Raw genomic sequence first — 67,319 nt, 5'->3', positions numbered from 1 at the left:
GTCTCGCTCTTCTCCCTCTCTTTCTCCTTTCTATCTATGGAATGTTGATGTTTTTGTGCTGAGTTGAGCTTTTGCAACTCCCCCTGTTTCTCCACAATTTTCCACTGAAAAGGCAGCTATTCTTTGGAACAATAGAGTTGGTTCAGACGTCTTCTCGTGCCCATGCTGTTTGTTTAGCCACTGAAGAATGAATTTTGCACTTCGTGCCTTCCCTGGAGAGAACAGCTTGCTGCTTATCTTGTTTTATAGACACAGGTGGAAATGGTCACTCTAATGCATGCAACAATGTTTTGAGTGAAGCTCAATTTGATACAGCTGGAAATCATATGAATTGTGCTTTTTTTTGTCACACATACTGTACTTTGTGACACAATGATACTTAATTTCATCACATTTCTACAGAATATGCTTCAGCGTTTACAGTAAAGGTAGGGAACATGGATTACGTGGTTTTCCTAAATATATCGAATGAGTGTCATTGACAGTAACATAAGACACATAACAAAACAACACAATGTAGCCTACCTGTAGACTCCTTTATCAGACCGACGACAAACTGGTTCACAGTTATCCTTTGAGCAAATACAATCAAATTACTAAAAAGTCAAAGTGGCGCGCACAAACTTCATGTTTATTTTTACGTAACAACAGATTCCAACCCACTCAATTACAGTGTTGGAGACACAACCGGTTTTATTACTGTAATAACTCACTGTCACTAAGTGACATAACAAATGACAAGTCGGTCTCCAGGCCTTGCCCAGCTGGTCTCAGAGTTGTTTGCAGATTGAAAAGAGGAAGCAGTAAAGCGTGTTTTGTGCTTGTTGACATTTACAGTAACTAGATACAGCAGTAGGATCACCTACAAATCAGAGGACATGGTTTTGTCAATGATTGAAATATGAAGGCTTCAGAAGCATCCATGGTAAAAGTCTACAGTACTCTCAGACATGCTAAGCAACACCAAGTCCAACCGAGCCATCTGAGTCAGCCCACTCCCATCCACAGCAAGGGACAAGGTGAGCAGTTAACCTCTTCCTGGAATGTCCACGAACATATCGTACAAAGGATGGAGCAGAATCTGCTTGTTGACACAACACCCTGTAGCACTACGTACTGACCGTGTGGACCAACTAAACCACATAAAAAATAATTTCCTTTCAGCAGATATCATCATGCAACCCATTTTGTCCACTCCGTGGTGTGGATAAACATGAACTCTGCTCTCTTTCCCCTTCCATTGCCACTGACTTAGAGCAGCATGGCTAATTCTACAGAGGGAATACATTGACTCATAAATGCATGTTCCTTCTGTCTCTTTGGCAGCATCATTTGCAAGTTCAGAGATCAGAGCGAGCAAAACAGAGCTATCTCTGTCTCTGTTTCAAAGTTTCTGTCTCTCTCTCTCTCTCTTTTTATCTCTCTTTTGGTCTCTCTGTCTCACTCTCTCTCTCGCTCTCTCTTTCAGTCTCTCTGTCTCACTCTCTCTTGCTCTGGGCAATATTCCACCTTGTTTGATTTCGATAAGTAAATAGATAGTATATGCAGGCACTCTAAGATAAAAGAGCATTTGCCATGTTTGCTGTCTCTTCCCAAAATGTTCCAACCGACACTGCTATATTTAGTGGCTGGACAGAGTGCCTGCTTCCTGGCATCTCAGGAGAGGCTGGGCCTGCAGACGGCGTGGTGCGAAAGGAGAGCCTGACAGATTCACGTACGTGCCCTATGTTTAGGAGGACAGACTCCCATGGCTGCCCAGTTTCCAAGAGAAGGGTGTGGTTCTAAAAACCCCTGTCAGTAAATCATGTCATGCACGTCACTGTCACTGCCAAAAGACTGTGGAACACTTTTATGACAATTGTGAATATAAGGAAATGATATGGATATATTGTAAAGCGATGCTTTGTGAAAAGCTGAATTGTTACACATTGAGGCGTCTGTTGGGGCTTTCTTGTGTTGCATTCCTTTGATCTTTTATCAAAAGTTCTTCACCTGGTTGTCAAGCAGTACATTGTAAACGTTGTCAAAATATAATTTACAGAATTTAGGAATCACAGAATTACCATGGGGAAGTTTTCAAATGTACGAACCAAACAATAAGTAATTAAATAAATGTGGTGAACTATCTCTAAGCCCCACATGATTTTACCAGGCGTAGAACAGAGTGGATCATGAGTACAGGCACCCCTGAGCTGAATCATGGGGATGGTGGGTCAGCAGGGCTGGTGGAGGGGAGTCTATGCACACTCACTGACTCACTCACTCATGTGAGAGACCTACTGCACTTAAGACAAGAGACATGGGAAATATGCAAGGCATGCATGTATATACACACACGTTCCTCTCTTATTCCTGGTCTTTCTTTTCCTTTCTTTCTCCCTGGTTCTCTCTCACACACAGCACACACACAGCACACACACATGCACACACATCGACTCCTTGCATGTGCTCTGCTCGTGAGCAGTTCAGTGAGAACATTCCAGATGGAGGAAAAACACTCCCTCCTGTGTGTTGTAGAAAAAAACATTTGTGGAGAATTTCCCTTTTGTTTTGATTACACTTAGAACATGGGATGTAACACGTCAAGTCTGCTGTACTGCATGTTCTGAGATTGTACTGTATGTTCTGAGATTGAAACACTGTGTATTATACATGGTGATTTCGAGCCTTGTGGTGCTTGTGGAAAACAAGAAAAACCTTATAGTGTCAGAATTTACTCGCGCAAAGCAAGCGGTGGAGTGTACTCAATGACAGTTCTACAGAAGCCAAATGTCTGTGAAAGAAATCCTGGTGGTTGGCACACTGTACACCTGAGGACTAAACCGAGTTGTTAACATCTAACAAGAAACCTTGGAAATTTCCATTGGGCCTGCATAGAGCTGACCAGGCCCATGTGTGACTCCCATTATCACCTTATCATCAGCCTAATCTGGTGGGGTCCCGTTGAGCAGCCAGGATTCTTCCGCCACCCGGTCGCCTCTCTCTCTCCCTCCCTCTCAGCAGATGGGGTTGGGTGGGGATTATATCCTCTGCGTAAATGAGATTACAGAAGTTTCCATGCAAGACCCAACCGAATAATCTCAAAACAAAACCATCATTCAGAAAAAAAATCCTTCAAACAAATCCCCCAAAACAACAGGCTTAGATTGCAGATGAGGGGTAGATGCAGAAAGAGGATTGGACAGGGGAAGGAGGGCCATGAAGTGGTTACCTACGCACAAATTAATCTTGGTTTATGAATGAATGAGTGGACAGAGGATGGATGCATGAAGGATGGATGGATTCAAGAGATGAGCGGGTCTCAGGCTGAGTGTATGTGTGAGTAACACATAACAAGACCCAGTGTTCAAGACCTGGGGACAAGCTGTACCACAATGCCGCCTGCTCAGAAGCCTGCCCGGCAACGACAGCTGGAGAACAAAGACACAGATAGCCTTTTATCTCTTAACAACCTGAAACGCTAAATAATATCCTGGCATGGAATAAACAGCCTAGGGCCTCAATGTGTTCAATGTTGTGTCTAAACGTCAAGGACAAACTGCCTCAGTTTGATTTGATGAAAGGAGCATGAAGGAGTGTGTTGTTTCGACTGTTCTTCTTCCACCCCAGACACATGAAAAGTCAGCCGTGCAGTCCAGAGCACAAAACCACAGCCCAGCGTGAACGGCGGCCTGGACTTTACTTCCTGTAGATACCCTATTATCTTGGCTCGGACTCATGGGAGTATGGCTAATAATAGATGCCTCCCAACAGTGAGGACTTCAGACATCTGGTGTTGTGTGCGGTTGCTCTCCCTCATTTCCAACGAGTCCATGCTGACTAAAGGCCACTAATATGACCCGTTTTGTTATAAAAAATGCGCTCTGATGTTTTCTACTGTCATCCCAGCGTGGGGCCTGTCATATGACACTTCCAGTGGTAATGTCTCTATCCCTATTACTGTAAACCTGATGACAGCTGGGGCACCGAGATTCCGCAGGATTTTTACTGAGATAATCCTGAATCAGATCCAGGCAGCCCAAACACCAGCACCCCTCTTTTTCTTAATGACAGCACTAATCACAGTGATCATTGGTGTGAAGCCTTGCCAATTAAGAGGTCAGACTAGACACATAGACAGAGAGTTATATTGACTTAGTTATCAATTTTGTAATTTATGTCAAGAAAGTTTTTTTTACATTAATGCAATTATTGAATTCTCCTTCAATACATATTCTGTGTATTGTATGCCTGTATGTATGCCTGTATGCCTGACTCCAGAGCTACAAAGTGAAAGGAGTGTTCAAGTTGAAGTGTTTCTGGTAAACCAAACTGGGTGAATAACTGACATGGGCCAGAACACAATGTTCCTGTCATACATTTACATTACATTTAGTCATTTAGCAGACGCTCTTATCCAAAGCGACTTACAGTAAGTACAGGGACATTCCCCCGAGGCAAGTAGGGTGAAGTGCCTTGCCCAAGGACACAACGTCAGTTGGCATGACCGGGAATCGAACTGGCAACCTTCGGATTACTAGCCCGACTCCCTCACCGCTCAGCCAACTGACTCCATACTACTATTTCCATGAAGGAATATTTACATTTTTTACATTTAGTCATTTAGCAGACGCTCTTATCCAGACGCTCGGGGACATTCTCCCCGAGGCAAGTAGAGTGAAGTGCCTTGCCCAAGGACACAACGTCATTTGGCACAGCCAGGAATCGAACCAGCAACCTTCGGATTACTAGCCCAATTCGGATTACTAGCCCAATTCCCTAACCGCTCAGCCACCTGACTCCCTACTACGTCATACTACAAAGCAGGATCTGTGAGCACCCTTCTGCCCACTGGTCAACAGTGCTGCTCACAAGGGCCAATAACCAAACAGTAGTTGGTGTTGACAGCCACCTTTATATCTCCAGGTGTGTGGGTGTGTATGTGTGTGTCTGTTTATGTGTATCTAAACAGTAGAAGTGTGTGCTAGTGGGAGGAAAGGCCTTCCTTCTGAAATGGGAAATTCTCCATTGTGTGCTCCCATGGTTACCGCCCAGTCATCTGGCGTTAAGTCTAGGCTGATTGGTCGAGCCAAAGCACTTAGCAACCAGATCCCCACTTAACCTGAATCCCCTTTGCACTTTTGGCAGTTATTGCAAGGTCTGGAGTCAAATGAAACCTGGTTTCAACCAATGAGTTTCAAGGCTGAAGGTGCTAAACTCATTCACAAAGAAAAGGGGAGGAGTTGGAAGCAATCAGTTATATTTCAAGTCTGAGAGCTTTTCATCATAAGAGCATCTTCATGAGTCAACCAAGGACAGAGAAGTCTTGTTGATTGAGATGAACCAAATCAAAAGGAACTGTTTTTAGAAGTAGGTCATTTACAAAACCTTACAGCCTTGTTCACTGCAGATCAGCGTATACTCAGTCTGTATACACTGTCTGTACAGTTCAGCTACAGTGACAGGAAATGACTTGGGTAATCGGAAAAGGCCAGCAGCCAATTTAGGCACAACGACTGTGGGTAGAGATTTAAGAAAAGGTTTTCCCACGGTCAACAAAATAGCTTATGACTCTGCGAGAAATGAGTAGTATTGATTCCCTTTTTCCAGCCAATCAGAATTGGCTAAAGCTCTAGATAGACCAAACCCCTGGTCCGGGTTCATGCACAAGTGAGTATTCCGTCAACAGTGGGCCAGCTTCTTAACAGGAAGGAGAATGACAATGCTGCTGTGGAGTCTAGCCTAAGTGTAGACACCCACAGCTGCCCAGACATGTTGTCTGCATATGTGCTCCACCCCCTGCCTCAGTCAGTCTGCTCACATCTTTGTCACAATTAGTGCCTGCCTGATGGAGCCAGTCAGCTCCGCAGCAATCACATCAGGCCTGAGATCCGGAGCAGGGATCTGAATGGTAGTCTCTCTCTCTCCCTGCACACAGCTGCCCCAGGGAGGGACCCGTGAGGCAGCCAGTACTGAGACCTAGACAGGTGGGACCTTCTCCTCTCTCCCGGGTCTCCACCATTCAGCCTGGCCAGCCCCGGCTCCCTCAACCCTCTGGCTCACCCTGCAAAGCAAAACCTCTCTGTCTGCCCAACACGAGTCACAACACACCAAGACTCCAACGCCAACCATCAGACAGGCAGACTGACTGACTTGAAGGGGTCTAGATGGGATTTGCATGTCCCCATCGCCATGACGACGGCCATGGTGGCTGTTCTAGGTGTACGCAAATGCTCTGGCTCAGAACAGTGTGTCCAATACTCAGTGTGCCATACATTTGCCAGAACAACACTCATATTCCAGAGTGGGTCAAAAAGAACAAGGGTCACTTTGGTTGTTCTTTTACTCCTAATTAAATTGCGGTGCTTTTCCACCAGGCCTGTGCTCTGCATGGATAAAACCCCTCATCTGGTCAGGAGATATCTACAGAGACTCAGCTGGGCAGTCCACACTGGCTCTGGGTGGTCAGGATGTTGTGATTATATCTTTGGTTCTGTACCCACTGTGAGAACGGCAAGACTGCTTCCTCCACCTCTGTGTACTGTATCTTAGCATAGCTTGTAAACTGAAGCTAATGCACTAGATAAACCGCAACAGGCAGATACAAAACAAGAACATTTAAATCCAAGTCTTTTTAATGGTTAGAGTTAAACATTAATATTTTGTTATTTACTTTTGAGCTGGGACTTGGAAAGTTTTAACAATTTACGACTTCCGCCTAATCTTTCTCAACAAAAGGAAAGGTGTCTGTTTTTGTTGCATAAGAGATTGTGGACTATATACATGGAGGGCCATTCAGATAATAAAACAGCTTTGTCGCAATACTAGCCCCTCCCCATTCAAAGGAAAATCCCAGTGATTCAATAAAACGTGATCTTTATGAGCAATAGAACACAGCATTTTGTCCTGATGATGTTGTATCAACACCAAGGGGCACATTTTCCCAACAGTGCCAACCATATTGTCCTAGAGAACAGGACATCTTGGTGACGAAGATGCAAGACTATAACTAGGAAGGTTCCAATGAGTAAAAGATTACTGATGATGACGGCACCACATCTTATCTCAGCTGTGGAGGATACATGCCACTCTATGATATGGTTTATTTGGGGATTCTATAATCTGGGATTCTGGGATTTGTCATTAATCACATGCTATTAGTGCATCAGATGGGAAGTCTATTCACATGTGAATGGCAGGGAGGCAGGGGCAGGCCGTGAGCACAGTACAGCTCTGCAGAGTCATGCAATGGCATGGTAAACTCTGCAGTGTGATAAGGCTATTATAGAGGGATCTGTCCTCCAGAAATAGCTTACTTGGTTGTCCACCGTACCAAGAGAAGAAGTTGGACAGAGGTTGGCAGGGCACTGTGGTCAGCCAATGGAAAGAGAGAGAGAGAGAGAAAGAGAGAGAGACAGAGACAGAGAGAGAAGAAGAAAGACAGTAAAATAAATAAAGAGATAGAGGAAGAGAGAGATGTACTGTACTGTAAAAAAATATTACCTATAAACGTATTTGGCTGCTCAATACTCCACATTACAAAGTAATTCCACACAACCCGACAGAGCCTACTCACAGAATCTACATAAATATATATTTGTATGTATTGTATAAAAATTAAAAATAAATCGTACTGTCATAGTATTTTACATTTACATTTATGCATTTATCGCTTTTATCCAAAGCGACTTCCAAGAGAGAGCTTTACAAAAGAGCATAGGTCACTGATCATAACAACGAGATAGCCCCAAACATTGCGAGCAGCCAAAACATGAAGCCTATTTTGTGGAAAACCAAATAAGTGCCAAAGGGAAGAACCATAAGAGCATGCAGTTAAACAAGTTACAATTGAACAACATGAAACTCCCCACAAGAGTGCAAGAGTGTACCTGTAGAAAAAACAATCAACAGTAAAATATTTCACAGCGAGTACAAGAATTTGAAACCGTTACAACTAACCAACAAGAGCAACAAGTCTCTCAATACGAGTCATTGTGATCCTGGAGGAAACTATTTTACAGTATCCATCTAATCCATGGTTGTCAGGTTTTGTTGATGAAGCAGACATTTAGTACTTTAAGTTCAACTGCACAACCATAAACCCCCAGAGCACAGGGGAAATGACAGGTGATCATCACCACTCTGGCAGTCTATAATAATAATGATGTCTACAATAATAATAATGCTACACCCATCTGACTGAACTTACTTCTAACCAGATGGAAAAGGCGTATCTCTTTAATCTGGGTGAAAGAGGGTCAGATGAAAATTATTTCTTGGTAAAGGGCCTGTACTAAACCCGGGGCTTGTACTGCTCTTCATCTGTCTCAGATTAAACTATAACTTTATAAGAGCCCCTCCAAAAAACACAGATTAAGGCTATTTCATAACATTCCTGATGGTTTGGGACAGTAGCTGCCTCCACATGCTTCCTGTTCCTGCTTCCACTTCCTGTCTCTCTGGGTTGCAAATGAGGTAACAAAGCAAAAAGCAGTTTGTCCGATGACAGATGTAGGATACTGTAGGCATGGGCACAGAATTTGGAATCTACATTTTCATTTTACGATCACATTCTATTATAAATGTGAGTGTAAGTAACCCATAGACACGCACACAACACAGTGAGTCACATGGAGGGTGTTCGTCATCTCTTTCTGTTTGGCCCAGGCCTGCAGTCCGGCTCCCCCGTTCAGGTCAGCTGATAAGGAGTTTGCAGGCTGCATGCACACACACAAAGACATAATTCATGTTCACTGTCCCAGAACAGCCCACCGCCACTTACAAGCTTACATAACCCTCTTATAAAATAAAGCTTTTCTTTTTGGACCATAACGCCGTACACACTATATAATCCACGTCATCACCCCAGAGCAGCACCATGGGGCAGGCATGGCATCAAAAGTCTCACAGCTCGTGTTTTCCTAGAAGGTGCATACCTCTGACCCTCCTCCACATGGACTTTACAGCTGATCCTTAGAAGGACACAGTGTCTGCTGACACTGGATGTAGGCACGCTATTGTGAGTCATGATGCTCCTTTAGATAGATTACTGCTTTTAATCTGTGGTGGAGCGCCGTCATCAGACCAACACTGTCTCTTATACAAGTTTAATGACTGGGCTTGACCTCGTCCCAAGCACCCTGTGTGGGAGGCACTGTCTTTAGGCTTCTTTTTTTACAGCAGTCATCAATCTTTCTATCTTCAGGACTGAAAGAAATTAGATAGGTTGTGGGCGCATATATGGATACGATGCAGATAAACACATTAGGATGCTTGATAATCTCAATATAATCCTAAATGCATGTTTCCAAATGAAATTTTAAAAAATTATTTAACAGAGAAAAAAAGTTGAATTACAGTGTCCTGATGATACAATCACAGATGGGCACACTGCTTATAAAAGACAGAAACAAGTGGGTAATCGGAAGTACCATGTACAACCAGTTGTGTATATTAGCTTAGTTTCCATGATATTGCAATTGTGCATGGAATTGTGAATGGTGTGTGATTTGTGTTTTCTACTGAGGTCCCGCCCCTCAAGCATAGAAACCCATATGAATGCAAGCTTTGAAAAGGATTTTTGTCATGGGAGAGGGCAGTGTGCCTTATTGTTCTCCAGAGATGTAGTCTAAGTCATCTGCTGCACCACTGGACTGTGAGGGATTCTCAGTCACCAACCATGCATTCCCGGAGTGCCTTAATGATCATCACAATGGCACAGCGAAAATAGGTCAGCTGCCTAGAACAATGTCATGTGTACCTTTAATTCAATAATAACTGAAAAGGGGGTAAAGGTGGTAGAGCCACTGCATTTAATTCAACCCTTGTATTTGCATTCCAATGCAACATTCCATAGGAATACTGCAAGCATGTCGTATAATAACAGGCGAATTCATTTGTTTTTACATCAATACATGTACATGGGTTAACCTTCAGAAACTGGTTGAGGTTAGGCGTTAATGCAGGATGAATCCGAAAGCGTCAACAATCCTCCGCTGACATCTAGTGGATATTTTCAAGAACTTTTAAAATGAAGAAAAGTTGCCCATTTTCTTTTCAATCTCACCATTATTCCAGAAATGTCTTAAATCAATAGCAAAAATGTATTGATTGATATAATGTGTGTTTCTTTATCGTCTTTATCCTCTATCTGATGTCATCTTCAAACAAAAATGCATATAATTTTCAGTTTAATTCTTGAAAAACATTCCAAAATAAAGGTTAAGAAACAAAATCGAAAAACTATTTTTTTATTTTATTTTTTATTTGTATGTCAAAATCACCTAAACTTGTAACTAAAAAAGTAAGATTTTTTTTTGAAAGAATATCGTCTACATATTACTGTGGGAGTACTGACATTCTGATTTGAACCAATATCATGCCATTACATATTCTGACACATCCCAGCTTCATAAATCCATCCATGCACCTTACGTGGCTTGCATTATATTAAGTATTCATATCACACCTGTAATAATTTATATAAATATACGCTTTTTAAACTTAGTTCTATTTGTAATTTTGACTAGGCTACGATAACTTTTGGCACGCTTCAGGCCATGCTGTTCTTCTGAAGGCATATTTGCAAAACTGAAAATGCTTTTGAGAACTCTCGATCTTATATTTTAGTAATTATATTACATTATTGAGGTATATTATATGCGAACAAAAGGCCTACTATCGAGGCCAATTTCACTTTTCTGCTTATAAATGTTGAACGGAAGTAGCTGCAAATACCGCCTGGAACCAGTCGTCGAGAAACTCACGTTAGGTAAGGCGCTGTTGTCATTTATTTATTAACTTTGTTGCTTAATTTGTTTTATGGCAACCCCACTTTTATAATTCAGTAAGACGCTTTAATTTATTGATAATTGCCTAAGCTACCATCCATGTCACCAGACGTATTGTGAAAATGAATAATAAATGCATAATGCCAAGTAAAAATTATTACTGAAAGAGTAACATTAATATTTTTAATTATATATGTACTTGTGCAAAGCGAATAATCCCCTGAAAATGTACAGATTATTGAAATCACAAACTAAATTATACATTGCACATTTCGCAATTTCATGATAATAAAATAATCATCATTTACTGCTCTAAACACTAATGGTCTGTTTAAATAAACGGTACAATATTTTTGTAAACAAACTATCGAAGTTGAGCAGTCCTAATTGGCATTGAAGCCATACTGAAGCCCTTGTAATGTATGCTGTGGAATCATCCTCTGGCATTACGGCATGTAATATAAAAAGCTGATATTGGGTATTTGGACTATTGTTAGATCTAGCTGATCATTGCCAATGCATCAACAAATGCTCAAAACCACATGCTCCCCCAAGTATTGGCAGTCTGATATAATTGCTATTTTAGACATTTGCATTTGAATAAACAGTAATATAATAAGGGTTTTTTGAACTCCCCAATGGGCTGCCTTAAAAATCCCCTCCTTCCACACTCAAAGTACAAAAAATCCCCAGTCCTTTGTCAGTAGTCCATGTTACTTCATGAGTGTACTGAACATGAATCTTGACACATGACATTGTGTTCACTGTCCTCCCCTTTTCCTCTTCTGTTTCCTGCTTCGTGTAGGGGCTCATAACTGGTGCTTTGACTCAACCCGAACCAGTCGGTCCACAGCCACACTCTCGAAGGCTCTTCTCATCAAAGGATGTTCCTCCAAAACCTCGTTAAAGTTGTCCACACTAAGTGAGTAGAGACGGCAGTAGGTCTCGGCCCTGACGCTGGCTGTGCGACGCCCATGAGTCAACAGGCAGATCTCTGAGCCACAGAGAGGAAAGAAAGTAGAACACACAAGGATACATCTTGGTCAGAATATACATTTCTTTCAAAGGTATTGAAGTATGGGGGAGATGAAAAAGAGGAGAACTGTGTATGGCAAAAGAGCCAGGGAATCATTTACATTACACAGACTAGATGGTTTAACGATCAAGAAAGCGATTTGGGTAAAGGTTTTCATATCCAAGAAGCCTAAAACCTACCCCCAAAGTAAGATCCATCACTGAGGCGTATCTCTTGCTTGCCACGCGAAAGCACTGAGACACATCCATGTTGGATGAAGTACATTTTTCGACCGAGAGTTCCCTCCCTTATGATGAAGTCCCCGGGCTGAAAGACCTCGAAGTGCAGCTTGGTCAGGATCACAGTCACAAAGTGAGGGTCGGTATTGGCGAACAGCGGCATGTTGGCCACTAGCCCACGACAGTTGAAACTCACAATCTCCTGATGGAGAGCAGAGGAAAGGGATCACGAAGGGGATGTGTAGAAGCTCTTATGTGAGGTGGAAATGTTTGTTTTATGAAGAGGCAGAGTTACTGATAGTGGAGTGGCAGATGGCAGGGAGACAGAGAGGGTTATGCAGGTGTGAGCAGGTGTGAGCAGGGAGACAGAGAGGGTTGTGCAGGTGTGAGCAGGTGTGAGCAGGTGTGAGCAGGGAGACAGAGAGGGTTATGCAGGTGTGAGCAGGTGTGAGCAGGGAGACAGAGAGGGTTGTGCAGGTGTGAGCAGGTGTGAGCAGGGAGACAGAGAGGGTTATGCAGGTGTGAGCAGGTGTGAGCAGGGAGACAGAGAGGGTTATGCAGGTGTGAGCAGGTGTGAGCAGGGAGACAGAGAGGGTTATGCAGGTGTGAGCAGGGAGACAGAGAGGGTTGTGCAGGTGTGAGCAGGTGTGAGCAGGGAGACAGAGATGGATATGCAGGTGTGAGCAGGGAGACAGAGATGGTTGTGCAGGTGTGAGCAGGTGTGAGCAGGGAGACAGAGATGGATATGCAGGTGTGAGCAGGGAGACAGAGAGGGTTGTGCAGGTGTGAGCAGGTGTGAGCAGGGAGACAGAGATGGATATGCAGGTGTGAGCAGGGAGACAGAGATGGTTGTGCAGGTGTGAGCAGGTGTGAGCAGGGAGACAGAGATGGATATGCAGGTGTGAGCAGGGAGACAGAGAGGGTTATGCAGGTGTGAGCAGGGAGACAGAGAGGGTTGTGCAGGTGTGAGCAGGGAGACAGAGAGGGTTATGCAGGTGTGAGCAGGGAGACAGAGAGGGTTATGCAGGTGTGAGCAGGGAGACAGAGAGGGTTATGCAGGTGTGAGCAGGGAGATAGAGAGGGTTATGCAGGTGTGAGCAGGGAGACAGAGAGGGTTATGCAGGTGTGAGCTGACCTCCTTCAGTGGATCACTGAGTTCTCCGAGGATACTGTCTTCATCAAACATCTTGCCCTGGAAGCGCTGCTCATAGTACTCATGAATTCTTTGCCTCATGTCTGCCGGAAGCTTATGGAATGACATGTACTGCTCTACCTGCTTATACTAAAAAAACAAAGGTTGTCGAGAACATAACATCAGAGAAACATACAGACAGATACAATTACTTTACCAAAAATCAGTGACCGGAGGTTGAGTTTATTTTAACTTTAAAGTAAATAGAAATAGGTACCTTCTCCTGATATTGTCGCCGGGATGCGTCCAAAGACTGTATAAGGGTAGTGGCGTGGCCCAGAAACATGGCATAGCACGTGGCGCCCACAATCATACTTAAGACAGTGAGCCACACGTCAGTCAAACTCTCCGGAGCCTGGGCACCGTATCCTATACAAAGCATGTGACTCATCGCCATGAATAGGGAGTATGAGTACTGTAAGTGCCAGGTTGAATTCTGCAACACAGAAATGGATTAAGTTACAGAGTCAAGGGGAAAAGACTGTTGCTTTTAATGTATTTGTAAAAAAAAAAAAAAATTGCATAGAAGCTGCCCTCACCACCATATTGTTTTTTGAGACCCAGCAGTCAGGGGGGAAGTCTTGCAGCATCGGCACCATGAACTGCAGACAGCCGTCCCAGTGACACAGCAACAGCATCATGCCAATGAGGTTAAATATACGCACAACGGCACTGGCCAGGTCATAGGTCATGTGACAGATCTAAGAGAAGCAGAGGGACATTGAACACAAATTCTGTTTCACATTTCATAACAGGTCAAGGTCATCCCCGCCGCCACCTCTTACGCCTCACCTCTTCCCATTGGTGGACGTAGCGAATGAGGCGGGAGAGCCGCAGCAGGCGGAGCAGGCTGAGGATCTTGGTGAAGCGAACGATGCGGAGGGCTCGCGCCGTGCGGTACACATCGGTCGACTCCAAGCGGGACTCGATGTCCACGATGAAAAAGATGTAGTCGACCGGGATGGAAGAGACAAAGTCCACCATGAACCAGCTGCGGAGGTAGCGCCGGCGGATCTGCTTTGGGTCCAGGATGATCTGGCTGTCGTCCTCCAGGATGCCAGTGCGGAAGTTGAGCACCAGGTCAACCAGGAACAGGGTGTCCGAGATGAAGTTGAAGCTGATCCAGGGTAGAGTGTTCTGGTTCTCAAAGTAGGCTATGCCCCAGGGAAGGATGATCAGGTTGCTCATCATCAGGAGAAGCATCACTATGTCCCAGTAGAACCTGGGCAGGACAGATGGTTGGGGGTATCGCAAGGCAGGGCAAGGCAGGGCAGGGCAGGGCAGGAAGAGGCATTGTCAAGGCCAGGGAGTGGAGGGGGATGGGCGTGGTATTGTTAGTTGGTTGTGTAATATACATCTAGAAGGTAACTAGAAGGTATATTACAGAAAAATATCACATCAAGCCCTTCACTATCCTGTCTTCACTAAATATCAGCTGAAATTTGAGTTAAAGTAATAAATACACCACAGAACATGAACAGACTTGAGGCATGAGGCAAGCCCATCAAAGGAGGTCATTAAAGCTGTGTAAGCAGCATTAGTACATCTGGGCTGACTCTTTTACAGACAGTCTCTGTTGTAGAAGGAAAACTGTCATAAAAAATGTCCCATGATGTACCATCAACAAACCAAACCACTAAACTCAAGTAGACCAAAAAAAAATACACTGTCTTGCCACTAGTGCCAAAAATGCTAGGCATAAATATTGTGTTCCCATTTAGTAGCCATACTGTAGGTAACTACATAGTAAATAACTCATTGTACTTTTGTTTGGATATAGTTATATCTAATATGGCAAATAATACCTATGATGATTTATCAATGGACATTCCATTGTATTTAGAATGTGAGACATTCAATCCTAGACCTTTACTGTACATACAGTGCCTGATTATGGATGGCCCCATGTTACACAAGCCATCCAGTATTGTCCTATGGGTCTCCCATGTCTGAGTATTGAGTTCCTTGAGAGGTCTGTTTTTCCAATACAGTATGTCAATCACTCAGTACCCCCCGTTCCTTCTCTTTCTCTCCTTGTCTCTCTCCCTCTCTCCCCCTCACCCTCCTTCTGATCACAGGGCCTGTACTGGTACTGGTACTTGAACTGGGCTCTAGTTTTAATTGCACCCTGTGTCCGGCTGCTGTCACCCAAGTCCTGTGAGAATCAGAGCAAAGCGGCAGGGAGGACAGACTCCTCTCTTCCTCTTTCATCCTACCTTTCCCAAAATCTCTCACACCCCTGTTCTCAGTGTTATCCTGACCATGTTCGATTAGAAGTATCTATCTGTAATTGTACCATATAAACTTAATTTGGTTCTTCAAAATTACTTGAACTACAGTGTATCCTGACTCTTTACATGTATTTCTGTTGCAGACAACGTTTTGAATCCCTATTGCTTGTTAAAAGACATTTATAAAGGAACAGTGTTGGAACCAAGTGGGAATTGAGTCAATTATTTGATGGACATGAATCCAGTCAACAGTCTCTAAACAAGATGGGTTGTCTTCCACCCAGCATGGTTGACACTGGAACATGAGTACAAGGAGGCCTTCCTAATCTCCTATCATCTGCCTCTGTATTTATGACATAATAGGGCAAGATTGAAATCATTGGGGATTCTTGTGGACTATAATCCGTCCACATGGATTTTATGTTACAACGCTGCATTGGTCTACTATTTCCAAATGTTTAAACTGGATGGTATTTATGGTATTAAAGCAACTGCTCCAGACAGATTGCTTGGTATAATTAGATAATACTCCATGGGTCTAGACCCCCCCCCCCCTCCTCCTCTAAAAAACACAATATACAGTGTTTAAAACAGTGGAGAACAAATTCAGAAAGTTCACAAACTCAAAATAGTAACCTATGAATCAGACAGATAACATAACATAAAGAAAAAGAGGGTTTGGTTGGAAGACCTGAGGCACATGGTAATGCTAATCCAGATGATCTCAGACAATACTCTGTCCTTCATCACTAATCAAATCCCTTTCATCTCCTTATCATGTTCCATATGTGCTATGACACCAGCTGCCCTACCACTGATATAACCTTGACAAATCTGGTGTACTGCTTCATAATGACTGAGATTACTAACGTTGACATAACCCTCAATATAATCATTTTGAAGGTCTAAGGCATGTGTACAGAATTGCTTTGCAAGAAAATGATGAAAGCCAATGGTAAACTGAGGGATCTTGAGTCATCCAATAATATGTTTGGCATCTGCCAGTTGCCTTCTGAAGACACAAGGACATCTTGTTAATTTTCCATCCATCCTCCTAACTTCTCCCTTTCCTCTGTGTTACCTGAAGTCACTGTAGGGGTGGATGATCCACACTCCAAAGGAGTTGACCCTGGCTTGCTCAGCGGCCACCCCCTTATGACTGCCAAACATGCGCAGAGAAAACTTGTTGACCCCCGGCTGAAGCATAGAAACAAACTTTCTCTGGAAAAAGAACGACTTGTTGCTATCATATTCTTCCTCAGTCTCCTGTGGCTCAGTGTCAACATGTTCTGCATCTTTGGAGATGGTAGATTCTTCAGACACCATCTGGCCATTGGGATCGGCTGTGTATTCATCGTTATGGGAGGTTACCAGGGAGGAGAGTTTCTTGTTGATATCGCTCCTTGTGTCACCCCTTGGGGATGACTGGGAGCTCCTCCGCCAGCCGGAGAAGAGGAAGCTGCTTCTGCCCAGACGTTTGGACTCCACATTGTGGGCAGGGCTTTCCTCAATACTTCTCTGTCCACCAACACTTCTGACGGGACTAGACATGGTCACGGTTACCTTTCAACAACAGCACCTGAAATACATGGTTATTGGCGTTAAGAGGATGAATACAAAAGTTGATTTAAACAGGCCTTTTGTGATGAACAATAAGCCTACCTGCCGATAAGTCTATGGAAAACAAGGGATTAAGATTCAGGGGCATTGGAAAAAATATTTTTAGTGATTAACGAAGTTGTTTCCTCTCGATAATCTTAATTCAAACGATGTCCAAAATGTCCTCGTCCTCAAATGAAATTCTGAAGCTTTCCACGCATCCATACATTACGACTTAGAATAAGTACACCATTCTGGTAAATAAAACTAAATGACAATCAAAAAAGGGCAATAGTTGAAATGAATCGCACGAAAAATAACCCTTGCACGAGGCAAACGCCGGGTCTCTGAAAGTGTCTTACAGTGCGCGAGTAGTAGCCGACAGGGACTCAAATAAATAAGCTACATAGAACGGACTCAGAGTAATCGGCTTGTTGTCATGACGGCAGCGGTCCTCTCACCTTTCCCCTCCTCTGCCACGACGGAATGTCCCTCTTCCCCGACACTACCCAGAGAGTAGCCTATGGTGTGCGCACTCCGCACGCATAATACCTATTACAGAATAATTGGACAATTTGGTTGACTTACCATTTTATAATATTTAGGCCTACTGTCAACCACAAGATAACAACTGCAGTTTGTATCGTTGCATTGTGTGTCGGAAAAGCCTAATACAATAACTTGCATCATATTTTTCAAAAGTAGGCTATCCTATTGTTTTCCTATCCTATTAACCACAGTAGTGTTTTGCTTTGCTGTGGCGTAAAGTGACCAGGTCAACCTGCAAACTATCCTGTCCACACAGTGTCTTGTTTCAGGTTTGTCAGTCACCTATTTTGTAAAGAGCCAGGTGTCATGTTCTCAAGTAAAGGAATCATTCACTGTTGAGTCTTGAGATTGTGTGTGTGTGTGTGTGCGGCTGTGTGTGTGCATGAGTGTATGTTCAAAAGGAATCTTGAGATTGTGTGTGTGTGTTTACGGGTGTGTGTGTGCATATGTGTATGTTCAAAAGGAATCTTGAGATTGTGTGTGTATTGTATGTAACTGGCTGTCCGAATATTAGGAGGTTCTATTCAACGTGATTGCCACTGCTTTTGTGGCATTAGGTCCTTTTAAATGCTTCATTAATCTGTGTGGTTAGAAGAGACTGAGTAAGTTGAATGTAGTCAATGTGAAAGTTGACCCAATGGTCCTCAATACATCTGAGTTGACACATTTTCAAGTTTGGGCAGACTAATGAACCATGTGGCTTTGCCAAATGGGAATCTTGAGATTGTGTGTGTGTTTGTTCAATAGGAATCTAGAGATTGTGTGTGCATGCATGTATACCTGTATGTATAGGAGCTGGTGTATGATTTTGAGGGAGATACATTTGAGTTTTACCTGGAAACAGGTTTGGACTGGGACTGAAAAACGGCCCGGGACTTTGAAACGCAGACCGGACCATGACCATGTATTATTATAATATATTATTTTGCATTATGCCACGGCCGCTTGACCGGCCGTTCGGGAAATCTCCCGGCTCTCCCGATGGCCAGTCCGACCCTGCATGGAAAAACAAATATAAGCTGGTAGATCAAAGAGGAATTTATAACAAATCCCACACCGGCCAAATTAAGGACATTCAAGAGTTAAACATTGAGACACTTCTTCTAAGGAAGTGTTTCTCAACTGGTCTAACCATAAGACACACATTTGTCATGTGTTTCTGATTGGCTGGGTGGTGGCATATAACTTAATCATGTTACATTAAATACATTAAAGTGACATTACAAACATTGAACCCCACCAAATTAGCCCTTTACCTTGGGGGGGGGGGGGGGGGGGGTAGGTTGCATGTAACTTTATAACTTTAGACGGTAATTAACTCGGTGTCTCAAGGTAAATGGAAATTCAGTAACTTATAAATAACATAACAGTTAGATTTTTTGATGGATCCGAAGTACACGTCACCACACCACCCTCTGCACACCAGCTCCACCAGTTAAGAAACACACACACCCATGCATACATAATAGACCATTCCTTGAGTGGGTCGCCCACACCGGCCATCCTTGATAACTGACTGTTAACCGAATATTAGGAGGTTATATTCAAAGTGATTGCCATTGCTTCTGTAATTAGGTCCTTTTAAAGTCTTCATTAATCTGTGTGGTTAGAAGACACTGAGTTAGTTGAATGTAGTCAATGTGAAACTTGACCCATTGGTCCTTAATACATCTGACTTGACTAATTTTCAAGTTTGGGCAGACTAATGAACCAAGTGGTTTTGCCGAATGGGAATTTTTGGATTGTGTGTGTGTGTGTGTGTGTTTGTTCAATAGGAATCTTGAGATTGTGTGTGCATGCATGTGTACCTTTATGTATATGAGCTGTTGTATGATTTTGAGGGAGATACATTTGATTTTTACATGGAAAAGGAAATATCAACTGGTAGATCAAAAATTAATTTGATAACAAATCCCACACTGGTCAAATTACATTCAAGGGTTAAACATTAAGACACTTCTTCTGGGTGCTGGTCGTATTACATTAAATACATTAAAGTGACATCACAAACATAGAACCCCACCAATTCTGCCCTTTACCCTCCAAGGATGAACTCTGTAATGAGTTTTGATCATTTAAAGTATTTACTGTGCATGGAGAGAGTCAACAAAAAAAACAAAATCATCCTATCAGTTCATTTAAGGCTTGGATAAAGACACGGTGCATGTGGTTAACTCAACACTCACCGGTGCAAACAGCTGACCACTCCTCCATTGTCCATAATGCCACAAACAATGAGACACTTCTTCTTAGGAAGTGTTTCTCAACTGATCTAACCTTAGGACCCACAATTAAATTCACTCTATCCTATAAAGTTTCAGAATATTAACAGGACAACTCTCAGCAGATATTCTTTCTGTTGTCATGACGGCAGCGGCCCTCTCACCTTTCCCCTCCTCTGCCACGACAGAACTTCTTCTTAGGATGTGTATCTCAACTGGTCTGCCATTATGACCCACAATTGTCCTGGAGTAGGAGGGATGGGGGGGGGGGGGGTTGTGTTTCTGATTGGCTGGTTGGTGGAATATAACTGTATAAATGTAGTTAACTTTTTAAAAATATTAAACGAAGCAGAAGCACACCACCCACCCCCTTCTAAAGGTATGGTTGGCTATTTTACGTGAATTTCAGCTTTATAACTGAACAAAATGGATACATTACAGGTTACTATTGTAACTAATTAACTAACTAATTAAATTCACTCTATGGAAAGTTTCATAATATTAACAGGACAACTCTCAGCTGTGCTGTTAGATATTTTTCTGATGTCTCAAATCAGGTAAAATTTGCATTTCTGTTGGAATTTCGGTGCCATGTTCACTAGATGCTAACTTGTGTTTGTACATTTTCAATCTACCCTCTCTCTCTGTTTAAATAATCACACATGAAGAATCGCACACTCCCTTAACAGTGGAGAAAAAAAGCACATTGAGAAAAGGAAACCAATTATTGAGAAATGTATGAAGAGGAATCATGTTCATGTTGCATACAAACAGGTAGTTGTAATAGATTGGGTTCAATTAAATGCATGTATGTTTTACTCTATATTGTGTGTCATTGAAACATAAATACATTTAAATCAAGTCATGGTGAAAATGTTTCCACTTCCTGAGGTTCCTAACATTGCTTTGCTGGGATCCGGAGGAGAAAAGAGAGCAATGGTTGGACTTCTGGGATCACTCTATCAGATGGAGAAGGAGGATCTCCTGGACTCTATCCTCTATTTTTGTGAGGTGTCAGGTTTCACATGGTAACAGCACCCTGCATACAGTTAGAACCTGAAACATGGTTGATGAAGGCTCTGGTTATGGCAATACAACTTCAAATTTCAATATTTTATGTTATCAGTCCAATAGCAGCATGTCAAGGTAATATAATCACAGGTCACATAACAGACTTATGTTTGTTCCTGTAGGTGCATGACCAGTCTTTACAAGGAGTCGAACTGGTCTAAAAAAATTGAATAAGTGAAAATGAGAATTGCCCACAGGCTTGTGGATGATCATGTGAGCAGATTAGCAAGAGGAGAAAAATTGCTGAACTATTTTCAATGCCATGAAAACTTCAACTTGACTGATGCTTGGGCTGCACTTGTTGTGCCTATGGTAGTTAAAGAAGTAAGTAAATGTTTCCCCTAAAAAATTAAATAGGTGATCAATAGATCTCAACCTTACATCTTTTTTTATGAACCAGTTCACCACAAATAAATTAATCTAAGAAGCTATTTCAGTATTCATGTTTTAACATGTTTTCTCGCAGGACACTGGCTCTCAGGCAGCATGTTTTACTGTTTCTTCTGGATGTCAAACATAACTTTTTTTCTCCCACAGATTGATGAGAACACTCATGAGGCACCCATTTTACCACCTAAATGAACTATCCAACAGGGAAGTTTTAAGTTTGTGTTATCATTCACAGAGAAGACTGCATTTTGGAGAACAGAACTTGTAAGTTCTAAGCAAGAACTGGCCCACTATACCTGCCAAGTGTGTGAGTCCATCTTTGACCGGTTCGATGACCTGAAAGAAGGTAAGTTGGTTGGGTTTGATATGAATCACTGTTTATACCTCTCATGGAATGTCATCACATCATCAACACTAATGTATTTGCTATCTGCCATGATTTAACTATTAATATTCTCTTGATTATTTTTAATCTTGTAATTTGTATGTTATAGAAATATGGAGAGCTATTGTAAAGTTCATATTAACAATTGTGGAGCTCGTCTTGAAAGGAATTTGGATTTGGGGAACCCAGTATAACTTTCTGCACAATGCAACACATGACACAGGTGATTTAAGAAGTAATCTGTGCACTCTGATAAGATTGTTAAAATGTCCAATATCTTAAAGTAAGTAAGTAAGTAAGTAAGTAAGTAAGTAAGACTTTATTTATATAGCACATTTCATACAAGAATTGTAGCTCAAGGTGCTTTACATAAAATCAATAAAAACAATAATACAAGTGATAAACAATTCAAACAAAAATAAAAATCCCAATAAGATCTCTGTTCAAGAGAGAAAACAACTTTAAACATGCATCTTAAAAGTAACATATACATTTGGTTCACCCCTGGTCTGTATATATAAAACCATACACTCTGTTAACAGATCCTTTCCCCAGGTCAAGAGTATGGGCCGTATTCTCTGTTAACAGATCCTTTGCCTCAGATCAAGAATACAGATTGTTTTACATATTTGTTTAAATACTTCACGTTAAAGTTATTTTATAGTTGTTATGTTACAAGTTCAACTGTGAATGACCCTATCAAGACAAGTTTCAAGTCATCAACTGTTAGAACTTGACTACTGTATATTCTGCACTTTCATGCACTAATTTGTACATTGCTTTGATTAAAAGTGGCTGCTGAATGGATAAATGTAAATTAGCACAGAACTTATTTCTGGCTGACTATCGGTGCAGATTTGTGTTACATGCAACACATGTTCTGGTCTAATTTCCAGCTCCAGATGTTGCTCCACAAATTCTGACTGAACAAATCAGACATTTTAAGGATGTTGGTTTACTGGTGAATTCTCCATATTTCTGTGTTCTGAGGCCTGAGAGACAAATAGATCTTATCATCTCCCTTGACTTCAGTGGAGGAAACCCAATGGAGGTAGTTAGATATATTTACAAATGTACATACAGTACTGATCACTGGTCACTTTAGCTGTCCTCAACTTTCACAAAGCAAATATATTCATTATTTGTCATTCATTCATTTTATTTTAACATTCCTGATTACTTCTTTCAGACAGTTGTGGAGGCACACAAAAAATGTGAGGAGATGAAAATTCCATTACCAACTGTTGTTGTGAGTCCTGAGGCCAAAAAAACTCCAAAGGACTTTTACGTCTTCAAAGGCGTCAACACTCCAACTGTGATCCACATGCCATTGTTCAACATTGTAAACTGTAAAGGTAAGACATTAGTGCATATATTGTAAATGCATCACAAATAATATTAACGTACAATAAATAATGTGACCCATAAGGTAATTGCAATTAGCCTAATTCATATGCTGCATACAATGGAACTTTTTAAGGATTACATTCTAACACGTTCAGCTTTATTTTCTAGTTGAGGACTTGAGTAAGTTGCGAGAGAAATACAAAACATTCCAAGGAGCTTACAGTCCAGAGATGATTACTGAGCTGATGGAGCTGGCTGGCCAGAACATCACCAATAACAGGGAACATTTGCTGAGGGAGATTGAAATGGTCTCGAAGAGAACAACTCATCAAAACTGAGATGCAGTCTTCAATGATCTTTGTCATGACATGGCCAAATAATAGAATCTCGTTCACTTAATGAAAGAGTTGGGATGATTTTACAGTTTTATCTTTGTTTTTCAACGTAGTAATTGGTACAGAAATGATAAACTGTTATTGATTTTAGATGTTCAGTTTTATTCTTCAACCTTTGTTCTTCAACATGGCAATTGATAGATACATTATTAATCATTAATGATTTTAGATTACATTTTATTCAAGTTTCATTCTTCAGCCTTTATTCTTCAACATAACAATTGGTATGGGAATTATGAACTGTAAGAGATTTTATATGTATTGCAGTATGCAGGTTCTTACTGTCTGTTTTTGCTTATCTTTCTCACAATGTATCTGACAGGTTTTATTTTTATTTTTTATTTTATGCAGAATTTATATGTAAAGGACAAATTATCCTTCATTACTGTCTTAATAGAGATTATCAAGGGGATGTTTAGAAAATGCACACTCGTTTGTTAAAACAACACTGACCCTTTTTGACTCCCATTAAACGACCAATAAACACTTCACTTGTTGGTGCTTGGACTCCCCAATAAAATCCATTCCTTTTGGATGAAGGAATATTTTAAAAGCTTTGGAGATGGTTTTGGAAAACCTAATAATACTCAATAAAGAACTAGAAATCTAATTGCCAAAATAAATTTCTGTGTCACACAACCAGAGATAACCAGAGAGAAGGAAACAGTATTGTTCATCATTGGGCAGCTGCAGCTGCTGTAGGCTCTTTGGCAGGACACAGTTTCCTAGAGGAAACAAAATGTTTTAGTATTAGTATGACATTACACTGAAGCAATAACAAGAATGTAACAATAATGGTACATTAATCTAAAGCTGTGATAAGTAGCCATAAAGGTTCTTTAAATGTGGACTCATTTTGCAGCTGCTGAGTCCTGTTTGACAAATTCACACACTTGGCTGTCTTCTCCAACTGCTAGTTGAGATCGGTAAGCTCTGCAGTCCAAGACTGTTTCCGTTTTGAAGGCAGCTGAACACCAAAAGAGTTAGGGGATTTAATGTATATGTCTTGTCTCCTTTTTCATATTCCTGCTCAGAAATATGCAGACCTAAACACTGAAGCAAAAAAGCATAAAAGACTAACATTAATTTTCACCACAAGGTTGCAATGCTGACCAATCTCACGTTGGACAAGACCCTCAAATGAATCACTTACCTTCATGATTCTTTTGCTCCTTCACTATTGTTAACAGTTCTTCTGCCTTTTTAGTCTGAAAATCAAAACATTAGCAGGTAAAATATTACATATATTGTGTATGAGTTACTCTCACAAATCAGACTTTTGAATAAATCCAAAGACTTAGGAGAAGGGAATCTTTTGACAAATCGTGCTGCTGGAGACAGTGATGTTCAAAGCACATAGCACTTCCAGAACACTTGAACATAAGCCCCCCCCAACACACACACTGACACACTTCTGGCTCGAGAGAATATTCCCCACAAAAGTTCATATTGAGACATGGGGTACCAAGAGTTTGTGTGACTTAACTCATGTTGCATACCCCTGATACTCAAAGGTATCAAACACAATGCAACATAGGAGTTTAGCATATCTTAAGCGTACAGCTATACACCATGAATACAAATGCAGTGCTCTCACCTTTATTTATAGGAGTTAACTGAATAGACAGGAGTTAACTGGATAGTTTGTCATATCAAGGGTCCGTCTCTCTTACCTTCTCCGCCTGACAGGTCGCAATCTGAGTGTTCTTCATACAAAATGATAAAAGCCGATGATAAACTGAGGGATATGAGACTGAGTCATCCAATAATATGTTTGGCATCTGCCAGTTGCCTTCTGAAGACACAAGGACATCTTGTTAATTTTCCATCCATCCTCCTAACTTCTCCCTTTCCTCTGTGTTACCTGAAGTCACTGTAGGGGTGGATGATCCACACTCCAAAGGACTTGACCCTGGCTTGCTCAGCGGCCACCCCCTTATGACTGCCAAACATGCGCAGAGAAAACTTGTTGACCCCCGGCTGAAGCATAGAAACAAACTTTCTCTGGAAAAAGAACGACTTGTTGCTATCATATTCTTCCTCAGTCTCCTGTGGCTCAGTGTCAACATGTTCTGCATCTTTGGAGATGGTAGATTCTTCAGACACCATCTGGCCATTGGGATCAAATGAAATCAAATTTATTTGTATAGCCCTTTTTACAGGCAAGCATGTCACAGAGGGCTTCACATACGCCCATAGAACTGCCCCTCAACCAACCTAAACCCTCAAGGAAGACAAGGAAAAACTCCCAGAAAAACTCTCAACAGGAGAAAAAATGAAAGAAACATTGGGAGGAGCAATTCAGAGAGGGATCGGCTGTGTATTCATCGTTATGGGAGGTTACCAGGGAGGAGAGTTTCTTGTTGATATCGCTCCTTGTGTCACCCCTTGGGGATGACTGGGAGCTCCTCCGCCAGCCGGAGAAGAGGAAGCTGCTTCTGCCCAGACGTTTGGACTCCACATTGTGGGCAGGGCTTTCCTCAATACTTCTCTGTCCACCAACACTTCTGACGGGACTAGACATGGTCACGGTTACCTTTCAACAACAGCACCTGAAATACATGGTTATTGGTGTTAGGAGGATGAATACAAAAGTTGATTTAAACAGGCCTATTGTGATGAACATAACCTACCTGTCGATAAGTCTATGGAAAACAAGGAATTAAGATTCAGGGGCATTGGGAAAAATACTGTTTGTGATTAACAAAGTTGTTTCATATCAATAATCTTAACTCAACAGCCACTGGTGCAAACAGCTGACCACTCCTTGAAAGTCCATTGTCCGTAATGACGCAATTCATCTGTTGGCCTGTAAGCAATCCCCACTTGTACCTTGTACTTGTGATTCAAATGGTAGAAAGTAGCATTTATCATTCCAATCCCAATCAAAACATAGGCTTTCTATGGGTGGTAACCACATAATAACAATGCCTGTCAACAGCGTATAACGAACAGCAGGTCTTGAGGAGTCTCTCACATGGGTTTTAAATGAGAACACACACGCCCTCTTCTTGAGAAATGCACAGTCACATGCAATGGTCATCAATGATATCAGATCCATGTTTGCATCCAAGAAGGCCCTTAGTGCTTGATTGTTATGCAGTACAACAATTGTAAACAAAGTATGATATTAAACACCTATAAAATGGTGAGGGAATACTATTGATAATACCACATCCTACATGAGTCTGCAATCATAGATCTAAGTTGTGCTTTGTTGTAAATATTTTGTACCTCATTCTACAGCACACACACTATTTATCCACAAAAATAGTTATCAGACTCAAAAAATCAGATGATTAAAAAGAACATCGTCTGATAAAAGATGTTGGATACAAAGTGTGTTTGGTGAAGCTAGGGCACGTCTGGATCTATTTGATCACCACGTCAGCCATGCCAACTGAATGCTGATTGGCTCTTGGGTGGGAACCTTTAACAATTGAAGTCTTGGCCACCAGAATGCCCACACACCAGCAATCCATACAGGTGAGAAGATGCTTAGATTCTACCTTCCAGACAGAAACAAATTCAAGCACCAATAGAGCACATGTTGACAGTATATCATGTACATATATTTAGATATTTAGATTATTATGTTACAATGCCAGAAGATGCAGTAACAAATAGTACTGGTTAAAAATGACTGTTCTTTCTGATTCGTTTCTTCATCCAATATTTGTGAGGTGACATGAAAGTTTCAGGAGATGTGTTTTTATGGCATCTGTCAGTAACTCACATTTGTCTTTTGTTGTTTATTAGTCATGGGGACTTTTATGGCTACCCTTGCAGCTCTACGCTTGAGTGGTAAGTCGCATTTAAAACATTTGCCTAAACAATATGGACAACAGCACAGTCAGAAAACTGGTCAAGTCAAAATGGACCTTAAAAAATAATGTGGTGACATGAGGCACAGTCCTTTGACACTGGATTTGACCAAATGTTATACTAAAATGCAGGGTTTGGGAGTAACGGATTACAAGTAATCAGATTACTGTAATCCGATTACAAAATAATTGTAACTGTAATTCTTTGTCCTCCACAATTAGCAATTATGCATTTGATTTCTCAAACAATAAATACAAGTGTGTAAATAATATTGTGCATTATATGTCAACTGCCATTATTGGACCTTCTATATCCTTTTTTTCTTTTGGTACACTACCACTGGCCAACAGTCCACTTAGAGTGTAATCCCCTTATTGACATAAATTGGGGTCACCTTTCTATTTATTCTGGAGTGCTTCTGTATGTCCTGCTGCAACTGTTTCTGGGTTGCAACAGAATTCGTTTTTTGATTTAGTCTTATTTCAGGTTATGTAAACAAACTTCCACTGGTTAAAACTAGGTTTTGAAAGTAATCCAAAAGTAATGGAAAGTAATCAGATTACATTACTGAGTCTAGGTAATCCAAAAGTTACGTTACTGATTACAATTGTGAATGGGTAACTAGTAACTGTAACAGATAATATTTAAAAAGTAACCTACCCAACCCTGCTAAAATGTTACATTATCCCAACTTGTATTTGAACAACACCAAGTGCAAATAATGACAAGATAGATCGACTGATAATATACAGAAAGACTCTTGAAGAATATGAGTTTTAGATAGTGTAGACTGTAGAGGTTGTGCAGCTTAGAGTACCTGTTCTGTTTTTGTTCTTCAGACATCAAATGTCAATTTTTTTTCACTGTGAAACATTAGATCTACTGTAAATGTAACACTAATTAACACTTTCCAGCCAGAGCTTCACATTTGGGAACAATTGTGGTTCCTGTCTCAGTCTCACATAGGCCTATCATCGCCGTCCAATCACCGATTTTATTTCTGAAAACTGCCAGACTGCCTACTCATGACAATATAAGCTAAAAGTACAATATTTGAGATAAAAGCACATCATTGAGACACATCAGTTTAGATTCATTTCAGACAGTTTTCGGCCACAACACTATCATGATGAAAGTGCAAGTCTTCTTTGTGGGCTAACGGTTGTAAACCTGTTTGGTTGTAAAACAGTTTTTTGTCCAATATCCCTTGTAGCAGGTGCAGTAGATGGTTTGGGGATCAGATGCATGATAAAAGGTTTTTCTTTGTACAGACAGGCACGCAAAGAACAACCGGTGGCTAAGGACTAAAGATACTGTACTGTAGTGATGGGTCGTTCGCGAACGATCCGGCTCTAAGAGCCGGCTCTTGAAGGTGAACGTCGGGAGCTGGCTCGCATATCTGAAGAGCCGACTCTATTTTTAATAGATTAATATAGCCTATAAAAGGGGTTAGAAGACGGGGAATCACAGGTGAGCGTGGTTGGAATTAGGGTTTAGGAAGCCTCATCGTTTTTCAACCTTAACCTAACCCGTGGGAACAGTCCTTTTTGTAAGCGTGTTTTTAACGTGTTTATAAATAAAGTGTTAAACTTAGACGTGATGGCGGACCTCATCATTTGCACCAGCGCGAGTTGGAAATGACTTCAAATTCCCTCCACCATGGCAATCCTTTCGTGGTTGGAGTGCCATTTCAGGTATACTATCAAATGTCTGGGGGTCAGATGGCTGAGCGGTTAGGGAATCGGGCTATTAATTCGATTCCTGGCCGTGCCAAATGATGTTGTGTCCTTGGGCAAGGCACTTCACCCTACTTGCCTCGGGGGAATGTCCCTGTACTTCCTGGAAGTCACTCTGGATAAGAGCATCTGCTAAATCACAAAAAAAAAAGTCTGGCTAATAACAGAGAAGCACAATCTAATATGTGTGTGTTTGTATTTAAAGACGCCATAATGTTCTTTGGTGGAGGTAAACTGACTGTGACCGGACCTACTGCTACAGCGGGCATCTTCACAACCTATCCTGCTGACTACCTCAGTCTGTGGGGTGGAGTCATAGACCAGGTCAGAAACCAGAAGTATCTACTCACACTTCTCCAGAACTTAAATCACTTATCTTCCTGGGCAAAGGTTTATTGATGACAAATCGTTTCTACCAAATAGAATCAAGGAAGAGCAAAAGGGCCTATATACTATCGACTCACCATCATGTGACTTGTGGCGTGTTTGGTCGATGCTGTTCAGGTAATTGGTACAGCTGCCCTGCTGGTGTGCGTTCTGGCTTTGGGGGACCGTAGGAATTCCCCGGCCCTTCCTGGTCTGGAGCCGGTCCTGGTGGGGGCCGTGATCCTGTGCATTGGGGTGTCCATGGGCTCCAACAGCGGCTACTCCCTGAACCCGGCCAGGGACCTGGGGCCCCGTCTCTTCACTTATATCGCTGGCTGGGCTGGAGAGGTGTTCAGGTCAGACAAACACTCACAGACTCCCCCCTCTCTCTTTCTCCTTTCCTCTCAAAGGGTTATGGTAGACACTGACTCACTCTACTCTAATGCTCCCTGTTTGTCCCTCCCAGTGCCGGAGATGGGTGGTGGTGGGTGCCGCTGGTGGCCACTAATATCGGTGCCCTGGTGGGTACACTCATCTACGTGCTCATGATCGAGGTCCACCATCTAGAGCCGGGGCCCTCTTCCGAACCTCCTGGCCTTGATATGAACGCTGAGGGCAAGCACGTTGTGAAGTTGGAGGGAGAACCAGACCTAATTTACTACCCAAAGGAGTTGCAGTGTGGGACAGCAATGTAAAGGAAAAAAGCATTGGTATCAGTCGTACCCATACATGTTGTGGCTTCCCATTCATAGACCTTGTAGGGAATAAGACTAATTATGTCTGGCTAATAACAGTGACATACATGCTCTTATGGTTCTTCCCTTTGGCACTTATTTTGGTTGTTCACAATATGTGCTTCATGTTTTGGCTACCCGCAATGTTTTTGGGGGTATTATCTTGTTGTTGTTATTATCAGTGACCTATGCACTTTGTAAAGCTCTCTCTTGGAAGTCGCTTTGGATAAAGCGTCTGCTAAATGAATAAATGTAAATGTAATTACAAAAGCACTTAAATAGGTGTAAATAGTGTGACAAATTACTAGTCTACCGTTTATTTCTATAAATTATTACTGAAATAACCCATGTTCACTTTCAGACATTTATTTTAAAACGACACAAAAAGTGTATGGCATTTTCATCAAGCAGACCACAACCATAGAAAATTAAAAGGACAAACATGGATTCACTATTTTGCTATATAAATATGATATTAGGTGATAAAAAAAACGAACAGAACAACATCCATACAAACAGGCCTCCTTCACAAGACCATAAAGGTCGTAATGAAACAAATCGAAAATGAAACTGGAGGACAGCAAGCACTGATTCTGTATACGGTATTACAAAAAGAATCATATCAAAGAGATATATGTCTGTTTTCATACACATTATTGAAAGACACTATGCCAGTGTTCTCACGCTCCCTTCGGCCATTCATTATAATGTAGTACTCTCCTGTTTTTCTTCAGATTGGTTGGTGGTGGCGGGGAGTGTGTGTGTGTGTGTGTGGGGGGGGGGGGGGGCAGAAACCAAACAGTACATGTACAAATACTATACGTATTCACATTTTCATAACAAGTAACAAAACTCAAAAGCTTTTCTTTTTGTGTACTGTATATGTATTTACATCACAACGTACAGGTTGTGCACTAATGGCAAGACTCCGTATTTCTCTTGTTCTAGCTTCACTGTAGACAACACCACCACTCACACCACACGGGCTACAACAACTGTGTGTAACCTCCACTCCTACCGAAAAGTTCAAACAACAGAGATGGAACCGCTTTTAACCAGGCGATAGCGCTTCATCTTAAGATGAGACTGGCAGCAAAAGAAAGCACAAATACCAACAACAACGTGTTTCATATAAATAAATATTACAAAGTCAATATTCATTAAAATCAGTGTTTAAAATTCTCCTCGTACTCCATTTTTTGCTTCTGGTGCCTCTAAGCTTTATCTGACACTGATTTGAGAATGGAACAGTTTTTCACTGCCTTTTTATTACAAAAATGGCCGACAGCTTAGGGACCAGCGAGAGTGCTTCTTTATACAGTGGCTCTGAGAGGATGGCAGGGTGAAGAGTTATAGCAATACTGTACGCCTTCAGGACGCAACTGTTCAGCCGACGAATCCGTATGAAAAAGGTATGGACGATGCTGCGTACAAAAATGTTGGTGAATGTAATACAGAGAACGGTACGAAATGTAGAAAAGAAGTTAGCTTCATGTGGAAAGAAACAAATGTGCAGACAAAGCAAATGAGCAGTGTGGTGGTGAAAGATGACGAGACGGGACCCACAGCGCGATTGGGCGTCAACGCCTCACTTCCTGGTCATGTGGTCAGACGGCGCAGTTCCCTCAGAGGCCAGTCTTGTTACGTTTAGTTATACGATCCGTATAATGATCGACATGCAGTCAGATTCACAGAGTGTTAAATATAAAAACATGGAGCTTACAGGTGGCTCCAGACAGCACGGGGGGGGGGGGGATCCAGACAGTTTGGTTCTTGTCAGTCACTCCCCCTACTGGGGCTTGTCAGTCTTGTGGGAGGTGATGAAAGCCATGCCGTGGGTCCTAAAGTGTGTGTTGAGGTCCGAGGCCTTGTCGAAGCGCCTGCCACAGACCTTGCAGCTCATGCTGCCCTCCCCGTCCTCGCCCTGCTGGGAGGAGGGGGAGGAGGGCGAGCCCTGAGGGGAGCCCAGGGTGCGGGCGGCGCCGCGCTCAGCGTCGCCCAGGGGGTCCCGTACACGGTGCGTGATGAAGCGGTGGCGCCCGAGGGATCCCGCCGAGGCGAAGCACACCCCGCACTGCAGGCACTGGTAGGAGGCGGCGTCGGCGCGGTGCTGGGGGATGTGCTGCTGGAACTCGGCGCCGTCCTCCGTGGTGAAACCGCACGGCACACAGCGGAACACGCTGTCGTCCTCCTCGGGGTCTGGAGCTGCCGTCGCCACCGAGCCCCGCGTCCTCTTGGCCGGGCCCTCCTCGCCAGCGTCTTCCGGGGCCTCGCGGCCTTCGTCCTCCCCACTGGGCCTCACGCCCGGGGGGCCGCCCTCGCCATCCAGTTCCGAGGAGCTACCGGGCCCTTCTCCTGGGGCAGAACGTTTTCTGGTCTGTGGGCCCTGGAGATGGGGGATGATCAATACATAGTTTAATAAGCGTGATCGTTGAATGCCAGTAAGTGGACATTAGAGCTGTTCCTGCTTGAGACTAACACTAAACTAGAGGCTGACCTGTCCATCTGCTGCTCGGACCCCGTGGTGGACCCGGATATGCTTGTCCAGTAGGAACCGACTGCTAAAGGTCCGCTTTCCCTCAGTGCAATATCTGAAAACACACACACACATATATAAATACACGTGTAATAGTTGTACTTCCTACAGCTTCAAATATACGTAAAGAAAACAAAAATACATATACATAAATATATATATAAAATAGATAAATAAATGAAATGTTTTAGGGCAATTGACTCACTGGCAGTGGAAGACTCTCTTGTTGCCCTCGTGAATCACACGTATGTGTCTCCTTAGGCTGGACGAGGTGCTGAACGAGCCTTCGCATATATGACATGGGAACTGCAAACACACAAAAAAACAAGAATGAACGAATGCATACATTATGAGACATCTTATGGAAGTGTGTGGATCAGTGCCTGTGAGTGTGGTGTGTGAGTGTTCCAGCTACCTGTGTGTGTGGTGTGTGAGTGTGTGTGTGTGTGATGTGTGTGTGTGTGTGTGATGTGTGTGTGTGTGTGACGTGTGTGTGTGGGAGTGTTCCAGCTACCTTGCCGTGCTCTGTCTTGATGTGGCTGATGTATTCCTCCCTGTCAGCGAAGCTCTTCTGACACTGCTGGCAGTTCCTCTCTCCTACATGGCTGCCCACATCCATGGTGCTGGACTGACTCCCAGGAGCCTCGTAGTCCTCATCCGCGTCGTCATCCCCTTCCTCCTCCTCTTCTTCCTCCTCCTCCTCCTCCTGGTCCCGGCCCCAGTCCTCTCCGTCCGAGTTGTCCGTTTTTGCAGTAGGCTTCGATTTGGGGAGGGAGGGGGTCAGGGTGTTGGTGGAGGGCGTGGCAGCGGCATCTGACTGGCCTTCCTGTTTGACTGACAGGCCTCTGTGGGCAGTCTGGCCAGTCATAACATCGAAACCGGAAGGAGAATGACAAACACACAAGGAACTTAGAAAAACAAAAAAACATTACTGTTATAGAACCACATTCACCGTTAACATAAAAAACAAACCTTAATGTGCTCCATCATGGAACCCTTCTGGGCGTAGAGTTTGGTGCAGTCAGGGCACTTAAACACATGGACTTTCTGCTTGGCCAGGTGAGTATCAAAGTGCATGTACAGCAAGGGCTTCTGAGTAAAGACTGTGTCACACATCACACACTTGTAGATCATTCTGCAAAGACAAGGAATAGAAAACAATGATTAAAAAAAAGCTAAATATATAAATTGAAAAAACATCAGTAAAATAAATGTCCATGCTCTTCTTGAAAACAAATTCATAAATGTATTAAACCATGACTATATCCAAATTCAAATCTTCGAAAAGGACTAAAGGATGTTTTCATAGGCTAGGTTCTTGGACACATTACTTGGCTTGTCCCCCTGTCAGGGTTGGGTGCTGGGTGCTGATATGGCCCTGGGCGCTGGGGGCCGACTTAAAAGCCATGGGGCAGCTGGGGCACTTGTGGAAGACCTCGCAGTGGGCCGTCTGGATGTGGGACTTGATGGAGTTCAGGCCCCCAAACACCACCTGACAGCTGGAGCACCTGCACACAGGAACCACACAACGGATGATCACACACCACAGATCATCAAACATAGTGTATTTTACACCGGGATAGTGACGTGTGTGTGAAGTTATTTTAAGGTGGGTTTTGAAGACTGACTGTAGAATATTACTGATGGGGTTTTGTCATTGTGATGTTCCATTGCGAGGCATGGGTCTGGTCTGGTGTGTGCGCGCGCCGCTCTGTACCTGTAGCCGATGCGTCTGGCGAAGTGCAGACAGGCTTCCTGTAGGTGAGTCTGGAAGCTGGCCTGCCTGGCGATGCCTCCACACTCCGGGCAGACATGGGGAGCGCGGTGCTTGTGGATCCTCTGGTGGGCTGACACACTGCAGGAGTTGGGCAGCATCATCGGGGGGGAACACAGGGTGCAGGTCTGGGATGGAGGAGGGGGGAACAGTCGTAAGGTAGAGCTCTCCAGCGTTAGGTGTGGATTTATGATGCTGTAGCAATTCCATCTGAAGCCAGTAGATCCCTCCAATATCACAAGCAGGTCTATCATCGTGACTCACCGAGTTGGGCGTGGCCCTGATCTGCTGGAAGTGGGCGACGAGCTCGGCCTTCCCGGAGAACTGGGTCTGGCATTCGGGGCATTTGAAGTTCTGGTACTGCAGCACCTCCCCCTTCTTGCAGGGCAGGGGCATCAGGGCCTGGGGGCTCTGGGGCGCCCGGCGCATGGGCCTGGGCTGGGTGGAGGCCGGGGAGGGGGCATCCTTCATCGGGCTGCAGCCCGCCGACGCGGCAGTGCCAGCAGAGGCGGAGGGCGACGGGACTGGAGGAGAGGGGATTGAAGAGGAGAGCATGCCTGGTCAAACAAGGAGATGGAGAGTGGAGAAGATGGGTCAATGGAGCTAATTCCTAGGTGAATAATGTGGTCTTTGTATATTTTTGCACACATTCCTAACATGAATACATACAACGTGGCGAAAGACAAAACCCGACACTTCCTGCAAACCACGCTCACCGATGGGTGTCATGTCCTGCTGACCAATCATCTGCTCCACAGTGACGGGCCTCATGACCAGGTGAGAGCACTGCATGACCAGGCCTCTCTCCTTGTGTTCGCGGGCGTGCAGCAGTAGGCTACACTTGTTGAAGAAGGCCAGCCTCTTGGCGCAATGGTTGCACGTCACCTCAATCCTCAGCGAGCGCCGATCGTAGTGGCGGGCAAGGCTACGCTCCAGGGCGAAGGCATCACCACACTCCAGGCAGCGGTACCCGGTGGCGGGCAGCGGGAGCCCCCACTCTGGGGGCGGAAGAGCCGAGAGGTCGGGCTTGTAGCTGGGCAGCAGGTTCTTGCTGTTGAGGATCTTGTTGAAAGCCTCTACCAAACTGGACTGGCTGCGGGAGATGACAGCACCTGTGCTGTTGACGATGGAGGCCGGCTTGCTGGGCTGGTGCGTTCCGGCTAGGACATTGGCACCGGCTCCGTTAGCAGTCTTGGCGCCAGTTGGACGGACACTGATCCCACCGCCGCCGACAGAGAACTTAGGAGAGCAGGCTACAGATGGCGTGGCGGGCAGGGCAGCCGATTTAGTGATGCTGACCGCCGTGGCAGAGACCTTTGCCTTGTCTGAAGCGGCGGCCATCTTGTTCTGAACCTTGGTCGCAGCTGCTAGCATGACACTGCTGGCAGCGAGAGTGGACACTGGCAGAGCGTTAAGAGCTTTCACTTTCTGTTGCTGAGGTGTTTCCGTGCGACCGGCCGAAGCCTCCACTTTGCGGGCCTTGTTGGCTGGGACCTTACGTCCACCTTGTTGGGCCTTGCTGGGGTCCAGACTCTTGCCTGCTGCAGCACCACCCTTTGGGGCCACCCTGGTAACAGTTCTGGTGATCCCCCCAGTGGAGGTTTTGATGGTCTTTATCCGCACTTTGAGGGGCCGGGACGGAGCACCTGGTGCTGCAGGGGTTGGGGCACTCCCCTCAGTGGAAAGGGGTTTAGGTTTGCCGTCATCCACCTCCATCTTTTCGTCTTCTTTTCTAGCACCTTCAGATTTCCCCGTGTCTGCCTTGTTCTCAACCACCTTTTCCACTCCATTCCCAACCTCCATCTCTTCTTCTTCCTCCTTGGGTTCTCTTAGGTCTGAAGGCGGTGGTGTGGAGGCCACGGCAGGGCTGGAGCATCTCTTGGACATCCCTGGTGCAGTTGATTTGGGCATCTCGGGCTCTGGACTCTCGGGCGAATCCCTCTCTTCAATTACATGTTCTGGGTGTCTGTCTTCCTGGGGGGGACTCTTGGTGGAACCAGGCTGTGGGGTGGAGGTCAAGCTGGCCCCAGAAGGTGTGTCCCCGGGCTTGGGGTGAGCTGACATGGAGACTGAGGGCTGGGTCGATACTGGGTCTGAGCTGGAGGCAGGGGACCTGAACCGTCGGGTCAGTTTGGGAGGGGTGCAGGTGGGAGAGGCAGGGCCCTCTTGGATCACCAGCGGGCCTCCAAGGTCTGGGTCCGAGTCATCCTCCTCTTCAGAGTCCCGGGGGCGGAATCCTGCAGGTGTGGCTTTGGGAGTGCCGTTCAATGCCGTGAGAGAGGAGAGTGCAGAGGGAGGAGGTGGGAGTAGAGGTTTGGAAGGAGGGAAGAAAGGAGACGACAGTCCTCCCGGGATGAGAGGAGAAGACACAACAGTTGAAGAGGAAGATAAAGAGGCTTTGACCTCTTCGACCATATCTTGGCCTGCATCTTGATGGCTGTGTTGTTGCTGATGCTGCTGCTGGAGGAGCTGCATCTTCCTTGCTCTACCTACAGGGTCTCCGGACCCCTGTGCTATTAGAGGCTTCAGTCTGTTAAAAATGCTGCCGCCCTGTTTAGCGGATTTCGTTGACCCAGCACTGACTCCTCCGCCCTCTGAAGCCGTCTTTGAAGTGTTCACGGACCATGGCTCTCCGTTGGATTGGGACTGGGATAGAGGCATGGATGCAGAGACCCCAGATGCGCCAAACCCATTGTGATTTAGTGATTCTGATTCAGCCATGCCTGAGGCACAGGCACCCAGCCTAGGACCCACTGCCACTCCGGAAGATCCATCAATCGGGTCCTGGTCTGTGTCTCCATCTCCACCATCAAGGGTCTCAGGACGAACTCTGTTTTTCACAATAACGCTGACAATGGATGTGTCTGTCTGAGGGTCTGGGGGGCTGGGTGGTCTCAGGGAAGGTCCAACACCCACCCCACCATCTGGCTTGCCCAGAGAAGCTCCCCCTGGCCCATGTGGCCCTTCGGCATCATCAGGAGCGGACTGGATGGCCTCTTTAGCATCAATGTCTGGGATGTCAAACGCTGCCAACAGGTCATCAAAATCTGGGGTCTTCATGTCCCCCATAACGGGACTGAATCCTGCAAAATAGGGGGCAGAAAATATATAATTTGTATATATTGCATTGTTTATCAATGCACAAGTATCATGCACCTAACCTTATAAAAAAGCTAAAGTAAGCAGATGAAACACACGAAAAAAAATCCTAACCGTTGGGTTAGTTTACGATTTCAGGGTATTACACTTGCAGTAAACAGCTCAATGTTATTCTTTACATGACGCGGACCTGCATGCAATTTAGGACACTGACAGCTAGCAAACGATTAGCTAGCTAGCCAGCTCCTGCTCAGACTGCCGTCTTGGCAACCATTTATGCCAACAACTAGCTAACGTTCGCTAGACGGAGGTTAGCGTAGTAGCGTCTGCTAGGCTAGCTAGTTAGCCACCTCTTGTTCAGATTGCTAACTACTTGCTAGCAAATAGATTGCGCACTAGTAGTTAATACAATACAACTTGCATGATTTTAGAAAACGTAAATCGAACTGCAACGATTATTTGGAAATGCATACTTAAACAGCACTGACGTCTCAATGCTGCGAGTTTATTAAGCTTTCCCCTCCATCATCATCACATTGAGCCAGACACACAGGCTAGCTGGCCGCTCAGCCAAGCCAAGCAAGCGAGGGGTCATTTAACGGAGGCCATAATTGCTTGCACTCAAAACGATGTACTTATAAATAATTTTTCAATATTGGCAATGCAATAATAGTTTGGGCCATGTTATTGCATAGGACTATGGATGGGGTCAAGGTTAGTCGTTTTTTTATCCCCTATATTTTGATTGTTTACCTGGATCCGAGATTCCCGACTATCCTCCTTGCTTCAACAGAAAAACCTTGACTTCCCGTCACATGATGAAAATAGGTCCTATCACATTATTGAATCAAAAGGAATTTTATTGTACGTGCAACCGCAAAGCATGCAATCGCCTATTCATAAAAATGATCAATTTCTCAGTTTAAATTTCTCAGTTTGTACGTCTAATGTCATTCTTCATTCGACATCCTTTTGTGATAATAAAATGGTCCCCTCTGCAGAAATATTCCACACTCTCTATATAACATCAGACGGGCTGAAGGTGACAGAGCCATGTATGAAACACACATGCCAGAAACCAATATTTTTATTGCAATAGAAAAACAACCATGTAAATAGGAGGACTTTTAGATTTACAATCTTGGACACCTGTCATCATGTACCCAGTTCACAAGATTACTCTGTCAATGGTTAAATATAAACATGGGATGATATAGGGGAAAAATAGACTAGAACTCCATCTTGGTGCTTTATTACAAAAATTATGCTACGGAAATCCATGACATCAAGCCAGTGTTACCCCTGTCTCACATTGCTGTCTTGAATCAGTCCATGGACTTAATACCAACAGATCAAATCAATCAATCAACAAACAGAGGCAGTTGATAAAGAAAAAATTACAATGGTCTGTTTAGGAAATTCTGTTTATGGTTTTCATGTCATGCAGGGGTGTGTGGCAAATCAGAAGTCCCATCTATTTGTATATACATTTTCAGAGTTTCAGTCTATGGCTGTCTACTATATGCACACCAGTCTATTATTTATATTGTTTCCATAGGTATCTATCTGGCCCCTGCTTTATTTCTTTTTCTCTTCATCCTTCTTGCTGTCTGACTTGTTACCAGTCTGGGAAGCCAGAGAGCCCATGGCATTGCGGATGGCCTCATTGTTGGGGTCGACCCCCGGCAGGTTCTCCAGCACGCTCTGGAGGAACTCTGGATCCTGCATGACATCATAGTCATCCTCCTCCTGATGAAGGGCAACAGGGTCATGAGTGGAGGGCTAAATGACTACATTTAAATGGAGAGTTGCAGGATATAACAGATGGTACCCAGTAGTACACAGTGGTAGTATTAGCAGTGAGACAGGAGTCAATCCCACTTTTGAGCTAGAGTCCAGCTCACAGTATTGGCTCCAATATGTAATGTATTCTGTCATGAATGATCAATTGAATTAACATACTTTAGCTGACTCTGCAGTGTCCATGGAGGCTCCTGTTTCCATAGCATCTTCATACTCTGATAACAAGGTATGGGAAAGGGGAAGCATTTGAGACAAAAACATTTAACTCTAATGTGTTGGAATGAGTGTGGGTGATGATAAAATGAATCTCACCTCCTCCAGCCAAGGACATCTGCATGGCATAGGCTATCTGCTCGTCCTCAGTCATGCTGCTGAAGTCAGGCAGTGCTGCCGGTCCCGTCTCCGGCTGAGACACTGACATCTTCAGCAAAGCCTCCTCAGATTCTTACACATAACAAACCGATGTTAGTGATCACTGTGATCACAATTCTCTCATTCTAAACCGTACACCCTTTGCAAATACAGATTTTTACAGTAAACAGTAAAATGCCATTCTTATTACCATCTTGAGTGGGAGTGGGTATGCCAGCCTCGGTGGCAGAGGCAGCAGTCACCCTTCTAGCCTCCTCCTCTTGCCTCTGTCTCTGCTCCTCCATGGACACACGCAGGGCCTGAAAGATGGAAGGCAAGGCGACAAGCGAAGATAAGTACTGCTTGAATTCATCTGGGCGTAAGACATGTGGCTCCACCACAGGACTGGTATCTAATTAAGTCAGAGGAACTGTCTGTCAAGAGCCTAGTTACCAGTGCGAGCTCTGGGTCTGCGCTGGGGTCTACACCAAACTCAAAATCGCTAGCACCCAGGCCCATCATGGAGCCACCCTCTCCGGCCAGAATGGGGGAGGAGAGCAGGGCATCAGCCAGGCTGGGCCCTGGGGGAACAGTCACCAGGTGGGAGCCAGTCCCCTCATTCCCATTCAGCGTTTTGATGAAGGCAGTCAGCTTTTCTGTGTTTAGCTCCTATCAAGAGAATGGGATGAGTTAGGAATATATTATTATAGGAAGGGGAGAAAAATAAAGATGAGGGAGTTCAATCTCTTTGCAATTAAAATGGTTTCCATGATTATTATTTTGAACTCCACTTAATTGAATTCCCAAACATTTCCATAATGAAAAATGCTAGCAAAAAAAACCCTCACCTCTTCTCCAAAATTGATGATGTCCACATTCACCTTCTCCTTTTTCAAACGCTTGGCCAATTTAACAAGCTGTGTGGGCGTCAGATTGGGATGAGAAAAATAGAGTGAGAGAGCAGTAACCATGGTGATGAACCACATGTATATTGCTGAAAACACTCTCTACCTTGGACAGAACTGGCTTGGGCCAGTATGAAATGTACAAAGCATCAATTGTTCAAATATACAACATACATCCTTTTCACTGTCTTCAACGGGGCTTCCCACAAACGCGATGATCCTCATCTTGTGGTTCTTCCCCTGTCTGTGCTTAAGAGCAAGCTACACAAACACAGCATTAACAGACATTCATGGACATCCACATTTCACACATTTCTGTCATCTTGAAAACACTAAGAGGATGTTGCTGTCTGAAAGGCTATGGGAACTCACATGGGCCACTCTGATGCCAGTGCAGAAGCAGATCTGACCACGGGGCTGGACAGCATGCAGCTTGGACAGGATGCGGCCTGCATCCGGCGTCAGTGTGGAAAGAACCTCACAGTTACTGCATTCAAGCATAAAAAGTCAAACACACCAGCGTTAAAAAATGGACTGTCTCTCTGACATTATTGCCAGCATCTAGACCATAACTCAACTCAAAGTGCCTTGGCTCTAACTAAGGCGACCACAAGCTTACTTGGCCATTGTGATAAGGCCAACGGTGTTCTCGGGGTTGCTGCGCGTTTTGGAGTGGCAGACAATGTTGACAGCATCTTGCTGTGCCTGAAGTCTGGTGGGTAGAAAGTCTCCATTTCGCATGTACTCACTATTGTCCACGCTGAGCAAATGACAAGATTACAAAGTTTCAGTCAATAGATACATTGCCAACAGTACTGATGACTTGCAGAATATAACACTCATTACCAACCATTGTGCTATTGGCGTACCCTTGTGAACAGCAAATAAGATTAATTCAAATGTAGCTGTCTTTATACAGTGTGTGTAGCTATACACGCCAACAACGTTCTCATCATGGCGACTCGAGCTGAGGACTGCTACTGTACTGTAGTACTACGAAGCTAGCAATAGTCCCCAACCCGTGAGCTTGCAAACTATTTAGGGTGAATACCCTGAATGAAATGAAAATATGTTATGAAACTAACAAGCAATCACACTAGTTAAGTTGTCTTAAAGTTTAGACAAATGTTGTCCTGTTAACTGTGACAACGACGACGATAATGACTCAGCCAGCGGTTGCTATCTTGCTAGCTACTAGCTTGTGCTGGTGAATGTTCTCTACCCCTTGATATATCTCCCCCACACGCCTATTAGCTTGATTTAAACTCTAGGAACAAGATTACAACATCAATGAAAGTTGAATGTCTTTAAATATGCGTGAAATAATGTACGAAGATACACAAAAAAATGTATTGTCCGTCTCTCTTACCACACCATGGTACTTTCTAGCCCCATTTTGAAAACTTTCTGTTATCTATGACGAAATTAATAACAACGCATTCAATTGGTCGAGAGGTTGTTATCTGAGCATCAAGCGCTTGCATTGAGCGATTTACAGCCAAAAAAAATAGTTTTTAGGTCCATAATTAGTTTGTTCTCTGGTTTTAATTAAGAACTCCGGCAAGAATACAATACTACAAAATGCATGTAAAAAGAAACCGAGGCAATTCACACAATATGATGAAACATTTGTGCCATCTTACAAGTTAAAAAGGAAAGCACATTTGAGTAGAAAAGAAACACAGGAATATATTACAGATGTAAAGATCTGTATAAAAATAGTAGGCCATTTAAAAAATAAAAAAGTGTATACGTTGCATGTTAGTTCCTGTTTCATCAAGGTAAATGCAATCTGTCTCCAATCTCATTTATCTCAATATGCAATATATTGAGTAGCTTCATAATAAAAACACCTAAAGCTAGAGGAAGACAATAAATAACATCAAAAATAGGGTAATACATATGTAGTAATTAGTAAATAGGCTTATTTACAGACAGTTGGAGTTACTACTTCTGCAGTTAATAAAGTAATAGCTCGCTTATTAGGTCTCATATTGGGACAAAGAACAGCTAGAAGTCTGAAAAAGACATAATAACCTATATTACCTCTATAGCATAGAATGAAACGATATACAGCTAATTCTGTTCAATCTTTGGGGTTCAAGAGAATATAGGGCATATTAAAAAGTGTGTGTACAGAGAAAATGACATTACATATTTAATTTTGCCTGGTGTGTAGGTGCACTCTATTATATAGTTTAATCGCATAGTTAAACTTTGATATCATTCTCAGGGTTGAGCTCTACTAACTACCTAAGAAATAACTTTGTATGCATCAGAGAAGTAATGTGTCTGACTGCACACAATTCAACACTATTTGAATGAGAAAATACACCAGTTAGTACTATGAACATAAATCCCTGTGTATCGTGGGTGAACAACAGGAGTTTTGAACAAAATGTTCTTTAAGCACGTTAAGGGTCTGAATCAGAAACTCAAACTTCATGATTCTTAGTAGGTCACTTTTGGTCTCACTGTAAATGTCTTTCTATATCTCCACTTCAGACAACTATCACCACTGTCAAGAAAGCTGTTAGAGGAAAATATAAGATGATCTTTTTAGTTCAGTAAGGCTTATAACTTGTTTTTGAGGAATATGCAGTGGGCACAGGCACTGTACTTAAGGATTATTGTAAGGTTGATTGCCCTGAATATTAGCCTACTGTAAAGGTATGGGAAAGGTTTTGGTCAAGAAGTTACATCTAAGAGTTCACAACAGCATCGATGGGAGTATGTAGCTTGGTCAATATGTAAACTCATAACTGCCAAATTACTGTCCAACAACACTGTAAAATGTCAAAAAAAAAACACTATACATTCCAGCAATGTTTACAATCACATTGTTCAAGGGTATCCATGTATGACTAGATAAATGTCTAAGAACTACTGTACTTTTCCCTTAGTGTCCTTGCATCATACAGCACAGGAACAATTCATTATCTAGCATTGTAATGATAGTACAGGCAAGTTCAACAGGCAAGTTCAACATGGAAAGTATGCAGCAATCCAGTTCAAAGGCAGCAGGAATGGATCTCTGAAAGAGGAGAAAGGATGATCGTTTTTTAGGCATTTGATTACTTTTACTGTTGTGCTTGTGTTTGGTGTGCCCAGCTACAACTTGAGAACAATTATAAAGTTTTATTCTACACTGGTATATCTCTATTTTTAGCACCAGGTACCCACAAGCCATTGCCTTGCATTCTAGGAGAACCAAAGCACTATGACCAGGAACTGGCACCAATACAGGAATGAGGGGTTGAAAAGCATTGTTCACTGATTTGAGGACTGCGATATATCTCTTGGGTTTAGAGAGTAATTGCACAATGGCCCATAACCACCATATGGATGTGGTTGTCAAGAACTGTACACAACCATCACAAGTGTCATCAAAGCAAAGGCACCATTTCCGTCAGATCCCTCTGTCCATTGCAGGCAACAGGATGTTCAAGGAAGAGCTGTCACACCTGTAGAACTAAGAAAACACCGCCCTCTCACCCCGCCCCCCGCCCACACCCAAGAGTTATTGGGGCATGCAGCTTCTCTAGTACACTTGTACTAGTCTTTCTACTCTTTGTTTCCCCTTCTAAGTCCAGTCACTTCAACTCTCCCCTGGCTCTTCTCCTCAAGGCTGTCGCAATGCCTTTTCTGTTCCATCTCTTTTTCAACTTGGTTTGTCTTCTAGTGTCTTTCCATCAACTGTTTCTCTGAAATCACTGCAAAGAAGGGAAAAAAACAATGTTTAAACAGCTTGTTATTTTACAACACATGACTAGACCACATTTTGTTGTCTGCATTTTGTTGGAGGCTTCACATCCAGGCACACCGACTACTTACATAACAGGTGCTTGTCTGTGGAATGATGTCACTCAGTGAGATGATGTCTCCACCAATGCATTCGTCCAGTGTCCCAACACTGTCACCCAGAGAAAAAAGCATAGGTGAATATAAGAGGGAAAAAACAACATACTCCAGTCCAAGAACCTGAATTATGGGTCTTCTGGTCCATGAGGATGCAGTTTCATTTTCCTACCTCTTAGAGGTGCTAGGAGGCTCCTGGTTGGTGCTGGCTGACTTGTGCACCTCCACTCCAACAGACCTGCAGGGGTTGAAAGAGAGAAGGGGGGACAATAGGGGTGATGACACAACTGCACAGAAACATGATACCATAGCAGCCTGACTGGAAAGGCAAATAGCTTCCATATACACACGCACGGATGACACGTCTCACACACACACACATCCTCATACCTGACAGGGGGAGGTGTGGGAGCGGGCCCAGCGCTTCCCAGAGAAATGTTGGAGTGGGTGGAATCTGCTGAGTTACGGGTGACATCGTCATGTGTCTGGGTCTTCATAAGCAGGTCAGGGCGTCCTGACTGCATGCCTGAGTAGAATTGTAAAAAGTTTGTGTGAAGACACGTACACGTACACGTACTATACCAAACCATCCTATGAGACCAGTAAAAATACGGCTCTGTATTCTTCGTGTCTGTAGTCTCCTTCTCCCCATAGTTCCTACCACTGTCTCCTTCCGTTTCGGTCTGTATCTCTGTGCTGCCGGACAGAGGGCCTCTGGCTGTGCTGCTGACGTCCTGAGCTGGAGAAGCAGGTCCGGAGGTGGCTGTGTTGGTCCTGCGGAGGGCACTCTGGGTCCGGTTCTTCTTTGATGGGGAAGTCTTCACTGAAGGGGGAAGGGGCGTGGGACAGGTTAGAGGGCGAAACAGCGGTCATGGATTCTGACCAACACACACGCATGCATGCACTTACATGGGATCTTCTTGAAGACGGTGTTGCACATGAACTTCTGAAAGCGCTCTGCGTAGAAACCTGGCCTGTGAACAGACACTGTGTCCTAAGGGGAGGGAGGGGGGGATAGGGAGGATAAGGTTAACATCCCACCACTAAAAGGAATTACAAAAAGACCAAAAGTTTTACATGGGGATCAAGTAAACTCTCACCCCATCATGAACCAGAGCTTTCCAGGAGTGCTCCAGTTTCTTCACAAACCTGAAAGTGTCCAAATACTCAACGTCAGTCCAAATACTTTACGTATATTGAGTATTGCATTTCATACACCCAATACACACAAATAATAAACTTTCTTTAATGTTTACCTGTAGGACTGCAGAATGTCAATGATGCCAATAAACACCAGCATCCTCTCCCCCTTCGAGTTACATGCTGGAATACCTCCCATGCTGCAAGAACAGATGAATGAAAGTTAACAAAACATACACGAAGACCTTTCATAAAGTAATAACGGAAGAACCCTAATCAAACCAGTATGCAGGAGAGCAAATATTGATGTAACTGAATTAAACTAGTTTCTGATTGCCAGAAGGGAAGAGAGAGAGAGACAGAGGTGAAACTAACTGGTCTTCTGTATCTAGGTGTGCTTTGCCCCTCGCCTCTCCCTGGATGGCCTCTATGGCTGTGCAGTACAGCGACTTCTGGCACGGTGGCCTCCTCTGGTCGGTGGCCCCCGGAGCCTCTTCACTGCCCTTCTCCCGACATGCCTGCTCCAAGTTGTGGATGCCCACCAGCAGGCTGTAGTCCATGATCTTGAAGCTCTGCAGCAGCTAGAGGCAGACAGGAGCCCACGGAGCCAGGGGTCAGTGTTTGATGGGGCGAAGAATCAATGGTGTTCCTATCTAACTGAAGGCTAATTTAATACATTCTACACTGGATTGTCTTGACTTTTTTGCACCGGGGACCAGCAGGTCATTGTGTTTTCCTACTAGGCGGTCCTCATCCCTCACCAGGCAGTCCCTCTGAATGGTCTTGCAGAGAGCATTGTAGTTATCAGGCTCAAGCAGCAGTTCGTCAGGTCGGTCCTGGATGAAGTCCAGGTCTTTGTAGGTGGGCACGGCCTTTGCCCTCTCCTTGGCCGAGGCTCGTCTCTTGCAGGTGGAGCCCTTCAGATCGTACTTGAGGTGCATTTTCACAGCCCGGGGGAGCAGATTGTTCATGACGGCAATGCGGATGTTCTTCCCCCCCGCCTGGACGCAGTACAGCCCGTAGAACTTAGGCAGCAGCGTCCGCTTGTTCTGGTTCAGATTCTAGTGAGGAGAGAAAGAAGAGGAGTTAGTTGGACAATCATTACTGACTACTGTTTCCTTAATAGCGGACATCAATATGATTTTGAACTTGTATTTATAAGCATATAATAGGACACACACAACATTTAAATGTTTTTTTCAATCACACCACACACAGCACTTTGGAACATTACGTGTCTGCAAATTGGACTTTTTGTGAGTTCTTTGTTGTTGTTGCACAGACTGTTCCTTGGCATTAACACTGTAATACTGTTAAAACTGTGCTCTTCTAGTCCTTGATTACCTGTTGCTGTTGCTATGTGAACTTTTGTACATCGCTCTGGATGAAAGCCCCAGCTAAATGACGAAATGTAAATCATTTTACATTATTTTGATCTGTAACTGTATTTGCACAAAGGACACACACTCTTTACCATAAAGTAGCCAGGAAGCAATTTCTGCAAGAACTCCGCCTCTTTGTGCTGCACTGTCTTGATGATGAACTCGTCGTCACTGGACACGTAGAAGATGGACCCACTGGCTCCAGAGTTAGACAGCTCAATCAGCGGATCGTTACACAGTGAGTACTGCAACCGACAACAAACACACACGTCAAATGAGAGCCAACCAATCATGTGTTTCTCCCTCCTTGTTCACACAACAGAGCTGTGGGGAGGAGGCAGCCCTACCAGGTAGTCATCAGGGCGGATGCCAAACATCTCTCGGAAGTAGCGGAAGGCGATGGGAGCGTATGTCTTGAACCTGAAGTCACTGTAGTGGTGGGCCGGGGTCAGGTTACTGCCCTCACTGAAACATACATAATCAAAGCATAAGCAGGGGAGGCATGGGAGAGGTCACATAATGGAAGACTTTGAGAAATGTTTCTAGTGGAATTATTTCTCCATTCTCATACTGAACTACACACAGACACACACACACACACCCGGGGAAGAAGATGCTCTCCACCACTTCAAAGTCTTGCATGAGAACGTCTCGCTCAGGTTTCTGGCTTAAGCTGCCCACTGTGTGGGTGATGCCCAGCTGAATGGCACCTTTCAGGGCTGAGGAGGTGGTCTGTAGGAGACGACAATGGAGACGAAAGTTATTTACAGTGGTAGAGTTAAAAAAACACTCTCCACTTAGTTAATACAAATATTCTACTCAGTCGGGGTGCGGCTGACTGAATGAAGTATATCAAAATCCCTGACAGACTGCTTTCTAATCACAACACACACTGAAAGTTTTCCTTTCCTGGACTCTGACCTGATTAGAGTAAGAAAACAAACATCTTATACCTTTCAAAACTGCCATTCTTAGCACAGAACAAGTTACAAGACTAAATATTGGTAGTCATATGAAAACCAAAGGTGCTTGGGCAGTTTTCCTTCTTAAGTTATGTCTACCAGCAGCGCTTTGGAGTAAACACAATGCAATGTTTTTAGGTTAAAGTGCAAACGCTATAAACCATGCATCTTTATCATACAGAAAGACAATCGACCTGTCAATCACCTGATCTGAATCCAATTAAGCATTCAACAAGAGACTGAAGGAAAAAAGCATCTATATTTAAGATACCCATTATTGATGTATATTGGTTGCACAATTTAGACAGTAATTGCATGCACAGTTAAATTACTTTATTGTACATAAAGTTAAACTGTTCAAGGCGGTGTTTGGTGCCCTAAAATGTAGGGACTATACACAAAATATGCAAAAACATCTAAATAGGTAATGGTACGAATTACTGCTGACAATCTGAATTTTAACCAAATTTTCACTTAATCCTGTCAAACTGAAAATGCTGCAACACATGACTAAGTTTAAACACAAAAAAAAAATGTTACTGTCAAAGGCTTTTGCCTAAGAGATTCCAAATGTCGTTTTTGTGCTTTAGACACAACATGACACGATAGACTTGCAAACTCTGACCTTCTTGTATGTGGTCTCCCCAGTAGGATCAATCCCACGATGACCTATCGTCTTCTTCATGGTTTGAGATGAACTAGGGGACCCTAGACCCTGATTGTGGAGGAGAAAGAGTTACTAGTAGGTACAGGAAAGATGGGAATGATCGGTAGGGGACTTAAGTTAACTCACCTCTAAAGAAGCCATCTTCCGAGGCCCTGAGCCTAAAGGATGGAACGAATCATTAAGGCCTTGCAACCGCTGAATGGACTACATATAGGCTAAGTGTTCACAAAAATGTTATCGCTTGCGTAAGGATCAACAACAAAATAGCTATGCAACTTCAAGACAAACCGTCAATGTGTGGTAAGCAGATATTGTTATCAAGCAAACATTGTCAGGGAGTACCTAAAAAAGGCATACACACTCGCTTCTTGCACATAACACCACGCTGTGTATTTCTATGTCGTCTTCTCCAAAAAGTTTTCACTCTTATACACGACAGTAACTCACTCTTTAGACGAGAAAATGACCAGGTACCAGTATGCTTAGTCCTACAAAGTGTGTTTACTCTTACCAGAGGGACCCGATAAGACCCCTGCTGTGGCCATTGCAATGTTGGTCTTGCCTGTTCAGTTAATTTGTTAACGAGACAGCTAGAGCTAACGTCTAGACAGTGGTGTCAATAATATCAAGAAAGTTAACTGGTTACAGAATCAACAGAGAAGGAAGCAAGCCACGTCGGTGATTTACCTAACTAGCTAGATACATAATCGATTTAGCCAGCCCACCATTGCTTGCTAGCTGGCCAACTGACGTACAGTTATAGATAGGTAGCTAGCATTGAATGGAGGACTTTAAAACGTTAGAGTTAGCAATGTTGCTTGATTATCCGCGTTTAACTTGTATTTAACTGGTTGGCTCGCTAGCTGTACTTAGCTAAACACCTCGGGAGCTGACTAGCCATGTATCAAGCAAGTTAGCTAGTCCAGTTGGGCTGGGTTGCTAGCTAGCTACAGTAGCTAGCTACCACAACTTAGCAAAATAGGTTAACGTCTACAGTACATCTACCAGACAACAAAGCAGCGAACAGAAAGTCTGTGTGCTTTAGTTTATCTGATTCGTTTTTCCGAATAGATGAGTTATCCGGCTTCTTTTTGTATATTGTAGCTGGCTAAACTGCTGTAAGCTCAACTTTAAGTTCTGTTGACGTTAGCCTCTTCTTCTTCTTCTTCTTCTTTTTCCTTGAATTTTATTGGCGGATCTTTTAAAAAGGAAACCCTGCACTGCCACCTACTGCGTAGGAGAGTGTGTGTACGGTCCACAACCCAACGCCACACCTCCCCCACCCTCCCCCACCACTTCAACCACACCCCAGCCCCGTCCAGGTTCCCGGAACCTCTCAACCAACCTTCCCTGTGTACATCATACAACTGGCAATGCAACAATACATGCTCTACTGTCTCCTCCACCAAGCACCCCTCACACCACCCGTTGTCATGCCCCGCACATTGCATTCAACCGTATGTGTTCGAAACCAGCCTATCCCACACCACCGTCTGACGTTTGCCCCCTTCTGGATTCAGGGTTTTAATGGTTTTAATACGTGTTTGTGATTGTATTTCCTTTAGCTGCAGATGTAGCAATGAATTATGGCAAATTCTTTAAACTATTTCAAATGTTTTAACTGAATCTACCAAATGAATTTAATAAAACTTGAAGTCCTTTAGTCTCATTTTCAACCCAAGGAATGGAGATGAACACATCATTAGAGAAAGTACCTATTTATTTGTTTATGACAAGATATTGGTGATAAGATTTAAATTATGTTATTGTCATCTGTCATCTAATAGATACTTAAGAAACAAATTATCGCCATTAATGCAACTTTGCCTCTGCAACCATGTCAAACTAAAATCGTTTTTATTGTTAAACTTTCAAAACATGAGTAAAGACATTGTAAAGTGTATATGCTAATAGACTGTGCTACAACAAGCAGCCCACAACAGCACAGCATGGCCTCATTAGTTAAACCATGCTGGAGCATGCAAATTACAACTATTTTACATTACTCTTGCTAGCTAGTTTGCATGTCTAACTACTCATCGTCACTATTACTCATGCAGGCATTGGTCTGGGTTCCAGATGAAGCCAGGTTCCTGGGTGAGCTGTGCTGGAGCCTGGTAGCCAGGGAAGGCTTGATAGGAGCCTACGACGTTCGTGTCAAAACAGATCCATCTCTTATCTCCTTTCACCCTACAGCATGGGTATGCGACTGTCTTGACGGAGAACTCATCTTCACAGAACTGGGAAAGGGCCTGATGCCACTGAAATGAAGGTAAAAAAGTTTAAAGAAAACCAGTTTCGTGTTTTATAGCCAGTGAAAAGACAGACACACATGGTCATGGACTCACAGCTTGCTGGGCACAGCACACGTTCTGGTTGTTATCCTGTGGGACATTTCCATGGCAACACATATTGTACCAAGACTCCAAGCAGTTGATGGCTTTTCCACGACGGCGAAAATGACTGTAACCAGAGGGGGGGAAGTAGCTGGGGGGGTACCGACGACGGTACTCTCCATTTTTGCATATGGCATCAATATTCTGAGCTGAAGGATAAGCCAGCGGGAAAGGAACATCAGGCTCCTGGGGCAGGGGATACTCAAGAACAACATTCTCAGTGTCTGCGAATTGAAATAACAAAGAAAGGCTTTATTGTGTTGAATAAATGACATTTCAATCTCTAGATACATGAAAACAGCAGACATTACCTCCAAGCGTTGGACAATTGAGAGCCAGTAGTACAAGTAACCAAGACCCTGCCAAACATCCAGCCAAACCCATGATTCTACAAGTCTGTTGCTTCGTTGTTCCGTTTATTTGAGATGCTTCCTCTGAATCTTCACCATGCTTTTATCTTAGGCAGGCTGTTGAGTGCATTTGTGGGCGTCCCATTGATGTTATTAAAAACATCAGCAGGGGACAGGAGGATGTTTTCTGCATCGGTCAACAGTTGTGTGGTCTGTTTTTTGCTGTTTTTGCTGACTGTGACATGTGGAGGTGTTTATTTGGAGTAATTCTCAAATTTACCACTACTCCCACACGTACTTAATCACTCTGATGGCTTCCCAGAATAAGTATATTTTTACCACAATTAGCTTAGTTTTCATCTGTTGACATTGATTTGAAAGTGCAAAACAAGAATAAAAAATTATCATTGTGATGTAGAAGGATCACATGGATACAGTTCATGTGAGTTGAATTATCACAATTTAATTAAATTGTGTTTTATGAGATAGAAAGCATTTAAATTGTGTATTTTTGTCAACATTGTAAGTAACACCCTAATGTTCAAACAACCTTGCTGGCTAATGTTTTCTGATGATTGTCTATGCACTTCAAAGTAATTTTTGATTGCCATCAAGTTTCTTTAAATCTACCTACTGCCTGTTTGACAATGGGAGGTAGGCCTTACAAATTCGTTATCTATGTTTATGGGTGTGGGAATTCCTGTTTACCGCCTTCAACAAACAGTGAATAATTGTCATTCAGTACTCTCACAAATACCCTCAAAAGGCCAAACCCTGAATAAATAATCTCAAATTTGACATGTGTACTGGGACAAGAGGTGAGCTGATTAGCTATCACCATACTTTAATGCATCCACAGCAAAATGTTAAATCTTGAAATTGTACATGATCGCAACCTCTGTGGTTTCTCAAACTAAAATATAATCTGTGTGTGTGTGTGTGTGTGTGTGTGTGTGTGGGGGGGGGGGGTCCGGGTGTGTGGTGGGGCATCATAAAAGTATTTGTGATGATATCTTGGACTTGGATCTTGGATGATATCTTGGACTTGTGACCGCTTCAAACCAAGACTGTGAGATCAAATGTTCCTAAATGGGACAATGATGGGACATTACATTCTGAACAAAATCTCATGGTTGCCAGACATATCTCAAACAGTATCATAAACAAAAGGAATTTGTCTTCCAAGATCTAAGTGTGTAATGAATAAATAGATAAATAAATAAATAAAGTTACACAGAAATGCAATTTTTATCATCAGATTAAACCACTGATTAAACACGAATCTGCCCAGTGCCAACATCCGGACAGGTGACTTTGCCATGTGGTGCCTTTGCCATGTGGTGCCATGTGGTACCTTTACTTGAAAGTGCCACAGAGGTGTAAACACCCTACTGATTGGCTAACGTCGAGCAACAAACCTCAATAAAAGGCCATGTACCCTAAGTCCCATCATCCAGACACCTGGTTCAGGTAAGAATCATCTGATCAATGTCCATGGCAAAATGTAACATTATTTCTACAAGTGTAACTTTATAACTGTATACAGTAACACATAATATAACTTGATTAACATTAATCTGTACTGCTTGGTTACTTGATATCTAAAATGTACTTGTTTATCAGATGTGCTGTAAAATTCCTCTGTACTACTGCGTACTGTGGTCTCAAGTTGACTCAAATTGCTGATATGCCTCCATAGACAAGCTTCTTTACTTGACCTTCTCTTTGTTTCTTATCTGGAAGAATGGACGGGTTTCTTCATAGCTTCGTTGTTTTGCTGCTTTGTGGTAAGTTAGAACTGGATTCTAAAACAAGCCAGTATTTTAGACAAAACAAAATGAGATAACAAGGCCAAACAGCAAGGCCGAAGATATACAGAAAATACCAGAGGGAGAGAAAATGAGCTAAAGAACTATAGTTTCTTCTTTGTATTATTTGGTTCTCCATAGTGACAACAAGCCAGGCATAATACACCACATTTCAGATTTAGTATGAAAAGTGTTTGAATACTTAAAGGGACAGATCACACAAAGATGAAAAATACATGTTTCCTCTTACCCCTAATGCCATTTATCCCCCAAGATTGTTTTGGTGTTCTGGAGATATTGGCCTTTTTTTGCTGAGATATTGTCTGCCTTCTCTCGAATATAAAGAAGCTAGATGCCACTTGGTTTGTGGTGCTCAACACGCCCCAAAAATTCATTTTAAAAACTCAACAGCAATGTCTCTTTTTTGGGTGAACTGTCCCTTTATGAAGTTTTCTTTGTGATGGTGAACAGCTTTTGTTGGTGAACATGTGACGTTTGACAATTATATTTGTGATTGTCTTTCCAGGCCTCTGCTCCGCCACACCAGCAGGGAAAGAGTTTGCCACGGTCTTTTTGCAAAACTACATGGGGGATGACCAAGCACGCTTCGTGATCGAGGTCTCCGCTCTGCCCTCCTCCCACGGAAGCACCAACGTCAAGGTAACGGCCCTGGGTCAGGTTTACCAGAAGAGTGTCGACCCAGGTCAGGGTGTGGCCTTCCAGCTTCCCAATGGTGTGGAGATGAAAGGCAGCTGGAATAACCTTCCCACCATTCTGATCGAGGCAAGCCAAGAAGTCACTGTGCTGTCCCTCAACTACAAGGAGGACACAGCCGACACCTCCGTGGTCTACCCAGTTCAAGAATGGGGGACGGAGTACTACATCTTCACTCCCAAAGGAACTCCCCTGGAAACCTTCAAAGAGTTTTCTATCACCAACCACAAGAACCAAAACTCAGTCGAGATTTACCTGAAGGCAAACGTACGTTTCCACAGGCGTCTGTATCGAGCAGGGAGCAAGCTGACCTTCACCCTTGAGCCGTTTGAAAGCATTCAGATTCAAAGTTCAGATGACCTCACAGGTTGCAGGGTAGTTTCAAAGCAGCCAGTAGCAGTATCCACAGGACATACCTGTACATTTAAGTTTACTTCATGTGACCATGTCTATGAGCAGCTCCTCCCTGTAAACAGCTGGGGGAAGGAATTCATCATTGCACCCCTGCCCTACCATGACCACCCCAACCGATATGACAGCGTCTTCATCCAAGCATCTCAGGCAACCAACGTCCAGGTGAACAATGGAGGTAAAGCTATGACTCTGCCAATGCTTCCTGGTCAGAAAATTGAGCTGTTTTCCCAATGGCCCAATCCCATACACTTGACGGCTGACAAAGGCATCCAAGTCCTTTTTGAGTTCAACGGGGGGCCTGATTCTACATACCCATCTTATGATCCCTTCCTCATGACTGTTCTACCAACAAGTAGTTTTAGTACCTCATACTCTCTGGAGGGGCAAGCTGACTTCACCAACATGGCTGTTATCATAGCTCGTAGCCAGGACCTGGGTGGTTTAACGCTAGACCAGGCCCCTATGCCCAGTGACATTAGCTGGAAACAGGTGGGAGGGAGTGAGTACTCATGGGCAGAGATCTCTTATGGCAGTGGTGCTGGATTCCACCAGATAGTCCACCCCAACTCTCCATTTGGCGTCTACAGTATCGGCGTGGTTGCTGCAACTGGATATGGATCCCCTGCCTCTGCTAGTCAACCAGGTAAGTCAGTCATGCTGCAGCGTTTAAGGCAGACTATTGATGTCCATTGCTTGATGGTTTAGCCTACCTCACCTATTCTATTCGACTGCCATATTCTGTTTCAGTTTTATTGTATCCTATTGTTTTTCTCTCCCCAGAGAAGCTTGAATGCAGTCAAATGAAATGTCAAAAGGACGAAGAGTGTCAAATGAAGGACAACAACCCAATTTGTGTAAAAAAGCCTCCAGTTCTTCCCCCAGGCTCCTGCTGGGTCATGGGTGACCCTCACTACCGGTCATTTGACGGCCACTACTACAACTTCATGGGCAACTGCACTTACACAATGGCCAAGAACTGTCACGTGGATGAGGGGCATCCAGCATTTGAAGTGGAGGCCAAGAATGCCAAAAAGGGCAACTCAATTGTTACGTTTGTGGCCAAGATTATTATTAATGTCTATGGATACACGATCACTGTTGTTCGCTCGGAGTTCGGCCTTGTGAGGGTATGTACCATTTTTTCTGCTTGAAACTGATGGTATTTACTATGTACTCTATGTTTATGTTAATGTAATAAGATGCATTTGTTCAGTTATCTTTATTTATCTTTAGATGGATTACATGTCATGGAATCTTCCAATCACCCTGAACAATGGGAAACTGAAGATATACCAGAGCGGTCTCTCCTTTGTCTTGGAGACCGACTTTGGTCTGACAGTGCAGTACGACTGGCAACAGCATCTTGTCGTGACAGTGCCAGGCAGCTTTGCAGGCAGGACCTGCGGCTTGTGTGGTAACTTTAACGGCAAAAATGAGGATGACCTAACCTTACCTGATGGCTCTCCCGCCAATAATCCAACAGCTTTGGGAAAGAGCTGGAGGGTCCCGGGCTTGGCAGATGACGCCTACTGTCGGGACGAGTGTGTGGGGCAGTGTGACCAGTGTAACAATGGCTTTTTGGCGCACATCGCAGATAAGGTCTTCTGTGGTACGCTCTCACTCATTATGGAAGGCCCATTCAAAGATTGCAAAGCTGTCATCGAGCCAAAGGCGTACCGTGAGAACTGCATGTTTGATGTGTGCATGGGCGAGGGTATGAAGAACTTCCTCTGCGACACTCTACAGGTCTACAGCGATGCCTGCCAGAGGGAAGGCGTCAAAATTCACGACTGGAGGCATATTGCCCATTGTCGTGAGTTACTAACACATATTATTAAAACTGTTTGAATTGTAAGGGGTGAGGTTACATAAAATATGTAATGTGTTCAAATCAAGGAAATGGACGGTCCTGTCAGCTACATTTAAATGTCCTTTACAATTCAACAGCTGACCCCACGTGTCCAGAGAACAGCCACTATGAGCAGTGTGGAAGTCCATGCGTTGCAACGTGTGAGAATCAAAACGGTTCTTCTACGTGCAAAGGCTATTGTGTGGAGACCTGCACCTGTGACGATGGCTTCCTGCGTAGCGGCAACAAGTGCGTGCCCAAGTCTCAGTGTGGCTGTGAGTACAAAGGTCACTACGTGATGGCCGGCGCATCCTTCTGGGGGGATGACCACTGCCTTCAGAGGTGCACATGCAGCCCAACCAGCAACCAGGTTGAGTACATTTTGGTTTATTTCTGTACTATAGTTCAAAAGTTGATCTGTCTCTCTTTCATGAGATCTTTGTTTACTACAGCAATTCGATGGATAATTGACATTCATGATGAACCAGATGATTAAGAAAATCCTTTTTCCTTTAAAAAATCGAATACAAAAATGAGGCACTCATGTTGTTTTTAGGTGGCGTGTGTTTCGTTCAGCTGTGGAGTGAATGAGCAGTGTGCTGTGAAGAACGGAATCAGAACCTGCGTGCCAGAAGGACAGGGAGTGTGCTCCATCTCAGGCGACCCACATTACAGAACCTTTGACAACACCACCTACGACTTCCAGGGCACCTGCACCTACACTGCTGCTCAAGGCTGCCACCTAGAGGGCACTCATCTTACTCCCTTCAGTGTAGTGGTAGAGAATGAGAAGTGGTATGGAATGTCGTCCGATCCACATGTGTCTGTTGCAAAGCTTGTGGCTGTTGAAGTTTATGGCAATACCCTCATCCTGCGTAGAAATCAGATTGGAATGATAATGGTGAGTATGAAACAACATGATTAAGTCATTTGGTTACTTAATGTACTATTTCAAATGATGTATTCAATGGATAATGAATGGAGATTGTTTTGTGTTGTTTTATGTTTAGTTTTACTGATGACATGTTATCCTTGTGTCATCCAGGTGAATGGTGTCATGACTACCCTCCCTCTTAATCTGAATGAAGGAGCAATACAGGCTTATCAAGATGGCACTTATGATGTCATAATCACCGATTTTGGCCTGAAAGTCACCTATGACCTGGTCTACCACATCACCGTCACTGTGCCTGGCAACTACCGAGGCAAGACCTGTGGCCTGTGTGGCAACTTCAACAACAACAACAAAGATGATTTCCAGCTTCCCGACGGGAAAGCAGCCAAGGACCTTCTGACCTTCGGGGCGGCCTGGAAGGTGGGTGTTCCTGGAGCGGTCTGTGAAGACGGCTGCAGCGGAGACCAATGTCCCAAATGCGACGACAAGAAGAAGGTTGTGTTTGAGAAAGACTGCAGCATCATAACAAATCCTAATGGTCCCTTCGCCACCTGTCACACCAGGATAGACCCCGCCTCTTACTTCAGAGACTGCGTTTACGATGTGTGTCTGTCTAAAGGAGATCGCCACGTTCTGTGTCACAGCATATCCGCCTACACGATTGACTGCCAGAACCTTGGGGTGAACATCAAAGAATGGAGAACAGACACCTTTTGTCGTACGTGTCATATTTATGGTTGACAAAGCGATACGGAATACTTGTTTTTGGTTGAAGAGCAGCCTTGAAATGCATGAAAAGGAGTAGCCTGAAAGTGCAATGACTGTAGACAAGATAATAATAAGGTCTTTGTGTGTGGTGTTTTTCAGCCTTGAACTGCCCTGCTAACAGCCACTACCAGGTGTGCTCCGAGATCTGCGCTACCCCATGTCCTGGCCTGTCAGACACCATCACCTGCCCCACCACCTGCGCTGAGGGCTGTGCTTGCAATCCAGGCCACTACTTCAATGGGACTGGATGTGTTATCCCAGATCAGTGCAGCTGCTATTACAAAGGACTCACCTACAAGGTGCGGTCATATCACAGCATAAAGTTCATAAAAGAAACGTTAGGATTCATTCTTCATGATAGGGGGATGAAGGCCTGAAAAAATGGTTTTTGCATGTGTTGTGTGCTGGAGGATGCTGTTGCAGGTGTGTGGACATCCAAGTCCAGTTATGTCTGTCGTGATGAAACAATATGCTGTGCCTTTTTTTGGTCTGTCTTAGATTGGGGAGTCTATCCTGTCAAATGACTGCCAGGAGCTGTGCACTTGTACCGCTGATCGTGGGATTCAGTGTCAAAAACAGAAGTGCCAGAGTAATGAAAGATGTCAAGTGCGGAATGCCGTGAGGGGCTGCTTCCCCCAACAGTGCGTCATGGAGACCGGCGGATTGTTCACTCTGTTCGGTGGGACGAATGGATTTGTCACGGCCTCTGGAGCCTATGAGGTTGTGAAAGCGTGCGACGGCGGTCTGGTAGCCGAGTGGTTCAGAGTGGTGGTGAAGCTGGAGGCATGTGGAAACACCGGGGTGAAGAGGGTGGTGGCTCTGTATGTCTTCTTCGATGATCTCATCATCTCTGTCAACAACAAACATGAGACTTGGGTGAGTATGCTTCATCGCACAAAGATTACAATTAATTTTCTTTGACAGATAATGGATCAGCTCCCATATGAACAGATTATGGGAGACCAGGCCTTAGTATTTTTGCTTGAGATTCCATGACGTTTGAAAACAAATTCTAAATGCCTTTTCCATGCTCTTGCAGGTCAACGGTAGAACAGGGACTCTGCCCAGTCTATACAAGAATGAGATTTCGGTGAAGGTGTTGGAAAAAACACTGGTCATTGAGAAGGTATCTGGCCTGCGGGTGTCCTACAGCCTGTCTGAGGAAATCTCAATAACTGTCAGTGACAACATGGTGAACAAGGTGTGTGGGGCTTGTGGGAAACTAGCAGCCATCAATAACAACAAGATGCAGCTGTCCATGCAGGAATACATAGCCTCTTGGATAGCACATGACTTCTCCACCTGGTGAGTTTGTGTTCATTCCCAATAATAACTGTGTGAAATATACTTCTGTTTTATAGGACCATATATTTGTGTATAAGTGTATTCAACCTGCATGTTAAAACATTGTATTTTTGTGGTGGTGTTCTGTATTCTCCTTCTAATAAAGCTGTTGTATCTTGTTTTGCAGTGGGCTGTAAGCATGACGGACCAGCTCAAATGAACATCCAAAAACCTACTCTACCCTACTTAATCAGTTTTCAAAGTTATTAAACAGTAATCATTAAGACATTTTATGTACATGCATTTTTGTGGCTACTTTAATTGTGTTCCTAAACAATTTTTTGAAAATCACGCTGTGAAATGATTAATCAATAAAGTATCCATAACAGGTGAAAGAACGTGTCACTTTTTGCCTCTCTCTTCATCTTACTGAAGTTGGTATAGGTGGTATTGTCGAGCCTACTTCTTATTTCCCCATGAAGTATAGTTTAGTATATTTCTATGAATGCAGGTGTATTCTGTATTTTATACTGTTTATCTCTTGAATGCGGTCACGCGTGCTATTTGTAGTCATTAGGAATTTACTGTCTGTCCTGCTCTTACCCATCTAGCTGTTGCCAAAATAGTTACTGTTGTTTGTTGCTGTACTCTGTAACACTACCACCACCTGTCTGTATCTATCTCTCTGTTTTCCTGTATAAAGGAGCTTTCATGTTCAGCTTCATGTCTCAGAAAATAATTTGCAAAGCCACCAGCTGACTCTTGTCTGCTTAATTTCTTTGACTAGTCAGTTATCTGTCCTTTCAGCTGATCGCTAACTTCTATTCCAAACTAGAACCCAAATTGATGCCACAACATAAGTGGAAACTGACCAGTTTCTTCCACAATCTTGAAAATGACACAACTGTAATGGAATATTAATTAAATCCCAAAGCACAAGGAAGAAATTACCTGAGAAACAAACAGGATTAAAGAATTTCTACAAATGCTAAACATTAAGAGGTGAATCTGAGGTGCTGTATGAAAATGAACTTACTTTATTGAACATTTATAGAATTTGTGACCGTTATCAAAAAGATTATTGACGATGATTCATATGTTCGTAAACAGAAGGTTTACATACACTTAAGATGGAATTCACATTATGATTGAACTGTCATTTACAAAACAAGTTATTTGGATGTACTGTAGGGTCAATATCTGTCAAATAAAAACACATTATGCTGAAGGGAAATGTGCATATTCAACAAAAGAAAGGCAAACTTCTCCCTTGCATATTGTATTGTTTATCATCATTCTTTGTAAAAGCTGTTATACCAAACAATATTTAAAAACCTTTCACAGACAACTTAAAACTCTTTCCAATTTAGAGATTAAATTGGCACAGTGTTTATTGTTTGACATAAGCTGCTTTACCATTGAGGGATGTCTGGGGCTATCCAATCAGACATGTACTGCTGTGTGTAAGTAAACTCTCTGGTCTGAAGGAGAGCGGTGAGGATGGTGTTCCTGGAGGCCCGGAATACGACTCCAGAAGGAAAGAGTCTTCCACAAGCACCACACAACTTGCCTGCCATGTTGTCACTGACTGCAACTGTGATCTCCAGAGAGGGACTAAAGGACACCCGCAGGTTTGACTTTCTCTCAATGAACAGAGTTTTGTCAGACATTTTAACTGAGATGTTATTTTTTATCAAACTGGGCAGGGTCATCTTCTTGCCATTGACCTGTAAAGACATTTTCATTCATGTGACTTTTTCATTATTTCATTCATTCAATTAATGAATTAAAAACGTAAAATGTTTTGATAACATTGAATATTTATTCATTTCAGTTTGTATGAATGTCAAGAGAACAATTTATACCTTAAAGAATTATGGTTAATGCATGTACTCACCCGAACCTCATGCTTGTCACTGACACTTATTGCCACATCCTCGAAGAAGACATACAAGGCAACCATATCTTTGAGGGAAGTTTTCTCCTCCTCTAGTGTCACCACCACAGTGAACCACTCAGACACCAGACTCTGGTTACACACGTTCACTAACTCATAGGACCCTGAAGCTGTGATGTGGCCACTCTGTCCATCGAAAGGTGTGAAGACTCCACCAGACTGAATCTGACACTGTTTGGGATGACAGCCTTGCACGCCCCTCTTGACCCCACAGCTCTCCTCAGTCGTGCAGGTCACAGACTCAAACAGGACCACTCCAGATGCTTGACAGATGTAGACCCCAAGACAGTCTTCTGTCATCAAGGTTTCCCCAATCTGGACATTGACAATTTACAACCAAACGTGAATTTCAGAGCTCCATATCTCCATGAAACATCTCACAATCTGGTTCAGTTCATTGGTCAATTCAAGGCCGTAATCATAATACATATTGGGGGGGACACATCTCCCCAATATTCAAATCTGGTCAAAATGTCCCCGCCACTATATTGATATATAAAAAATTAATGTGCTATGCTACGACAGGCAACCACGCACGCTGTCAGAAATTATCATTAAAAAAAAAAAATCGGCCCCCCCAATGTTGACTCAATGGCTATGGCCTTGGGTCAATTGGTCAAAGATTTGCTTCAGAGAAACATTCCAATAAATCATAGATTAGATCATAGACTTGCATGAACACTTCAGCGACAGTATCTCTCTAATCAGTATACTCTCTCACCTTGAAAGTGTGGCCGTCAGAGTAACAGCTGCATTGTTCCAAGCCCACGCAGCCTGTGCCATTGAAGTAGAATCCCGAGTCACAGGCACAGGCTTCAGCGCAGGTGGATGGGCAAGAGATGGCGTTTGAGAGTCCGGGACATGGAGATGAACATGTCTCAGCGCAGACCTGGTAATGGCTGTTAGCAGGACAGGAGAAAGCTGTGGATATTCAGCAAAATACATTGATGTTAGTCCACAGCTTTTAGAAATGTGGTAACTACTTTTCATATTTGAGTTATGATACTCACTGGTTACTGAGAAGGCATACATAGCTGACATGTAGTGAGAGATAGAAAACATTCAGTATCAGTCAGTTTTTGGCAAATAGACTCACGACAAAAAGTTGGTGTTCTCCATTTCAAGATGTTTACCCCAAAGTTCTGGCAGTCCGACATGTATGCGTTGATGCTGTTACAAAGCATGATACGGTCTCCCATTGCCATACAGGTATCAAAGACGCAGTCTTTGAAGTAAGAGTCTGGGTTTATCACTTTGTGACAGACGGCAAAGGGACCATTAGCATCTGTAATGATGCTGCAGTCTTTCTCAAACACAGGCGTCTTGGTCTTGTCACATTGGGGACATTGGTCTCCGCTGCAGCCATCTTCACAGACCACCCCAGGAACAATCACCTTCCAGGCCGCCCCGAAGGTCAGAAGGTCCTTGGTTAAGCTCCCGTTTGGAAGCTGGAATTCATCTTCTTTGTTGTCATTGAAGTTTCCACACAAGCCACAGGTCTTGCCGTGGTAGTTGCCAGGCACGGTGATGGTGACGTGATAGACTAGGTCATAGGTGACTTTCAGACCAAAGTCTGTCGCAATTACTTCATACAAGCCCTCCTGATAAACCTGCACTGCACCATTGAGGATTGTCAAAGGAATATTCACCATGATTCCATTTAACTGTGGAGAAGATCACAGGATTTGCTCATCAGATTATTATTTCAAACTGGACTCTCACCCCAAAGCATTTAAATGTATCCATTCTTAGTAGATACTCCACACTAATGCAAATTGATTGATTGGTATATCTCTGACACACGAGGCTGGGTAACCCTTTGATTTGCAATTAACAAACTGGATTTAGATTTAGAAAATTGCAATTTGACACGATCAGTGTGAAAAAACATACCATGACCATTCCAATTTCGTTTTTGCGCAGAGTCAAGGTGATTCCATATACTTCAACAGCCACAAGCTTTGCTACAGACACTCGTGGATTGGACAACATTCCATACCACTTCTCGTTCTCCACCGCTACGGTGAAGGGAGTAAGATGAGTGCCCTCTAGGTGGCAGCCTTGAGCAGCAGTGTAGGTGCAGGTGCCCTGGAAGTCGTAGGTGGTGTTGTCAAAGGTTCTGTAATGTGGGTCGCCTGAGATGGAGCACACTCCCTGTCCTTCTGGCTGGCAAGATCTGACTCCGTTCTTCACGGCACACTTTTCATATGGTCCACAAGTGAATTCAACACATTTCACCTAAAAAAAACGAGTGAAACTGATTAGGGTTTAAGGGTTTTTCCACTGTATGGAATGATGGGTACCATTCCTATTTACTTCTGTTCATCTTACAGTGCTGTTACAAGTGCATTCTTGTTGGCAGAGTCCATTAGGGTAGAAGACTTGTCCATTTTTGTAGTATCTGCCCAGATACTGACAACCGCACTGGGCAAGGGGCACACACTGGTCTCCGCTGAGGACGAAGCCACTATCGCAGAAACATCCCTCGCTACAGGGAGCCTGGCAGCCAGCCGATGGGGTCAAAGTCTGGCATGACAAAGAGCAGCTGCTGGCACAAAGCTCGTAGTGACTGCCTTCTTTGCACTGGGAAGCTGTGAATAAATTGCATTGACATAAAGGTTTTGGTTACCCCATATACCTTTGGTTGACCCATGTCCCGTTCCATACACAGAGGATTGACTGGACGACCATCTTTATAAAAGCTAGCTCTTTGATGGCGAGGGTGGGTGGCGTACTGAGGAGTAAGTTCACCCACTTAAACTCAGTTTCATTCAACCCCCTAAATTTACTTCTGCACCACAGTGACCCCAGCTGGTCTAGCTGAGCTCAAACATGTATCTGGAATCAACGGCACCCCTGTGACTGGTGTCATGCATTGCTCGTCAGTAAAGCTCCCTTCCGATCTTGCCCATACTGGGGTTCAAACTTGAATCCTCTGACTTGCGAATGTAAGGACCACGTCTATAAACACCGCTTTAACCATCTACGCCACCAAAAACCTACCTCCTCGGTGGTGTGGATGGTCTGTATATATACTGTAGAGTGGATATACTGTGGAGTTTAGCCAATCCAACTTGGTTCAACTTGGTTATGCTCACCACAAAAGTCAGCAGTCCTCCAGGAGTCGACAGTGGCCCCTTTCTCCTGACAGGCAGCTGTGTAGGCAGTAAGAGTCTTGCACTGCATGTCCTTGCTGCCCTGGTAGAGACACACATCATACAGGCAGTTCTGGAAGAAACCGGCAGGGTCGACCTCGGCGTGACAGTCACGGAAGGGGCCTGTTACGTCACTGATGATGCCGCAGTACTTGTTGGTGGCGTACAGATCTCTCTGGGTGATGTTACAGTCAGGGCAGGGGCCTTTGCAGCCATGGACGCAGCCAGGAACGGTGGCCACTGTCCAGCTCTGACCCAGCTCTTTGGCCGAGGCCGCCTGCCTCCCGTCTTTCATCTGGAGGTCGTCGTCTGGCCTGTGGTTGTAGTTGCCACACATGCCGCACATGGCGCCGGCGTACTTGCTGGGGACAGTGACGAAGGACACACTGTCCCAGTTATAGGAGACTTTCACACCAAAGTCACTCGCGATCACTGCAAACCAGCCACTCTTGTACAGCTGTAGTTTGTTGTTATACAGCGTCACTGGGAGGTTGTTCAGCTCACCATTTATCTGTGAACAGATAAAAAAATATGTAAATTACTCTCTAAAGCAGCTGTGAATAAAAAATTATGCGGCCATGTCTTTTCATGTTATTTCTTACCATGACAAGCCCTGGGTGCTCTTTGCTGATAACGATGGTATATCCGTAGACATTTACCTCCACCAGCTTGGTGACAGAGCCCACCTTCTTATCCCGGTTGTCATTCTGCACTACAACACCAAAAGGCTCCAAATCATCATTGTTGTGGCAGACGCTGGCCATCTGGTACACACAGGTGCCCTGGAAATCAAAGTTTTGTCCATCGAAGGTGAAGTAGTGGGGGTCTCCAGACACCATGCACATGGCACTAGTCTGAGGTGGGAAAACACCTGGTCCTGCTGAACACAGTCCTGAAAGTGGACACAAATCTGCATTATCTCCAGAGTTCAGGAAAACATTGCCTTACCTGTCCTTGTTTTTTTAGACATCTCATAGACTGTAATTTGACCTTGGATTGTACACACTTAAAAAAAAAAACGGAAATGTTGTCACATCTTTATATCCAGTTGCGTTAAGCTATCAAGTAAATAGCTTAATGCATGTCTTTGTGACACAATCTCTGCTAAACAATAATTATAAAATAATTAACATAACTGTAAGCTGCACAACCTCTACACTATCTAAAAATCGTATTCTTCAAGAGTCTCTCTGTATATTATCAGTCTATCTATCTTGCACTTGGTGTTGTTCAAATACAAGTTGGGATAATGTAACATTTTAGTATAACATTTGGTCAAATCCAGTGTCAAAGGACTGTGCTTCCTGTCACCATACTGTATGACTTGTTAAGGTCCATTTTGACTTGACCAGTTTTCTGACTGAGCTGTTGTCCATATTGTTTAGAGAAAAGGCAAATGTTTTTAATGCGACTTACCACCCAAGAGTAGAGCTGCAAGGGTAGCCACAAAAGTCCCCATGACTAATAAACAACAAAAGACAAATGTGAATTACTGACAGATGCCATAAAAACACATCTCCTGAAACTTTCATGTCACCTCACAAATATTGGATTAAGAAAACAAATCAGGAAGAACAGTCATTTTAAACCAGTACTATTTGTTACTGCATCTTCTGGCATTGTAACATAATAATCGAAATATCCAGTGAAAATGTACATTATATACTGTCAACATGTGCTGTATTGGTGCTTGAATTTGTTTGTGTCTGCAAGGTACAATCTAAGCATCTTCTCACCTGTATGGATTGCTGGTGTGTGGGCATCCTGGTGGCCAAGGCTTAAATTGTTAAAGGTTCGCACCCAAGAGCCAATCAGCATTCAGTTGGCATGGCTGACGTGGTGATCAAATAGATCCAGACGTGCCCTAGCTTCACCAAACACACTTTGTATCCAACAGCTTTTATCAGACGATGACCTTTTTTAATCATCTGATCTTTCGAGTCTGATAACTATTTTTGTGGATAAATAGTGTGTGTGCTGTAGAATGAGGTACAAAATATTTACAACAAAGCACAAATTAGATCTATGATTGCAGACTCATGTATGATGTGTTATTATCAATAGTATTCCCTCACCATTTTATAGGTGTTTAATATCATACTTTATTTACAATTGTTGTACTGCATAACAATCAAGCACTAAGGGCCTTCTTGGATGCAAACATGGATCTGATATCATTGATGACCATTGCATGTGACTGTGCATTTCTCAAGAAGAGGGCGTATGTGTTCTCATTTAAAACCCATGTGAGAGACTCCTCAAGACCTGCTGTTCGTTAGACGCTGTTGACAGACATTGTTATCATGTGGTTACCACCCATAGAAAGCCTATGTTTTGATTGGGATTGGAATGATAAATGCAAAAAAAATGATCTCCTCTTATCTCTTTCTACTATTTGAATCACAATAGGTACAAGTGGGGGTTGCTTACAGGCCAACAGATGAATTGTGTAATTACGGACAATGGACTTTCAGGAGTGGTCAGCTATTTGCACCAATGGGCGCGAGTTAACCGCATGCACTGTTTCTTTATCTGAGCCTTAAATGAACTGATATGATGATTTTCTTTTTGTTCACGAAGTGTGTATTATCAGATGACTCTGCACATTCAATTTTATTTCTATATAATATATTAAGAAACTATACAGTGGACATCACTTTCGACGGGGAAGGCAAAGAGTAGAGAAGCTTGATTATGATGTCATCCACAGAGGCACCCAGACTTGTTCAGCAGGTTCATGTTAACCAAACTGCCATTCCCTCTCTAACACCTACCAAAAAGTATTGCGCAAGTAGGCTACAGTTTGCAAAGTGAGAAAATGTGTGCTCTTGTCTCGGGGGAAAGTCCCTGTACTTACTGTAAGTCGCTCTGGATAAGAGCATCTGCTAAATGACAATGTAAATGTAGTAATTTACATGTATATATTTTATATACAGGGTGTTGCAAGAATGAAGCCTCAGGGTTGGTTATGTGCCACTGACTAGTCACACCTGTCTGTAGAGTTGAACAGGTTTTTCTGCAAAACATTTCAAACAAAATAGGCAGCAACTAGAGAAGAACCCTACGGATCCCTGGCCATTAAAAAAACTGAAATTGAAAAGAATCTCTGAAAGTGTTGTTGTATTAATGTCTGTTTCAAATATTGGATTACTCAAAAGAAATTGAGCGAACAACCTGGAAGGGGAAA

At 43.5% G+C, this 67,319-nt stretch overlaps 9 protein-coding genes and 1 long non-coding RNA gene across 13 annotated transcripts; 4 read left to right on the top strand and 6 right to left on the bottom strand.

The window, feature by feature from the left end:
* Positions 1–10,672: 10,672 nt before the first annotated feature.
* On the bottom strand, positions 10,673–17,505 carry hcn3 (hyperpolarization activated cyclic nucleotide-gated potassium channel 3). Of its 2 annotated transcripts, none has more exons than XM_062486500.1 (8): positions 17,109–17,505; positions 16,528–17,025; positions 14,008–14,437; positions 13,755–13,916; positions 13,433–13,651; positions 13,159–13,305; positions 11,985–12,225; positions 10,673–11,763 (listed from the first exon to the last, which is right to left on the bottom strand). In XM_062486500.1, the coding sequence occupies exons 2-8, from the start codon at positions 16,995–16,997 to the stop codon at positions 11,579–11,581; spliced, it is 1,854 nt and encodes a 617-aa protein (XP_062342484.1). In that variant the 5' UTR covers positions 16,998–17,025; positions 17,109–17,505; the 3' UTR covers positions 10,673–11,578. The 2 variants fall into 2 exon arrangements, with proteins under 2 accessions (XP_062342484.1, XP_062342485.1); XM_062486501.1 differs by having other exon boundaries at positions 16,818–17,025.
* A 2,677-nt stretch (positions 17,506–20,182) lies between these two features.
* On the top strand, positions 20,183–21,103 carry LOC134040562 (uncharacterized). The gene is made up of 5 exons (XR_009932887.1): positions 20,183–20,200; positions 20,308–20,373; positions 20,485–20,590; positions 20,708–20,844; positions 21,010–21,103. It is a non-coding gene; the product is annotated as an uncharacterized LOC134040562 (long non-coding RNA).
* A 93-nt stretch (positions 21,104–21,196) lies between these two features.
* On the top strand, positions 21,197–23,347 carry LOC134006966 (cytosolic phospholipase A2 gamma-like). The gene is made up of 6 exons (XM_062446077.1): positions 21,197–21,211; positions 21,482–21,623; positions 21,772–21,885; positions 22,559–22,713; positions 22,852–23,017; positions 23,178–23,347. Exons 1-6 carry the CDS (start codon positions 21,197–21,199, stop codon positions 23,345–23,347), a joined length of 762 nt encoding a protein of 253 aa, XP_062302061.1.
* Positions 23,348–29,147: 5,800 nt separating this feature from the next.
* LOC134040561 (aquaporin-10-like) lies at positions 29,148–30,026 on the top strand. Its single transcript, XM_062486510.1, has 3 exons — positions 29,148–29,289; positions 29,470–29,687; positions 29,798–30,026. Exons 1-3 carry the CDS (start codon positions 29,149–29,151, stop codon positions 30,024–30,026), a joined length of 588 nt encoding a protein of 195 aa, XP_062342494.1. The 5' UTR covers position 29,148.
* A 389-nt stretch (positions 30,027–30,415) lies between these two features.
* Positions 30,416–38,314, bottom strand: znf687b (zinc finger protein 687b). Of its 2 annotated transcripts, none has more exons than XM_062486490.1 (10): positions 38,228–38,314; positions 35,092–37,458; positions 34,640–34,899; positions 34,319–34,503; positions 33,933–34,109; positions 33,574–33,736; positions 33,116–33,457; positions 32,807–32,907; positions 32,563–32,656; positions 30,416–32,451 (listed from the first exon to the last, which is right to left on the bottom strand). In XM_062486490.1, exons 2-10 carry the CDS (start codon positions 37,442–37,444, stop codon positions 31,855–31,857), a joined length of 4,272 nt encoding a protein of 1,423 aa, XP_062342474.1. In that variant the 5' UTR covers positions 37,445–37,458; positions 38,228–38,314; the 3' UTR covers positions 30,416–31,854. The 2 variants fall into 2 exon arrangements, with proteins under 2 accessions (XP_062342474.1, XP_062342472.1); XM_062486488.1 differs by lacking the exon at positions 38,228–38,314 and adding an exon at positions 37,963–38,151.
* Positions 38,315–38,543: 229 nt separating this feature from the next.
* Positions 38,544–42,026, bottom strand: LOC134040555 (26S proteasome non-ATPase regulatory subunit 4-like). Of its 2 annotated transcripts, none has more exons than XM_062486504.1 (10): positions 41,903–42,026; positions 41,153–41,293; positions 40,906–41,032; positions 40,708–40,794; positions 40,477–40,545; positions 40,082–40,297; positions 39,840–39,948; positions 39,590–39,721; positions 39,437–39,492; positions 38,544–39,223 (listed from the first exon to the last, which is right to left on the bottom strand). In XM_062486504.1, the coding sequence occupies exons 1-10, from the start codon at positions 41,926–41,928 to the stop codon at positions 39,053–39,055; spliced, it is 1,134 nt and encodes a 377-aa protein (XP_062342488.1). In that variant the 5' UTR covers positions 41,929–42,026; the 3' UTR covers positions 38,544–39,052. The 2 variants fall into 2 exon arrangements, with proteins under 2 accessions (XP_062342488.1, XP_062342489.1); XM_062486505.1 differs by having other exon boundaries at positions 40,906–41,020; positions 41,903–42,023.
* Positions 42,027–42,083: 57 nt separating this feature from the next.
* On the bottom strand, positions 42,084–49,704 carry LOC134040554 (phosphatidylinositol 4-phosphate 5-kinase type-1 alpha-like). Its single transcript, XM_062486502.1, has 16 exons — positions 49,054–49,704; positions 48,669–48,700; positions 48,501–48,590; positions 47,515–47,645; positions 47,261–47,378; positions 47,006–47,158; positions 46,293–46,592; positions 45,907–46,112; positions 45,648–45,731; positions 45,492–45,540; positions 45,301–45,385; positions 45,053–45,214; positions 44,782–44,917; positions 44,564–44,629; positions 44,368–44,446; positions 42,084–44,246 (listed from the first exon to the last, which is right to left on the bottom strand). The coding sequence occupies exons 1-16, from the start codon at positions 49,085–49,087 to the stop codon at positions 44,244–44,246; spliced, it is 1,728 nt and encodes a 575-aa protein (XP_062342486.1). The 5' UTR covers positions 49,088–49,704; the 3' UTR covers positions 42,084–44,243.
* Positions 49,705–50,244: 540 nt separating this feature from the next.
* LOC134040558 (extracellular matrix protein 1-like) lies at positions 50,245–51,397 on the bottom strand. Its single transcript, XM_062486508.1, has 3 exons — positions 51,250–51,397; positions 50,891–51,162; positions 50,245–50,803 (listed from the first exon to the last, which is right to left on the bottom strand). Exons 1-3 carry the CDS (start codon positions 51,320–51,322, stop codon positions 50,591–50,593), a joined length of 558 nt encoding a protein of 185 aa, XP_062342492.1. The 5' UTR covers positions 51,323–51,397; the 3' UTR covers positions 50,245–50,590.
* Positions 51,398–53,037: 1,640 nt separating this feature from the next.
* Positions 53,038–59,682, top strand: LOC134040550 (IgGFc-binding protein-like). The gene is made up of 11 exons (XM_062486491.1): positions 53,038–53,075; positions 53,623–54,867; positions 55,005–55,351; positions 55,458–56,037; positions 56,172–56,443; positions 56,630–56,974; positions 57,119–57,686; positions 57,836–58,035; positions 58,235–58,612; positions 58,776–59,041; positions 59,208–59,682. Exons 2-11 carry the CDS (start codon positions 53,682–53,684, stop codon positions 59,215–59,217), a joined length of 4,152 nt encoding a protein of 1,383 aa, XP_062342475.1. The 5' UTR covers positions 53,038–53,075; positions 53,623–53,681; the 3' UTR covers positions 59,218–59,682.
* Positions 59,683–60,034: 352 nt separating this feature from the next.
* On the bottom strand, positions 60,035–64,871 carry LOC134006965 (IgGFc-binding protein-like). Its single transcript, XM_062446076.1, has 8 exons — positions 64,854–64,871; positions 64,076–64,643; positions 63,309–63,568; positions 62,871–63,215; positions 62,074–62,641; positions 61,699–61,898; positions 60,918–61,292; positions 60,035–60,747 (listed from the first exon to the last, which is right to left on the bottom strand). Exons 1-8 carry the CDS (start codon positions 64,869–64,871, stop codon positions 60,433–60,435), a joined length of 2,649 nt encoding a protein of 882 aa, XP_062302060.1. The 3' UTR covers positions 60,035–60,432.
* Between the last annotated feature and the right edge of the window lie 2,448 nt (positions 64,872–67,319).

The sequence above is a fragment of the Osmerus eperlanus genome, chromosome 20, assembly GCF_963692335.1.
Source record: "Osmerus eperlanus chromosome 20, fOsmEpe2.1, whole genome shotgun sequence".
In the NCBI taxonomy this organism is placed as follows: domain Eukaryota; kingdom Metazoa; phylum Chordata; class Actinopteri; order Osmeriformes; family Osmeridae; genus Osmerus; species Osmerus eperlanus.
The sequence above is the reverse complement of the archived record's forward strand: the minus strand, read 5'-3'. Positions and strand labels throughout refer to the sequence as shown.

What these genes read in the sequence shown, in the direction of transcription:
- hcn3 (XM_062486500.1), bottom strand. Translation starts at nt 16,997, where the DNA reads ATGTCTAGTCCCGTCAGAAGTGTTGGTGGACAGAGAAGTATTGAGGAA. An exon ending in CACCCCTACAGTGACTTCAG is followed by an intron (nt 14,438 to 16,527) that starts GTAACACAGAGG and finishes TGTCCTGCCCAG; the next exon opens with GTTCTACTGGGACATAGTGA. An exon ending in TGATGGATCTTACTTTGGGG is followed by an intron (nt 11,764 to 11,984) that starts GTAGGTTTTAGG and finishes TCTGTGGCTCAG; the next exon opens with AGATCTGCCTGTTGACTCAT.
- LOC134006966 (XM_062446077.1), top strand. An exon ending in CAATGCAACACATGACACAG is followed by an intron (nt 21,886 to 22,558) that starts GTGATTTAAGAA and finishes TCTAATTTCCAG; the next exon opens with CTCCAGATGTTGCTCCACAA. An exon ending in GTGGAGGAAACCCAATGGAG is followed by an intron (nt 22,714 to 22,851) that starts GTAGTTAGATAT and finishes TACTTCTTTCAG; the next exon opens with ACAGTTGTGGAGGCACACAA.
- LOC134040561 (XM_062486510.1), top strand. Translation starts at nt 29,149, where the DNA reads ATGTGTGTGTTTGTATTTAAAGACGCCATAATGTTCTTTGGTGGAGGT. An exon ending in GGGGTGGAGTCATAGACCAG is followed by an intron (nt 29,290 to 29,469) that starts GTCAGAAACCAG and finishes GATGCTGTTCAG; the next exon opens with GTAATTGGTACAGCTGCCCT. An exon ending in TGGGCTGGAGAGGTGTTCAG is followed by an intron (nt 29,688 to 29,797) that starts GTCAGACAAACA and finishes TGTCCCTCCCAG; the next exon opens with TGCCGGAGATGGGTGGTGGT.
- znf687b (XM_062486490.1), bottom strand. Translation starts at nt 37,444, where the DNA reads ATGGGGGACATGAAGACCCCAGATTTTGATGACCTGTTGGCAGCGTTT. An exon ending in GCAGGACATGACACCCATCG is followed by an intron (nt 34,900 to 35,091) that starts GTGAGCGTGGTT and finishes CCTCTCCTCCAG; the next exon opens with TCCCGTCGCCCTCCGCCTCT. An exon ending in GCCAGACGCATCGGCTACAG is followed by an intron (nt 34,110 to 34,318) that starts GTACAGAGCGGC and finishes TCCTGTGTGCAG; the next exon opens with GTGCTCCAGCTGTCAGGTGG.
- LOC134040555 (XM_062486504.1), bottom strand. Translation starts at nt 41,928, where the DNA reads ATGGGGCTAGAAAGTACCATGGTGTG. An exon ending in TTGAAGACAGTGAAAAGGAT is followed by an intron (nt 40,546 to 40,707) that starts GTATGTTGTATA and finishes ACGCCCACACAG; the next exon opens with CTTGTTAAATTGGCCAAGCG. An exon ending in GATGTCCTTGGCTGGAGGAG is followed by an intron (nt 39,493 to 39,589) that starts GTGAGATTCATT and finishes CCTTGTTATCAG; the next exon opens with AGTATGAAGATGCTATGGAA.
- LOC134040554 (XM_062486502.1), bottom strand. Translation starts at nt 49,087, where the DNA reads ATGGCCACAGCAGGGGTCTTATCGGGTCCCTCTG. An exon ending in GAGAGCATCTTCTTCCCCGG is followed by an intron (nt 47,379 to 47,514) that starts GTGTGTGTGTGT and finishes TGTATGTTTCAG; the next exon opens with TGAGGGCAGTAACCTGACCC. An exon ending in CCATTCAGAGGGACTGCCTG is followed by an intron (nt 46,113 to 46,292) that starts GTGAGGGATGAG and finishes GTCTGCCTCTAG; the next exon opens with CTGCTGCAGAGCTTCAAGAT.
- LOC134040558 (XM_062486508.1), bottom strand. Translation starts at nt 51,322, where the DNA reads ATGGGTTTGGCTGGATGTTTGGCAGGGTCTTGGTTACTTGTACTACTG. An exon ending in CAATTGTCCAACGCTTGGAG is followed by an intron (nt 51,163 to 51,249) that starts GTAATGTCTGCT and finishes TTCAATTCGCAG; the next exon opens with ACACTGAGAATGTTGTTCTT. An exon ending in TGTGCTGTGCCCAGCAAGCT is followed by an intron (nt 50,804 to 50,890) that starts GTGAGTCCATGA and finishes CCTTCATTTCAG; the next exon opens with TGGCATCAGGCCCTTTCCCA.
- LOC134040550 (XM_062486491.1), top strand. Translation starts at nt 53,682, where the DNA reads ATGGGGGATGACCAAGCACGCTTCGTGATCGAGGTCTCCGCTCTGCCC. An exon ending in GCAGCCCAACCAGCAACCAG is followed by an intron (nt 56,444 to 56,629) that starts GTTGAGTACATT and finishes TGTTGTTTTTAG; the next exon opens with GTGGCGTGTGTTTCGTTCAG. An exon ending in ATCAGATTGGAATGATAATG is followed by an intron (nt 56,975 to 57,118) that starts GTGAGTATGAAA and finishes TGTGTCATCCAG; the next exon opens with GTGAATGGTGTCATGACTAC.
- LOC134006965 (XM_062446076.1), bottom strand. An exon ending in AATGCACTTGTAACAGCACT is followed by an intron (nt 63,216 to 63,308) that starts GTAAGATGAACA and finishes CGTTTTTTTTAG; the next exon opens with GTGAAATGTGTTGAATTCAC. An exon ending in GAGAACACCAACTTTTTGTC is followed by an intron (nt 61,899 to 62,073) that starts GTGAGTCTATTT and finishes GAATATCCACAG; the next exon opens with CTTTCTCCTGTCCTGCTAAC.